Here is a 72,089-nt window from a genome sequence, read left to right as displayed (position 1 = left end):
GAGCAATCCTAATCCTAGTCCATTTGTATGTGGGCTCTTACCAAACTTTTAGGCCTTGGTAGGACATATATGCGGGAGCTCTATGTTGTAATCACCAATGTTCAGAGGAATAAAGAATAGTCTCCCTATCTTATGTCTATTTGTTCTTCTACTTTCATCTACTATGTTGATAATGAGAGATGAAGAGAGGAAGGTCCTAACTACTGGCAACGTTGAAGATGTCAACATCGTCAAAGTAGTCGTGGCGGGATGCCAACGGTACAAGCGTCGGCATTGAAGATCGGTGATAGCTTCAACGGTGATGTCGACGAAGAGCTTGTCATGCTGATAACATGTTATAAAACATATTGCCAGCGGTTAGGACCTTCCTCTCTCCATCTCTCATTATCAGTGTAGTAGATGAAAGTAGAAAAACAAATAGACACAAGATAGGGAGACTATTCTTTATTCCTCTAAATATTGGTGATTACAACATAGAGCTCCCACATATATATAGTCCTACCAAGGCCTAAGAGTTTGGTAAGAGCCCACATACAAACGGACTAGGATTAGGATTGCTCCTTCTCCTTTCCTTCTAGGATAAAGTCTGTATATTTTACAACAAAAAACTATTTCATTGTCTAGCTTCTTCATTGTTTACCCAAAAATTGATCCAAGTACTCATACATAATTAAAAAAATGGATCATATACTTCAAATGTATAAATACGCAACATTCAAAATTACATGGAATTTCTTCTATAATTTTCTAACTAAATGCCTTTTCTTCATAAATACCAAATCATCATTAAGTGTTTTATCTATTAACTCAATTTCTACTATAATTCAGTCCATTCAAGTGGATCACTTCTCTATTTAGCCAATTTTAGATTGGCCCTTTTAGATTAACCAACTCCCCCTAACCTTAGGCTACATGGCCATAGAGCAATATAATGCTTATGCATGCAAGGCATTGAAAGCAAAATATTCCTTAATTCAACGAGAACTACTAGCATGCTAGCTAGCTAATTTAATTATGAGGGGAAAAGGTAGTAGCTACAAGCTATGAATATAGTTTCGATGCTAATATTCATGCAGGAGTGGAGATAGTCGCAGCTCAACGAGAGCACAACATAGTGATACACATTCATGTGTAATGTGAAATGTTGATATTCAATCCTACGTAATAGATAACAACAAAATGCAAAGGTTCAAGCTTGGTTGCAATTAGGGCAATGTAGAGAAAGTTAACTTGGTAATGTGGAATGTTGGTATTTAATCCAACGTAATAGATAATAATGAAATGCAAAGCTACAAGCTTGCTTGCAATTCATGCAATGTAGAGAAAGTTAACTCGGCTAGAGAGGACGAAGCTAGGACTTAAAGTCCTGATACATGCACTTAAAGATAGATTTTTGAAGGCTATGCATATTAAATATATATTACCCACATTTTCTTTTTCCCTCTCTATCTCTCATGATCAACATAGTAGATGAAAGTAGAACACATAGACACAAGAGATTGGGAGACTATTCTTTATTACTCTCAATATTGGTGATTACAACATAGAGCTCCCACGTATATATGCACTTTCTAAGTGTTTATATGACACATTCATGGTGTTTATGATTCCTCATTTGCTTTCTATCAGGTCTATATTAACTTCAGGGATTGATGGTGTTTATTTAAGAATCGACTGGTGAATCCTTCATGGATTAATTCCTTCAAGGATGTTCTTATTCATAGCGAATAACATTTCTCTTCTAGAATATATATTCCTGTATGAATATTGAAGTCTCAAGAAGAGCATGTCCTAGAAGGAAAAGAGTCATTGAACGACTTTGTAGTGAATAACACTATTTTATTATGTATATCACATAATAATCTCTCACGTAGTAGAGGTTAGGACCTTTCCCTCTTCGTCTCTCATGATCAACATAGTAGATGAAAGTAGAAGAACAAATAGACACGAGATAGGGAGACCATTCTTTATTTCTCTAAATATTGGTAATTATAACATAGAGCTCCCACGTATATATAGCCCTACCAAGGCCTAAGAGTTTGGTAAGAGCCCACATACAAATGGACTAGGATTAGGATTCCTCCTTCTCCTTCCCTTCTAGAATAAAGTTCATATGTTTTACAACACTCCCCCTTGGGCGATTACCACGATATGCACATGCCTCGTTAAAAACTCCATCCAAAAACCTAGTGGAAAAAACGGTTCTTGGAGAAAAGAGTACATCGCATTCGTTAATTGCATTGCACATGTTGTCTCATTAAAAACCTTGTGTGAGAAACCTTCAAGTAAAAACTCATATAGGGAAAAAGAGTACAACATTTAACCTTCTTGGTCATGTATTCTTCAGAATATTCTATTCTTCATGAATAGATATTTATCTTTATGATCTATGCATAAACTTCAATGTTTTAGCAAATATGATCTACTTGATCTTTGTAATTCTAGTGGTTTTAATTACCTTCAAGGTAGATTCTATCAAATTGCTCCCCCTCATAAAGTCATCCTTTGAACTTCATTGTTTAGACCGCACCTTTCATAAATGTGTGCTTAATAATGGTATCCAGTACCATAATACTATATCTTTCAAAATGTTGGCTTACCATTCTTTAATGAATTATAATATGAGTAAACAAGAGCAATATGCTTCATGCATAGATAACCACTTATTGGTTGTGCAAAACAAAGAAAATTTATCCTTCAGGGTAATAAATCCTTGTAGAGGATTATGGGGGCAAATAAGTTACATTCAATATCTTCTAGATAGTGTATCAAACTTATACTAGAGTTTGAATGCTTATAATTCTTTCTTAGTGGTTTTATATGTTCTACAAATCTTTAGGACTTTGATTGTACCACTAAATAATAAATCTAGTCTTGCATTTGGCATTTAGGGGATAATTCAATTGCCAAAATCACCATTATTCTTATACCTTCTATGATATTTAGAGGATATCATCACTTCATTGCTAGCCTTTCAATATGCACTTTTTGAGTGTTTGTATGACACCTTCATGGTATTTAGGATTCCTCATTTTCCTTTTCTTGAGTCTACATTCACTTCAGGGATTAATGATGCTTTCTAAGAATCGACTGGTAAATCTTTCATGGATTAATTCCTTTAAAGATGTTTTCATTCTTAGTGAATAACATTTCTCTTCTATGAGATATATTCTCTACTACATGAGAGATTATTATGTGATATACACAATGAGAAAGTGTTATTAACTACAAAGTCATTCGATGACTATTCCTTCTAGGACATGCTCTTCTTGAGAATTCAATATTCATTTAGGAATATATTATACCTTAGACTTCTTAATACTTTGCATGAGATTTAATTTTCATATGTTATGATTTATATTCTTCAGGAACTATATGGATCTTCATAATTCACTTATTAACTACATATTTCATATTCATTCATTTCATTTGCTAGAGATATAGTAGAACATTTATTTCTTCTTAGTAGGAGATTCAACCTCAATTGATTTCTTCATTGACCTGATATAATCGCTATAGGCGACTTTGCCATGGACTTTGTTTTTACGGATCTGGGTTCTCATAAGAGAAACATTTGCAATTATAGAGGTAGCGATGTCAACAACTATTATTTTCTCCCAATATTCTCATAATATGATATTATGTGTCTCTTCGTTATTTCCCAAACAAGAGAGGATTTATTGTTCTGCATATCCAACACTAATGATGTGCGCGCTTACTGTGTTGGATTTCATCTTCATGATGATACTCTTCTTGAGGTGCTTAATCTTCTTCATGAGGTGTTCTCTTCATGAGAATGGAGGATTTTCATTTTATTTCTATTTAACAAGTATACACTAAACTAGAATCCATAAGCGTCCCCATAGATTTTAGCTTGATAGTATACAACATTTAGTTTACTACTAGTAAACACAACTTTTGGTTTATAACTTCAAGTTACTCCTCTCATTTTTAAAAATATCTGGCATATGCTCTGCGTCATGCTTCACTAGAGCATTAGTCAAACTATTGTTTGATTTAGTGTGTGATTGTAGCACCCAATTTTAAGAACAAAACCATATACGCACCATATATGAGCCCAAGAAGTCAAACCTCACATATAGCTACAAATAAGGGTAATATCAAAAGACAATGCTCAATATATAACATACTGAGTATAAAGGATATAACCTTAGACAACAAACAGTGGCAAGACAACTCTAATCTTTAGGTGAAGACTCCAACTCCACTGGGACAACTGACTGGGTGATCACAAGCCTAATTCCTCCAAACTCTAGCAATCTGGTACCCATTTAGGATTTTTCCAAAGATTTAAAAAGTAAAGAAAGCATAAGTACATGTCGTACTTAGCAAATATAACATGGGGCTCATGTGGCTCAAAAGGATGACACTGGCTTACTGTAGTTAGCTTTTAATGAGTCACAATTTTAGCAATTGAGTGGCAACAAGTTGATTCACAAGCCCACATAAACACATGATTAGGTAAACATTAATAATGAATAGCACAAACAATTAACCATTAATGATCATATATTCTGTAAGAGTTCCAAGGCCGCTTATGACCATGAGCATGGCTGATATACCAGTTTTACACTCTGTATAGGTTGTACACTTTCACCATTAGCCATGATTTACCCTTTTGCCCGAGGTCACGAGCCTCTTAACCCACTAGCAAGGAAGGTCGTCAGGGTTCACTATGAAGCCTTTCAAAGGTTTGTCTAAGAAGTTAGGGCCACTAAGGATTCCCCATCAACAATAAGATCACTCCCCCAAGGGGTGACTAACAAAAAGACAAAGAAACCAAAGTGCACTCCCTTGGCAGGTCATGGGATCAACCAATCGGAACCCCTCTTGTGCCTTTCAGTAACCACTAACAAGCTAGAAAAGGTCCTCATACTTAACTAAAGCTAGAGCCATATAGCACTCATGGTTGTACTATAAGTTCTGGTTGACCACTTGTAGATAAGTCCTTAGGAAGCAAAATCTAAAGCACCATAATAATAGCCCAATGCACTAGCCCTCTTGAGCCATATTGCTAAAAACATCTTTTAGTGTTTATTGCATATACCATTAGTCAAGTTACAAGATCATGGTCTTTAATTGAGCGTTAGCATCATACTACCCAAATGCATAAACCCATAGGAATCGAGGTACAAGGTAACAAAGTACTAGGAAATCCTTAGTGGTAATCAAGGTAGACACATGCATTATGAATTAAATGATTAAGGATGGATAGGTCAACAAAGTTAATCCCATGCTATACTTGCCTTAAACTCTGATATTCTTCTAGTCCAAACCTTCAAAGATCAACTTCTTGATCACCAACGCAAAGCTCACCGACTGGACATGATCATAAAGCACCACACAAGCATCCGAACAGACATGCATAACATACAAATATTACTAAATTAGAGCAATACACCAATCAACAAATTTTTTTTGAAAACTAATCTATGCATTGCTATGAGCACATAAACATGAAAAGCTCACTAATCGGAGCTACATTGATCAAGAAACATCTATCGAAAGATTTACTTTTATATAAGAAGAAGAAAACTATTGGCTTCATTTATTTTGACTATATAAAATCATATATATAAGATTTTTTAGAGAAATATCCAAATGGAATTAAGTCAAATTATATTTTAAATTAGAAAACTAAAGTAATTTTAATCATATTTTATTTATAAACCTCGTTGCATAAACATTAATCAAGTTAGGCTTTAAATCATGAAATTCTAGATTGAGTTACATCATAAACACTGTTACAAATGCGTAGATTATGTCATTATGAATCTAACGCAACTTGAACGGATTAAATCGGAGCTAAAATGGACATTTTATGGCTAAAACAAGATCAGTGGCACTTCTGTAAATAGCTGGAACTTGATTTTCGAATTTAAATTAATAAAATCGGATTTTAAACTAAGCCAGGGATAGCGGGCAAGATAAAGAAGAAGTGCAGGGGTTCTTTAGAAAAAAGTATAGGGATGGTGGGTTATATGATTAAAAATTCGGAGGACTCTTTAGCAAAACCACCAACCGAACAATATGATTGAATACGAGTCATTGGATTAGATCTAGATGGATGAAAACAGAGGGGATCGCCAGTGGCACTATGTGCGGTGATGCAAGGCCAGAGAAGCAGGGGACCTCACTGGAGTTTGTCGATATGGCAACTCTGGGCATCATAGGCCAAACTGAAAGCACAGGGAGGGAGCGTGTAGCACGATGAATAGAAAAGCACGATGAACTCGATTTGGCGGCTCAAGCTCACCGACGATGTCTCGACGATGACATGCGAGCGATGCAAAGCAAGAGAGCAAGAGTAGGGCACCATGAGCCCACTTACCGAGTTCTGAGGCTCGGCAAGCAGCTCAACGCAACGGTGAAGCGACGGTGAGGCAAATCGAAAGAAGCAATGGCTTTTTAGGGTTGGATACAGGAGAGGTGCGTGCACGGCCTCGCTTTATAGGGGTCTAGGCGTGGCGCGGACACCAAAATCCCATGGATTTAGGGTGCGGTGGTAGAATTTCCTTCCAAGGTGGAGTCCGACTTGGAGATGGGAGGAGGAAGACGCGGCTGACAAGTGGACCCGGGATGGCAGCGGGTGAAGGGGCGGGTCCCAAGCATCAATAGAATAGAGAGAGAGAGGGAGACACCCATGTGGGCTTGGTTGGGCCAAGATGGCACACTAGGCCAGTGGGAGAGGATGGGCCAGTGTGGGATCAGCTTGGGCCCATGGGGTGGGGAAGAGGGGAAGGTGCTAGGCCTGAGGGAGAGGGCTAGGCCTTGTTGGGCTGTTTGTAGCCACGAGCCAGAATGAGAGAAAGGAGAGCTTTTTCTTCTTTTCTGAATTTTCAAAGCCATTTTCAAAAGGAGTTTTAAATTAATTTAAATTTGGATGAAAACCACACAGTACAAAAGAATAAATGTACCAGCATGTATGCACAACAATGTTGCTACATCCTATCATAAATTTTAATTTAACAAAAAATATTATTTTCCTATGTTTCATGAGCACAAAAATACAAAATTAAATCATTTTAGGTATATTTCAAAAGGAGCAAATTTTATATTGTTACAGTGATACCCCCCTTAGATTAATCTCGTCCTCGAGATTCATAGAGATTAGCAAGAAGAATAGGGATGTTTTCAAGGAAAAAAGGTCACAACCGTCTTGAATACAAAGCTTTGAGATAGAGAGCATAACTGTACTTCATATGGCACCTTGAGCATTCAGACCCTTCTTAGTTGGAATGTTTGCTAGGCGTGATCGTCTATCTTATTGATCTCCTCCCAAGGTGTTTGTTCCTCTACATTGACATCTAAAAACTCATAGTCCACTTTACTATCCTCACAGGACACACCTTCTAATGGGTCATTCCCGTATTCCTTAGGTGCAGGTTGAATACCCTCATACTCAATTCTTTCTCCTGACGGTGTTGTGAAAAGCACCGACATTCGGCATACTTAATCACTCCTTTGCATGCAGACAACCATCCCATTCCAAGGATAACATCAATGTCCATTAACTCCAAAATAATAAGGTTTGCCTCGAAGTTTACCCCATTTATTTCAATGCTTACTTTTGGGCATATGCGGTTTGCCTTCATTTCTCCTCCTAGAGACTTAACTATCATTGGTTTCCTCATTGGAAGCATAGTTATCTTATGATCTTCCACATATTCCCTAGAGATAAATGAATGTGAAGCACTAGGGTCAAACAACACCATGGTGGGAGTTGAGTTTACTAGAATTAAACCACACACGACCTCCTTAGCTCCATGAGTGGTAATCATATGCACATTATTCAGACTTTTAGGGATGTAATTTTGCTTTAATTTATTTCCATACACCTACTTCCTATGGATATTCTATTCTGGCTCCTGCTGCTGTTGATTCTGGCTTTGATCACTCTCAGCAAACTTCTCAAAATAGTCATTATCATAATGTTCAATCTCACCATAATCATAAGCTTTCTCACTAGTAGGACTATTTGTCTTCATCAAGGTGATAGTTGGAGGTGACAGACATGGCTCTTGAGAGCTAAAATGTTGCACTTCATCATTGGGTTGCTGATACTGATTTTGATTTGTACTCCCAAGCAGATTCATAGAGTGTGATTGATATTCTAGTTGCATAGCAAAATGGAGACGAGTGTTTCTTAACTTGCGTTGAAGGTCATGCTTTCTCTTCTTCTTTTCCATCTATCGATGCTTGTTCTCAATTACAATTACTCTATCCACCAACGTCTGATAGTCGGCATACACAACGGTCATCAGCCGTAGTTGCAAACCATCATTTAGTCCTTTCAAAAAGTGTTTTTGCTTCTTAGCATCACTATCCACCTCACTTGGAGCATAGCGTGACAATTGAGTGAACTAGTTACGATACTTACACATTGACATAGATCCTTGCTTCAAGTTGAGGGACTCATCTTACTTAAGTTCTACCACACCTAATGGAATTTGGTAGGACCTAAAGCGCTTGCTAAACTCCTTCTAGGTGATCTATCCAGCATTGTTGGGATGTTTATACTAGTAAGACTCCCACTAGTCTTATGTTACACACTAGAGTTGGCCAAATGCAAAAGGCACCTTCTCAAGGTCATCACACTGAGCTATGTCCAATTGTCACACCACAGCTCTAAGCTAGTCATCAGCTTCTAGTGGTTTGCTTGTATGAGAGAATATCGGTGGGTGTACCTTCATAAATTCACCACGCTTGTCAATAGGTGGTGCTTGATGCTGGTTGTTCAACACACTTTGGGCAATAGTCTGTAATAACTGAGTCTACGTCATCAAAGCTTACTCTATAGATGGGGGATTTGATGGTGGTGGATTAGAAGTGGAAACATTCCTTCCAACACCTTGTGAAGCACTTCTCCTGGTAGCAACCATCTATTTTCAACATGTATGCATTAGGATTCAGTCATTCGTAGCATTCTTAATCATGCGCAACAAGATAGGCTTGATAGCAAGAAAGACAATACAAGACCCCACCATAGAATAATCGATGCTTCCAAATGAATAAGTAGAATGTATGAAACTTCATCTTGCAAATTCTTCAACTTGGCTACCCCTCTTAAGAAAAGATCAACTAGGGGACATAAAAAGGGATAGCTTGCACCTCCTTCCAGATGAACTAAGTAGTATCAAGATGTTCTGACATCCCAATTATATTCTTGTGTATGGGCAACAACAAAAAATCTGAAATTCCTTGCGAGCAGAAAAATAACAGCGCAGTAAAATAGCTATAACTCTCATTCTGTTAATCCAATGAAGTTGTAGCTTATACCATTCAAAAGCTCATCAAATCCTCCACAACTTTCTTATAGAACACTTTTCCAAATTTAGTAGTTGAAGTCAAAAACAGTGCACAACTAAAACTATTCTAGGCTTCAAACAACATCGATGTATCGCCTTGTGATTTTCATAACTCCCAAGCCATAGCAGCTATCAAGATGATTCTTGTGGTCAGAGAAAGATGTTGAAGTCTACTATTGTACAGAATTTTCTATAATTTTTGGTAGTCCAAAGAAAGAGATATAAGCTAAAGAGGATAGGCTGCTCTGAAAAGACAGGATAGGGAAAATAGTAGAAAACCAAAACCTAACTATTTATTTCATTAATCCTTATATCTTAGCCCTATAATAAACTAAATGAAATTATGGACTAACCCACAAGATCATTGCATTCATTACAAAGATCCAACTCAAACATAAGCACTAAAACAAACCAACCAAACACTAAAGATTCACAAGGCACACAGACTCGACTTTCGCTACTAGCGTTTTTGTTATAGAAGGGACATAAACTCCTACTTCTTAAACATGGTGTGGCTGCAGCGGCATCCGGAGTAACATCTCTTGCATGGGGATGAGCAGGACATGTCCTCTACTTCATTGATCTTGGGTAGTCCAGCACGACTTCTTCATTCGTTGTTGTCATCAAATGCTTCTTTCGGGTTGGGCATCACTAACACTTACTGGTGGCAACCCTGTAGTGACCTGACTCTGGCCACTTCCATGGTATAATTATTAATTCTTCTATGGGCAAAATTTAGCATAATGTCCTTCCTGTTGGCAATGATAACACTTTCACTTAGCTGGATCTTTTGTGATGTCATACTCCACAGAATTGTTGCTTGGTGTGTTGTCAGCTTGCTGTCTCTGAAGGTTCATCTTTGTTTGACTAAACTATTCTCTAGCTTGCTTGGTCTTTCAGGGTTGAAACTCCTTATAGGTGATCATCCACCCATCTATGCATACCTCATGTGAAGTAGTTTTAGCTTGAGAAGCTTCTAACTCTTTAAAGTCTGAATTTATCTAATAAAGGATTAGAGTTGGATATGACAATGTAGTAGAACTAGAATGTTGATCACTTCCCAATAGTGGCTCTAGTGAGACCTTCTTCCTCTTCATATCCACATTGGCCTCACAACTCGGGTTCACCTTAGTTCCCTCTTAGTTGACTTGTTTCGAAGATAGGGAAAACCATAATGTTTACAACAATGACATTGATCCTGACTTCCAAGCATCTTACTACCAACACCTTCATTGGGCTTCATTTTCTTCCAAGCTTCTACCACTTGTCTCTTCACTAGTCCCTTTGGTATGTTGATCTGACCATGCAAGACACAATATTGAGAATTTCCTTGTTGAGTTATTCCTTCTAGTACTCGGTTTTGCATAGATGATAGCTCCTTGTTGAATGGAATCAAAGGTGACATAGCTTGGTACTCCTAATCTCTGATGTTGGCAGTCGTCTTGTTATGATCCATCTAATAGACCGAGAGAAGATTTAGAATTAAGACAAGGTTTTATAACAGAATAGAGGCCGAAGTGAGCATAACTTTTAGCAAATAACAAGGTTGGAGAGAAAGCAACAACTAAGCAAAGATGAAGGTATGCAAAAATGTCTGGTTCTAACTAGGCTTGCGTCCTACAGTCAGCATTGCTTTGATACCACTTGTAGCACCCGATTTTAAGAACAAAACTAGATACACACCATATATGAGCCCAAGAGTCAAATCTCACATATAGCTACAAATAAGGGTAATATCAAAAGACAATGCTCAATATATAACATACTTAGTATAAAGGATTTAACCTTAGACAGTAAATAGTGGTAAGACAACTCTAATCTTTAGGTGAAGACTCCAACTCCACAGGGACAACTGACTTGGTGATCACAAGCCTAATTCCTCCAAACTCTAGCAATCTGGTACCCATCCAGGACTTTTCCAAAGATTTAAAAAGTAAAGCAAGCGTAAGTATATGTCATACTCAGCAAATATAACATGGGGTTCTTGTGGCTCAAAAGGATGACACTGGTTTACTGCAGTTAGCTTTTAGTGAGTCAAAATTTTAGCAATTGAGTGGCAACAAGTTTATTCACAAGCCCACATAAACACATGATCAGGTAAACATGAATAATGAATAGCATAAACAATTAACCATTAATGATCATCTATTCCATAAGAGTTCCAAGGCCGCTCATGACCGTGAGCACGGCTGATATACTAGTTTTACACTCTGCAGAGGTTGTACACTTTCACCATGAGCCGTGATTTACCCTTTCGCCTGAGGTCACGAGCCTCTTAACCCACTACCCAGGAAGGTCAGCATGGTTCACTATTGTAACACCCTAGAAGAAAAGACAACAAAAATCTTCTGGAGAATTACCACAGTTCAGCACAAAGAAAACAACCCAACATTAGAGTATGCAGAAGAAACAATAATCATAAAGATCAACTATAAAATATCTTTACTGATCACTAAATTGTCATAACTCATCCAACCAAAAACCAGATCCAACATGAAGCATATAGTTTGAACCAACTAAACCATGGTTACATATTATTATTATTACAACACATGTGTCCCACAGATTATTTGACTCCAAGGTGATGTGCACACGTGTTGCTACTCCCGTCCCAAGCATGCATCTTCCAGGCTCAAACACCTGAGGGGAAAACAACGTGTGAGGTTTATGGAAAACCTCAACAAGCAAACTGCCTTAACTGAGTTATTCAAATCATAGTTGATTAAATATCAAATTTAAAACATGATAGTAGATACATCCATTGTTTCGTAGAACTGTAACATAAATATATTAAAAGTACAAAGGTGAATGATGCAATGCAATGCAAATGCGAATGATGCCATGCAATACATATGTGAATGATGCAGTGCAATGCAAATGCGAATGATTCCATGCAATGTATATGTGAATGATGCATTGCAATGCATGACTTCACTTGTACCCACACGTCCCAACAAGAGGGAGTGAGGGCTGCAACCACAAAGCTCATCAATGTGCGTTGCTGTACCGGTACTTACCGCACCAATTTGGCTACGGTTTCTTCAAATGCATATCAACGGGAAGAGTGCAAATGCAAATGTTGCATTGTGAGTAATTCATGTACTTCATAATTCAATAACAAAGCCAAAAGATATAAATCCATATACTTCAAGGTAACTTCAAATTTAGATTAAATGTCTAGTGCGAGATACTAAAAATTAAGTGGAGGCAATTCAAACAACCAAGCTAAAGCATGTGAACCACATCGTCACGTTTACTTGCCTTCACCGAAGATCAAAAGTGAGAGCTAAGGATGATCCAAAGGTGCACCACCTGCTCATAAGAACATCTCAGTACTAACACCATCGTACAATCGAAACAAATAACAAATTATACAATTAAAGCGTCCCAAACCCCCGTTTAAAACATCTACCATCTCGCTACCGATTGTGACAGCAGCACTGTCCCTTCTTTTTTCATAGACAAACAACCATACATTAATAAATTACTAAAATCTACCAGATGATAGAAAACTCATTTATGTGCAACTTTGGTATTATAATATTTGGCATTAGAGGTCTCCAAGATAGCATAAACATTGACTTAAGTTAACTGAACTTTTCTGTCAGTCAAAACAGGACAGCAAAGTTATAAAAATCATAACTGGAGACATACTCGTCCAAATAACGAGTTCTCTAACAATATGGAAAGATAAAGAAAAACTCTACAACTTTCATTTATATACCAAGTTCAAATTCTTCCAGTAAAAAGTCCAAAACGGATTAGATCTAAAACTGTCCAGAAACTCGTCACTGGAAAACAGCCTACTTCACACGATCATATCTCCAAGAATACGGGGACTATGGGGATGATCTTGGCGTCAAAAGAAAGATAACGAATTCCTCTACAACTTTGTCCATAGTGGCAAAAATTATTGAGGCCAATAAAATGACCTAAAACAGCGATGAACAGGAACAGCCTAATCTGATGGGGTTTCCGAACGTGGGCGAGATTAACTTCGGGAATTACTCCATCTAAACTCCACTTATAAAAGATGATTTGATCCATGGAACTTGGTCCAAACAAGGGGATAAAGGTTTGATGTCTTACCAAGAGAAACCGCAGCAAGCATGCCGACAAACCCTAGGCAATTCACTCCTTTCTTCTTCACCTCCCGGTCATCCTCGTCGCTGCGATAGGGTCGTGGTTGGATTCCGGAGAAGAATGACACGTCAACGGCGGCGCAAGCCCTAGGTCTACTCTTACTCCTCTTCTCCCTTCGTTCCTTTTTCTCCCGTGCTAGAAGACAAGGGGCGGCGGCTGTTGGGCTGGCCAAGACGGGGAAGGGGAAAGGACTACGATGCCGACCAGAGCAGAAGTCGGACTCCAAAGGTACGTAGCCGTGCGGCACTGTAGCTCCATAATCACTGTAGCGTTTTTCCCCTTAAATCTTCCAAAATTCAAAGAGTCATGATCCGAACTCTAATCCAAGCACATGAGTAGTCAAATAAAAAGTATTTGATGGGCTCTACGCATTACTAACCTCCGTTCTTTCATGCGAGGAACAGATCAATAAGTCAAATTTTAGTCTCTCATTAAAAATTGGTCAACCTCTGCTAGATAAGGAACTTGATCCAAATTAAAATTCTTATTTATGACTTTCTCTTTTTTTTTGTTTTACAACTATGAAGCCTTTCAAATGTTTGTCTAACAAGTTAGGGCCGCTAAGGATTCCCCATCAACCAGTAAGATCCCTCCCCCAAGGTGTGACTAACAAAAAAACAAAGAAACTAAAGTGCACTCCCTTGGCAGGCTACGGGATCAAACCAATCGGAGCCCCTCTTTCACCTTTCGATAACCAATAACAAGCTAGAGAAGGTCCTCATACTTAGCTAAAGCTAGAGCCATGTAGCACTCGTGGTTGTACTATAAGTCCAGGTTGACCACTTACAGATAAGTCCTTAGGGAGAGGAATCTAGAGCACCATAATAATAGCCCAATGCTCAGCCCTCTTGAGCCATGTTGCTAAAAAGCATCTTTTAGTGTTTATTGCATATACCATTAGTCAAGTTATAAGATGATTGTCTTTAATTGAGTGCTAGCATCATACTACCCAAATGCATACACCCATAGGAATCAAGGTACATGGTAGGAAAGTACTAGGAAATCCTTAGTGGTAATCAAGGTAGACACATGCAGTATGAATTAAATGATTAAAGATGGATAGGTCAACAAGGATAATCCGATGCTACACTTGCCTTAAATTGTACCTTCTTCTAGTCCAAACCTTCAAAGATCTGCTTCTTGATCACCAACGCAAAGCTCACTGATTGGACATGATCATAAAGCACCACACAAGTATCTAAGCAGACATGCATAACATACAAATATAACTAAATTAGAGCAATACTCCAATCAACAAAAAATTTTGAAAACTAATCTACGCATTGCTTTGAGCACATAAACGTGAAAAGCTCTCTATCGGAGCGACATTGATCAAGAAACATCTACCGAAAGATTTACTTTTGTATAAGAAGAAGAAAACTATAGGCTTCATTTATTTTAACTATATAAAATCATATATATAAGATATTTTAATGAAATATCCAAATGGAATTAAGTCAAAGTATATTTGAAATTAGAAAACTAAAGTAATTTTAATCATATTTTATTTATAAACCTCGTTGCATAAACATTAATCAAGTTAGGCTTTAAATCATTAAATTCTAGATCGAGTTACATGGTAAACATTGTTACAAATGCGTAGATTATATCGTTCTGAATCTAACGCAACTTGAACGGATCAAATCGGAGCTAAAACTGAGATTTTATGGCTAAAACAAGATCAGTGGCAATTCTGTAAATAGCTGGAACTTGATTTTTGAATTTAAATTAATAAAATCAGATTTTAAACTGAGCCAGAGATGGCGGGCATGATAAAGAAGAAGTGCAGGGGTTCTTTAGAAAAAGTGCAGGGATGGCGGGTTATATGATTAAAAATTCAGAGGACTCTTTAGCAAAATCGCCAACCGAAACTATATGATTGAATATGAGCTGTTGGATTAGATCTAGATGACTGAAAACAGAGGGGATCGCCGGCGGTGCTGTGTGTGGTGGTGCAAGGCCGAAGAAGCAAGGGACCTCGTCAGAGTTCATTGATACGATGACTCCGGGCTTCATAGGTCGAGCTGAAAGGACAGGGAGGGAGAGTGGAGCACGATGAACTCGTCTAGGGGATCAGAGCGAGCCACGTGAGTTTGAGGGCGGCGCTATGCTTGGTTTGGTGGCTTGAGCTTGCCGGCGATGTCTTGGCGACGACGTGAGAGCAATGCAAAGCAAGAGAGAGCAAGAGCTGGGCATCGTGAGCCCACTTACCGACTTCTGAGGCTCGACAGGCTGCTCAACGCGACGGTGAAGCGGCGGTGAGGTGGATCGAAAGCAGCAGTAGCTTTTTAGGGTTGGATACGAGAGCGGCGCACACATGGCTTCGTTTTATAGGAGTCCAGGCATGGCGCACACGCCAAAATCCTATGGATTCGGGGCGCGGCGGTGGGATTTCCTTCCTAGGCCGAGTTTGGCCTGGAGACGGGAGGAGGAAGACGCGACTGACAAGCGGACCTAGGATGGTAGCCGGTGAAGGGTGGGTCCCAGGCATCAGCGTAATAGAGAGAGAGGGAGATGCCCACGCGGGCTTGGTTGGGCCAAGATGGCGCACTAGGTCAGTGGGAGAGGATGGTCCAGCATGGGATCAGCGTGGGCCCTCGTGGTGAGGAAGAGGGGAAGGTGCTAGGCCTGAGGGAGTGGGCTAGGCCTTGCTGGTTTGCTTGCAGCCATGGGCCAGAATGAAAGAAAGGAGAGTTTTTTCTTCTTTTCTGAATTTTCAAAGCCATTTTCAAAAGGAGTTTTAAATCAATTTGAATTTGGATGAAAACCACACCGTACAAAAGAATAAATGTACCAGCATGTATGCACAACAATGTTGCTACATCCTATGATAAATTTTAATTTAACAAAAAATATTATTTTCCTAAGTTTCATGAGCACAAAAATACAGAATTAAATCATTTTAGCTATATTTCAAAAGGAGCAAATTTTAGGGTGTTATAGTGATACTACTCCTACTTCAAGCATCAAGGAATATTTTTCTCTTAAGACCATTTTTCTTCTACAAAAATAATATTTGGCATTCAACATAGGCTTTCTCTCCCCCTAATGCTAATATTAGATCTTTAATAGCATACTTCAAAAGATATCCCCTATCATGGGCTTGAAATAATTCAAATTCATGTATCTCCAACTACAAGTGAAGGCCTATTCATGTATGCTAAGATGCAATTTTATGGAAAATGTTCACGCACATATTTTAACACAGGGGTTATTATTCACTAAATACAACGAGCTAGAATGCATAAAGTGCACTTAAGAATGTTCTGCATTCCTACAAACTCATGGATGTTCTTGCCCTGATTTGCACATAACATGGTTGAGAAAACTATTTTATTGTCTAGCTTCTTTATTGTTTAGCCAAAAAATGATATAATTACTCATACATAAAAAATAGACCATATACTTCAAGTGTATAAAATATGTAACATTCAAAATCACATGAAATTTCTTTTAGAAATTTCTAATTGCCATTAATACAAAATTTCCAAAATGCCTTTTCTTCAAAAATCTCAAATCACCTATGTGTGTTATGAACCATCTTAATTCCACAATTATTCATGCCATCAATTCGTCACTTCTCCATTTAGCTAATTTCAAATTAACTAACTCCCCAGATCTTAGGCTACTTGGCCATAGACCAATGTATTGCTTATGCATGCAATGCCTTGAAAGCAAAATATTTCTTAGTTCAACGAGAACTAGCATGCTAGCTAGCCAATTTAATTATGAGGGGAAAAGGTAGTAGCTACAGGCTATGAATACAGCTTCTTTGCTAATACTCATGTAGGAGTGGAGAAGTTGCAGCTCAGCGAGAGCATACCATAGTGATACACATTCATGTGTAATGTGGAATATTGGTATTCAATCTAACATAATAGATAACAATGAAAAGCAAAGCTACAAGCTTACTTGCAATTCGTGCAACGTAGAGAAAGTTAACTCGGTCAGAGAGGACGCAACTAGGACTTCAAGTCCTTAGGGCTTCAAGTCCCAATACATGCACTTAAAGATAGATTTAGCAAGGCTATGCCTATTACATATATGTTATCCATATTTTCTTATGCCTTTACCCAAAATTGCTCCACCTTTTCATGCCATAATTACTTCAAGTAGTAATATGCTTCATGCATCATCTATGAATAATTATTCCTAATGTTTCAAGGAATCCAACCATACTTCTAGTATTCATTGATTATAGCATGAAATTCACATATATAGTGTACTATTTAGTGTACAATTATATATTCAGGGTAGAACATAAACTTCTAGTTTTCGGGCTAACGTATTAAATACTTATTTCTTGGCTAAATCGATCCTTCCAAGATCAGTTAATACACCAGTAAAGTCCAATTGTTCATGTGCTTCTAGGAAATCCAGTTTCCCTTCTACATACATGGTAGTAGTGCACAAAGAACTATAACCTTCATGGTTATTTGAGGCTTCTTTGTGGATAAATCATTGCAAACTTATTTAGATAGGCAAAAATAGACAATTATTTATATGCAAAACATATAAAACTTATTTATTCCATGCAAGATTGACACATATTACTGTAAGTAAGAATTGCAACTAAGAATATATAAATGCTTCATATTAGTCTTCATGCTAATAAAGTAACCATTAACTCTTCTATGAGTTTATATAATCCACTTGATTCAATGAGAACTAAAACTTAAAGCGCCATCACCACTACTACTAATACTTTAGGATAGTATGTTTAAAGACATACAAGTCTATAAGCACATGGCTAAGCTATTCTTCAAGAGAACCTTTAAATATTCTAATTCTTATCCATTCTTACATATCTTAGCTTCTATGCTTGACATTTAGCAGCTTCATGCATGCTCTACTTCATAGTTGTGATATGTAATCATGATCCTTCTAGGAGTACAACATATACAAGTCATATATCCTGAATCATAATATTGTCCAAAAATTCTAACTCAATTTCTACTTGATATTGAGTAATTATGGATGATAAATATAAAAACTTCTAGTACTTCAATGCTCTCCGTCTTTCTATTTCAAGAAATATTTCTTCTAGAATTAGACAAAGTCTTATTTACCATCTCGTCTTTTATGACTTTTAATCACAAAGCTTCAAGCTTATTGTATTTGTTTATAGAGCAGCATTATATCGCATATGGTCATATAGCTTGAAAATTCAATTTTTAATATTTCTAGCATTATGCAATCATAATGTAGGATATCTTCTAAAATTTCTCATTCAATGATTCCAATAAGACCTTCAGGATTTAGCTTGGTCACATACTCATTCTTTGAGAGTAATATAAGGAACTATAATGCTTAAGGTCAACTCTACTTCAATCGTAATAGAATATCTTACTAGGATTTAATAAATGACCATGTTATATAATTCTGTCATTCAGGACAAATCTAGGATATTCCTTCTTCACGAAGGTATTCATATATTATTATTATCGGAATCATCATGTGCGTATGATTTTACTACATGTAAACAACTGGCAAAGTGCAAAAAAGATAGCGGATGGTTATACAAAATACTCTTAGAAGCATCCTAGCATTTTTCAGGATTATGGTATATGTAAATTTTCAGAATTAATACCAATCATTCATTCATCCCAAAAATTCATTATGCTAGAAAAAACAAATATAAGCCTCTCAATGGTGATAAGTCTAAGGTCTGCAGGATTTATAGAGAGCAAATATGCCTTATATCATGTTTCTAGTGTAACCATTGAAGATTTTATTCTTGGAATTACATGGTATATAATTCATAATAGGTTGCACTAGCATTTTCCAGAATTAAATTCAAAGTGTAGATTTTTTTAGAATTAATCTACTATTTAATTATGAAAAAAATAAAGCTAGTGAACACAACAACTAAACTGCAGATTTAATGTTGTATATACGAGTTAGGACCTTCCCCTCTCCGTCTCTCATGATCAACACAGTAAATGAAAGTAGAGAACAAATAGACACAAGATAGGGAGACTATTCTTTATTCCTCTAAATATTTATGATTTACAACATAGAACTCCCACGTATATATAGTCCTATCGAGGCATAAGAGTTTGGTAAGAGCCCAAATATAAACGGACTAGGATTAGGATACTATGTTGATCATGAGAGACAGAGAGGGGAAGGTCCTAACCGCTGGCAACATGTTTTATAACACATTATCGGCACGACAAGCTCTACGTCGACATCGCCGTTGAAGTAGTCGATGATTTTCGATGCCGACACTTGTATCGTCGACGTCCCGCCGCAACTTCTTCGATGACGTCGACATCCCGATGTTGTTAGCGGAACGGATCTGCTACCTCTACGTGCTACCGATCTGCACTACATCGACATGCACCGTTGCTGTCAAGCAGGCAGTTCTACGACAATGCCAAATGCCCTACGCGATATGTATCTACTAACCACTACCCTACGCTGCATGTTAGGAGGATCAAATTGGCTCCTCTACATGGTACGAAACGCATCTTGCAGATTGCTTGAACCGGCCATCGAGTGGTCTATATATTCTATGCACGTTGAATCGTACATGAAGTACCTATATACTCGAAGTATATACATATACAGTAAATAAAAAATACAAAGTTTGCATCTAGGGTTAATAAAAAAGGGAAAAGAAAAAAGGGCTTCTTTCCCCCGATCATGTCATGCATGCCAGAAGTATGTCGCCCGTGGTCTGCAACACGACTAGAACTCCGCTGTCCCGAAATGCACAGAGTACGGCCTGAACGCCGCAGCGGCTCAAGCTTTTTGCTATTGAATGAACTAGTCTTTCACGCTAGATTGTGGCCTATATGCCACAGCCACCGTGATATTTGCAAGGTAGGCCCTGTTTGGCTGCTCGATTTTGTGGCTAAAACCGGCTAGAGCTGGTTGGGCCTTGTGGCCCAGGCGAACACTAGCCGTTTGGATGCTCTAGAAGACCCAGCTACCGCCATCCTCACTCTCTCCCGTCTCGCATTCGGTCGGGCGCTTAGGGTTCCACCGCTCCCAGCTGTCGCTGAGGTGACTTCTTCACCCGCGCCGTTAATCCCGCATCACCACTGGCTGCCCTCCATCCTAAACCCCTCCCATCTCTTGGGCCTAAGAAGGAAGGTGGCATCCACACGGGCCGTCTCGCCGAATTTGGTTCGACGTCGCCTTCTCCGAGTCACCGCTTCGTCATCACCGTCTTGCTAAGCAGATCTAGCCCCTCCGTCACATACGGCGGGAGATCCACCCTTTCGGGTACATGGTCCACTCCACGCCTTCCCCTTAATCGTTGGTCGGTGACCATCCCTGCTGTTAGGGTTTACAAATCCTTGCTTCCCTACTTCTATTTCAGCTGGCACTACGGACGCCGCCTTCCAAGGCACCAGATCTGTCACCTTCTCCTGCTTCTGCCCTCCCTGCAACACCATTTTTGGTATGTTCCCATCTTTTTCATCCCATTTTTGCTGCACACTTCCAGATCCGCTTCGTTAGGGTTGAGGTTTCTGCTCTCAGGTGTGGATGGCTAAGTAGTGACGGATTGTTAGGGAAACATAGTCCTTGCACATCCGTTGCTTTGAGGGTTAGCATAAACTCCATTATTTTTTACTGTTTTCATGTAGACGTGGCTCCCCTTGGTTCTCATGTAGTCCAATGTTGGATGTGTTGTATGCCTGTAACTCTGCTAGTTCAGCTTATGGCTTATGAATAATGCATCAATGAATGAATCACATGGTCTTACTCGGGTTGTTTCAAATTTCTTATTGTTCATCACATTACTAAATTTTAGGGTGATTTGATGCTACTTGTGATGTAACTACATTTGGTTCACGCCAAATTCTCCCCCCCCCCATATCTCAAAATTTCGATATATTAACCAATGTTGGTTGTATGGGTATTCATATTTGTCACGGTGTTCTTCCTATACAAATTTAGTCAAGACATCAGTTTATTTTGAACATCAAAGTCTACATTGGAGTTCTGACATGCTAGTTTGTTTAAAAATTCCCTTACATACAGATACACTAGTTCATTGCATTGATGAAATGCATTTTAATTTCAGTGATTAGGTTACTTCTTTTATTACTCCTATAATATGTTGTTAGTATAGTACACATACAATTTCTATTCTAAATTTAGACATTGAGGTGGGATTACTTTGTTATACATATAGCTCTAACAAATTCGCATGTTTATCATGTAGGTGTGCTCTTTCTAAGTCTATATACTCGCACCGTCGTCAATAGCTTCCTGCTCCCCGCCGAAAGCCCCTTGGTACAACTTGAATTCCAAGCGCGTGAAGCGAGAAATCAAGGCAAGTACACAATTCTGTCCATTGCATTGTGTTTTAGTTCACCCGTGCATGCCTTTAGTTTTTTTATGGTACCATTGCTATGTCCAGCCACAAATGATAATAGCCCTTCCATGTTCCAATAGATGCCTCCGAAGTGAGCAAATTGGAGCGAGGATGACACCAAGCTATTGTTGGACCTTTGTCTTTAAGAGAAGGACAAGTTTAACTTCAATCAGCAGGGTCTCACCATGACTAGCTAGAACAACATTTACACTAACTTCCCGCATTATGATAAGAAATAGTGCAACAACAAACTAGGATCCCTCAAAAAAGCCTACCTAACATGGAAAGATGAACTGACAGCCACTGGGCTTGGGAGGGACCCACGTACGGGCGACATTGAAGCTGAACCTGAGTACTGGGAAACTCAAGTAGGTTCCCCGCCTGTGACATCGGTATGTTATCTTGTTAACAGTTCTGATTACATTGGTTACATTGTTTAACATTATATACTGTGCTTTTTTTGTAGGAAGATAGTATGCCTGAGCTATGACATGGTAGGCAACCTCGCTTCCTAGACCAACTTGAGGCAATATTTGGGGACCCCAACTAGAACATGGGATGCTTCATGTCCGCTGGTGGTATTCAAGAGTCAACGCCTCCTACTGCTTTGCGTCCAATAGACTTAGGCGGGCCATCTAGCTACCATTCTGGTTTGAAGAGGGACATCATGGACAATGTTGTCAATAGCCTAGAGAAGAAGAAGACTTGTAGTGTGGGGGAGTACATGGCCTGATTGTCTGAGAGCATTGCTGCAAGGAGCACATCATGGGATAGAGAGTGGACCTGTGAATAGGCTGAGGTTGACGAAGCTATGCAACTTTTACGAGAAGATGGTATGCCATCCACTTCAAACATGTTCTTCTTGGCAACAATGTTGTTCAAGGACTCAGTGACCCAGCGGGTGTTCAAGAATCTACTGACAGCTAAAGAACATATGGCTTGGCTGATATATCACATGAACAGGAACAACAAGTAGTTCAACTGCTGGGATGTTGAGTTTGGTGTAAAGGAACGATGGCATTTGAGTGTCGTCTTTTATCATTTACATTCATTGTTATCCTAGTTATGTTGAGGTAAGTCTTGTAATGGGGCCCTTGGCCAAAACCATGTGTTGTATTCTTTTTCCCGAACTCGTTATAAGTTGTGTGATGCGATGCATTTGTTTGAGCTACCTAACATTATTTGGTTGTTGAAGCTAACAAATATTTCATTGTTAATAGATGCTATAATTGTTCTCTATTTGAACAAATTATAATGGGGTGCTTGTGTTGCAGGTACCTATGGGACGGATTGAAGGGATCATCAGTTCCCAACGAGCCTAAAGGTGTGTATGCAAATTGTATTCACAAGTTATGCTTAATGTACTATTGGAATTTAGTTACCAATGTTGGTTTATATTTTTCCTTGGCAGCCTATTGGAACATGGACAACAGCGACGAGGACAGTCAAAATTCAAGTGAAAATAGTTTCAACGAGATGGTTACTGTCGACGAAATATGGTCGGCAGTCTACCTAGGGGTATGCCCAAGGTAGTAGATTATCGGCAGACAGATGCGCAAGTCCCAAACAAGACGGTGACGCAAGACAGACACGAGGTTTTATCCAGGTTCGGCCGCCAAGAAGGCGTAATACCTACGTCCTGCGTCTGATTTGTATTGCTGTATGTCAATGAGAGATGTTTTTTAGAGGGGTCCCCTGCCCGCCTTATATAGTCCGGGGGGCAGGGTTACAGATCTGGAAACTAATCCTAGTCAGTTACAATTGCCATATGTGGCCGGACAAGGATTCCTATTCTAATCGACCAGGATCCTGCTTGGTCGCCAAATCCGTCTTGATTCCTTGTGCGGGACTCCGATCAGGTGGACCGAGCCGCACGTCGTTTTTCGGGTGGACTGAACCCATCGATCCGGGCCAGCCCAAGCTTAGCCGTAAGGGTATAGGGGTTAATACCCCCACAGCTAGTCCCCGAGCATCATGTATTATGCTGCGACACGCCATTTTCACCTTCTCCGACAAGCGAGGCTTGGAACCTTGACGCCTCTGACCACCGTCATCACCGGAGAAGTAGGTTGTCCGAAGAATGTATGGTGCTCTTATAAAAAGAAAAGATTTCTGTCCTGAGAAGTGTGCCCACTTGTATTTCTGAAAAGAAATGTAAGTGGTCTTGAAGCATAGCATTCTTGAACATCAGAAGCGTAGGGGTCGAAAAACAAACACATTCACCGCAAGGTGAAGTGTGCCCACTTAGTCCCCGAGCCTGGTAGGAGGTGACGTAGGCACGTGGTGCCAGGGTCTAAAAAGAATTCATAGTTTAGTTGAGAACCCAATCGTCGTACAGGCGATACGAGATGCACCAGCAGGTGCATCGTGCCAATGTAGTCCCCGAGCTTGCTGGAAGGCGAGGTATGAGCCTTGTAGCAAGGTCTAAAGAAATGTCTCTTAACTGTATGTGAGTACAAATCACATGTAGCCAAGGAAAAACACTATTCAAGCAGTGGTCGGGGCAGTCCCCGAGCATATTAATAATCCTTATAACCATTCAAAGCACAAACACATTCACCGCAAGGTGAAGTGTGCCCACTTAGTCCCCGAGCCTGGTAGTAGGTGACTCAAGCACGTGGTGCCAGGGTCTAAAAAAGAAATTCTGCTGAAGTTAAGAATCCAATTGCCGTACAAGCCAAACAAAATACACCGGCAGGTGCATCGTACCGATGTAGTCCCCGAGCTTGCTGGAAGGCGAAATATGAGTCTTGTAGCAAGGTCCAAATAAATGTCTTTCAACTGTATGTGAGTATAAATCACATGTAGCCGAAGAGAACAAAACTCCAAAAAGTGGTCGGGAGGGTCTCCGAACACAGCGGTGGTCATAGCAGTTCCTGAATATAGTAATGGTCGGAGCAGTCCCCGGGCACAACCGTGGTCGGAGCAGCCTTCGAGCAAAAAAGGTGGTCTGGACAGTACCCGAGCACCGTAGTGGTCTGGGCAGTCCCCGAGCACCGTAATGGTCTGGGCAGTCCCCGGCCACAACCGTGGTCGGAGCAACCTTCGAGCAAAAAAGGTGGTCTGGACAGTACCCAAGCACCGTAGTGGTCTGGGCAGTCCCCGAGCACCGTAATGGTCTGGGCAGTCCCCGAGCACAGTAGTGGTCAAGGCAAATCCACGATTACGTGCGCTGCTTGTACTATTATTTGGTGTATTTATTTTTCTCTACTCTCTCCCAAGTCTAGTCTGTCCAGTCTGACACGTCTGGTCGAAAAAACAAATAGGTATAGTACGTCATTCTGTCTTCTTATTGTTTTCTGACAAACAGTCGGTTGACACCTGTATTGAGGTGTGTCAGTGTGGGCCCTCTTACACCATCAACGAAGAGGCGCGTACACTGTTATCGAAGGAGCGCGTTTATTGGCGCGGATTTCGGGGTTGTGTGAACAACCGTCCGCGGCGCGTGCGCACGACTCCCAATATTCTCGGGCGGACGAAACGACGGTGCCCTTTTGCTTTATATAATGTAGGTCTGGTAAGTTACCCTCACCATTCCCCATTGTCATCCGCCGCCGCAACCTTCTTCTTCCTCCTGCCAAACCCTATTTCCCAAAGATCATCACCAATCCCCTCGGTCTCCCGCATCCACCCACTTAGTAAGGACGAACAAATGGCGAAGAGAGACGCCCAGAAGAAAAGCGGGGTCATGGCGAAGGAATGGTGGAAGTCGCGGAGCAACGAGCAAACCATCGAGGACCTCGTCGCCATGGGAGTGCTCCACAACAAGGCACTTGCGGGATGGCGTGTACCCGAAGGAGAAAGCTTCCCCGATCCACAACCAGGTGAAATTGTGATCTTTGAAGATTTTTTCAAACGGGGTTTTGGGATTCCAGTGCACCCTTTCCTTCAGGGGCTCTGTTTGTACTACGAGATTGGGATTTGCAATCTGCATCCCAACTCGATTCTTCTCGTCTCTACCTTCATCCATCTCTGCGAGGCGTATGGTGGCTTCCAGCCCCATTTCGACCTCTTTCGCCACCTGTTTTGCCTTCGGAAAAAGGGAAGCGGTGGCTCGAAGATCGCCGGAGGCGTCTACCTGAACCTTCGGGACGGCATGAAGGCTCAATACCTGCACTGTCCCTGGAACACCTCTTTGGACGAGTGGTACAAGAAGTGGTTCTACATCCGTGAAGAGCCAAACTCCATCACTTTGTGCGATGTGGGACTGATCCCAGAGAAGAAAAGCAGCTGGTCGGAGAAGCCCGACAACTTGGAGCAGATCGCTGAACTACTCGGGTTGATTCCGTGGGAAAGGCTTGACGGCCCGAGCGTTGTCGGCAACTTCATCAGCCGTAGAATTCAGCCGTGTCAGAAAAGGATTCACCCCGGCTTCGAGTACCAAGGAGGCGCTGATCCGACGAGGACCAGAAAGGAGCCGCTGGACAAGCTGGAGATCAAGGCCAGGATTGGAGAGCTATTCAACCTGGCCGATCCCAACTATGTTGCATTGAACGCCATTGAACACGCCTTCAAGCTGGCTCGCCCTCCCCCAAAGGTAAATGACGTCTCCTTTTAACTGTAAAGTCATGTTGCACCAAGAAAATAACTGTTTTTTTCCTTCATTTTGCGTTTCAGTATAATGGCCGTGACCGGGCAGGAGTGTTTGTGTCGCCTCCCCCCGGTGTAGAGTGGCCGCAAGTTACTGGACCAACCGCCCAGACCAGCGCCAGGACCGACGGCGTTCACTGGGCGGTACTCGAGACCGTTGAAGACGCCTCGACCAGAGCCGCCGGCAAGCGTCCGGCTACCAGCAAGCGACGCCAAGCCATCATCTCCCAGTCGGACGACGAAGCAGAGGATGCGGACATCTTCCGGCTCATCCCCCGAAAGAGGAGAAGGCAGGTGGGGCCGTCGGAGCAGGGTGGCTCCTCTGTGCCAGCAGTGGTCACAGCACCGACCACGGCAACACAGAGCACAGATGAAGGGAACATGCCGCATCATCCTCCGATGCCCGTACCGGAGGTTGAACAAGTCCCGGTGGAAACTGCCGAGCAAGCAGAGCAGGGGCGGTCGAGGAGACGTTCCTTCGCCACATCCTTCCGCAAGTCAAAACTGTAAGTATATATAATTTGGATGTAAGCTTGTCATTTTGCATTGGATGCTATTGTCTTATGAATTTGCCTCTGAATGTATTAGATCGGCATCCACCGAAAGCCCCGACCAGCTAGCTGGGTGCGGGACGTCCTTTCCAAAAACGGCGGGACAGACTGCACAGAAACAAGCCGTGGAGGAGCCCATGGAAGGGACTCTGCCTGGGCCTCGGCAGGCGTACGACCAGACGCCAGTCCCCGAGCAGAACACAAGTGTTCCGAGCACAAACCCCGATGAGGAGGATACCACAGCACCACAGGAGCTGGATCTAGCCGAGGGGCAGCAGCCAGAAGTTGCCCAGGACAAGGGTGCCGACGCGACGGCTCGTGGGAAAGCCCTGGTGGTCGTGGAGTCTGCGAACTCCGGACCACTGCCGCCTCCCGAACAGGAGGCTGAAGAGGATGAAGTGGAAGAAGTCCTGGGCCGTCCCCAAGATAGACGACAACATGTATATGTGTCGCGCTATCGGAACGATGAATGGGTCATGCACGAGGAGATCCCAGAGGCCGAGGAAACCTTAAGAGTTGAGCGAGCAGCCAAACGCCTGGTGACTGAAGTCCAGGTATATTTGGCTTTAGTCCTTAAACCTGTTGTGTAGTCAAGCTGTCTGACGTAGCTTGTCTGTATGCAGGACGTGATGAAAACTGCGAGGTACCGAAAAAGGTGCTTCGACCAGATAGAAGTAGTCATGAAGACCAATAAGGAGCTGACGGCTGAAGTTGAACGCCTACGGCGCCAACTCGAAGCCACCGACCAGGAGAGGACAAACCAAGAAGCACAGAACCAAAACCTGGTCGGCCAGCTCAAAAACAAAGAGCAGGAGAAAACATGTAAGTGTTTACCGTATCATAGCAAGTGCTGGACTTGTATATTTTTTTTTTTTTTTTTTTTGTTCCTGACAGTAATAGCTGTAATGCAGGTTTAGAGGCTGAAGTGACCCGCCTCCAGGGGGAGAACAGCCGCGCGCTTGCAGAATGTGGTCGCCTGAAGGAGGACAACGAGAAATTGGAACGCCGCCAGTCAGAACTCCAAGACCACACTAACAGAATGAAGGACGACCTGAAAAGTAAGCACTCCAGACCTCCTTGCTCATTCAACTGCCCACATTGCCTTGTCGTGTCATCACGTTTGATGTCTTGTAATATTTTCAGTTTTGAAAGTAAATGCCAAGAGGCACCTTGAGGCCGTGATCAAGGAGCGTGACGACTGGAAAGCACAATGCCTTAAGGCCGTCGAGGAGCGGGACACGTGGAGCAAGCGGTGCCAAGAAATGGCAACTGGCATTGTGCCCGTCCTCGACCTCATCGACCCTGCGCTCACAGAGGAAGAGCTAAGGACGCCTCAGCTCGGACTGGTCGAGAGATGCAAGCAAGCATGGGGATGGTTCCAAGACTTCGTGAAGGAGGCAGGTGAGTACACGGGCGCCCATGTGCTAAGCATGGTGCGTGCTCACTACCCCCTGATCGATCTCAAACGCTTGGAGGCTGGGTACCCGAAGGAGATAGACCCAGACAAGGCCGAAGAGCTTCGGACGGCCCAGCTGGACTTGTCGTCAAGGATAATTGGCGATATTAACCTGTGCGGAGGTGGGACAGCACCTGTGCAGGGTATGCCATCGACAAGCCAGCTGGAAATGCCATCACCTTCAAGCCAACCAACGAAGCCTGCGGTCTCGACCAGCCAGGCACCGGCGGGGCCATCCCCTTCAGCTTGACTAACTCTAGAGTCCCCTAGAATCGAGTAGGGTATCGGAGGCGGCGAGCAGTAAATGCCATGCGCCCCGACCAGCCAATGTAATAGGCTTAGAGCTGTAGAAGGAGGACATGGTTGTGTTATTGTAAACTTGAGCCTTTTCAGGCAAGCTTGTAATAACGTAACTGTATATCATTATAAGCTTATTTGTTTTATACAAAACGCACTTTAAGCTTAAATTTTTTTTTTTTTTTTGTTTTGTCGGTGTAACTAAGTGGGAACGTGTTAACGCTCTGTTTTAGTTGTACCGTTTTGCTCGACACGTCATCCTGAAAAGTTTGTGCGGCCCCAGTCTGGCATGTGGTCGGAGTATGAGGTACTATGACCTGTGCATACGTGGACGCAGACAAGTCAAACCAGAGGGGACCTGCCGATCACCCGCAACGCAGAGAGCAGATCCCGTGCACGTGTTGGGAGGAACCGGAGACAGGGCCTGCTCCGAAAACCGTAGAAGGAGTGGTGGTCGGCTTGTACTGCCTTAGGTTAAAATAACCATAAAATTCGGAGTGACACATTAGAGTGGTCGGAGAAATCATAATTGCTTTATTAAAGTAAATCGAAAATGTAAGTAGAGTACATATCTCAGTAGTTAAGCATAGAAACGTCTAAGCTTGTCGATGTGCCACGAGTTTGGTACGTCCGTGCCGTCCAGGTGAGCTAACCTGTAAGACGTTGGACGTGTGACTTCCTTGATCATGAAGGGTCCCTCCCATGGGGTTGCGAGTTTGTGGACGCCGGCCTGGTTCGTCTTCCACTTCAGGACTAAGTCCCCGACCACGAAGAAACGCTCTTTAACGTTCTTGTTGTAGTACCTGCGCAAAACAGCAAGGTATTTGGCCGTGCGTACGCAGGAATCAAGCCTTTTCTCTTCTGCGCTGTTGACTTCTAGCTCCCGTATTTCATTGACCCTGCCTTCATCGAAGTTCTCTACCCGTGCTGATCTGAAAGCTATATCTGGTGGGAGGACTGCCTCAGCGCCGTAAACCATAAAGTATGGTGAGACGCCGGTGTTACGACTGGGCTGAGTTCGGAGGCCCCAGACCACAGCTGGTAACTCTTTGAGCCATCTTCCAGGAGCTTTATCATTTTCTCTGTACATCCTCTTCTTCAATGCGTCCAAGATCATGCCATTTGCCCGCTCGACTTGTCCATTAGCCCTAGGATGCGCCACCGAGACGTATTTTACAACTATGCTCCTTTCATCGCAGAAGTCCCAAAAAGCGTTCCCGGTGAACTGAGTACCTAGATCAGTAATGATGCTGTTGGGCACGCCGAAACGGTGGATGACCTGGTCGAGGAATGTGACAGCTTTCTCTGAGGATGCCTGTACCAGAGGCATGTATTCTATCCACTTAGAAAACTTATCAATTAGCACGAAGACACATGTAAATTTCCCAGGAGCTGGTTTGAAAGGCCCAATCATGTCCAGTCCCCAGCAGGCAAAGGGCCAAGAGGCTGGAATCGTCTGGATCTCATGTGCTGGTACATGGATTCTCTTGGAGAAGAACTGACAACCCTCACAGCGGCGGACTAGCTTCTCTGCGTCGGCCACTGCTGACGGCCAATAGAACCCTGCTCGGAAAGCCTTACCGACCAGTGTTCTTGAGGCCGCGTGGTTGCCGCAGGAGCCAGAGTGGATTTGGTCTAGGAGATGCTCGCCTTCCTCCTGGGTTATACACTTCATCAAGATTTCTTCCTTAGCGTTTTTGCGCCATAACTTGCCATCGGCGAGCAGATACTGCTTACTACGACGCATCAGTCGCTCATTTTCTGTTCGATCGATATAACCGCTACCATCTGTCAAGTACTTGATGAAAGGTGTTCTCCAGTCCGGCTCATGAGTGGTCGGAAGCGGCTCGGCTGTGCTCGGCGCCGGAACCGTAGCCACTAATTGCTGGTCTGAAATTTTGTTGGTCGTTGAATCTTCGTCTTCAATGGAAGGCGTGAGCAGGTCCTGGACGAATACGCCATGTGGGATTTTGGCTCGGGATGATCCTAACTTTGACAACGCATCCGCTGCTTGGTTCTTGTCCCGGACCACGTGTATGTACTCGATGCCATAGAACCTGCCTTCCAGCTTTCTTATTGATTTGCAATATGCGTCCATCTTTTCACTGGTCGTGTCCCAGTCCTTGTTGAGCTGGTTGATGACCAGAGCCGAATCTCCGTAGACATAGAGACGTTTAACCCCAAGCTCAATCGCGATGCGTAGACCATGCAGGCATGCTTCATACTCGGCGGCATTATTAGATGCTGGGAAATAAATCCTGAGGACGTACCGGAGCTGCTCCTTGGATGGTGACACGAAAAGAACTCCTGCTCCCGCACCGTCAATGTTGAGAGAACCATCGAAGTACATCGTCCAATATTCGTCGGATCCCGGAGAGGCAGGCGTGCTTAAGTCTGTCCACTCGACGATGAAATCGACGAGTGCCTGAGACTTGATTGTAGTACGGCTTGCAAATTCCAAGGAAAGGGGGCATAGCTCCATTGCCCATTTGACGATGCGCCCGTTCGCGTCCTTATTGCGAATGATGTCCCCCAAAGGATACTCGGTCATGACTACCACACGATATCCGTCGAAGTAATGTCTCAACTTTCGGGATGTTATCAGTATGGCGTAGAGCAGTTTCTGAATCTGTGGGTACCTGGTTTTGGATTCGTTGAGTACCTCACTAATGAAATAAATTGGCCGCTGTACCTTGTAGGCGTGGCCCGGCTCGTCGCGTTCGACCACCAGTGTAGTGGAAACCACCCGATCGGTTGCCGCAATGTAAAGTAGGAGAGTTTCGTCTTCCCTGGGAGCAGTAAGTACCGGAGGTGACGTGAGGTATTGCTTCAGCTGCGTGAAGGCAGCGTCTGCTTCCTCCGACCACTCAAACTTCTCGGACGCTTTGAGCAGTTTGAAGAACGGTAGTCCTTTTTCTCCTAACCTTGATATGAAACGGCTTAGAGCAGCCATGCAGCCGGTAAGCTTCTGGACATCCTTCACCTTTCTCGGGGGCTTCATGTCTAAGACAGCTTTGACTTTCTCCGGGTTAGGGCGTATGCCGTCGTAACTGACGACGTTGCCGAGCAATATGCCAGAAGGGACACCAAAGATGCACTTCTTTGGGTTTAATTTCCATTGGAACGTATTAAGGGCTGCGAATGTGCGTTCTAGATTGTCAACAAGGGTATGAGCTTCCTTGGTTTTGACAACTACGTCGTCGACATAAGCCTCGACGAGGCCGTCTTTTATCTCGTCGTTGAGGCAGGCCTGTACAGCGCGTTGGTAGGTAGCACCGGCGTTTTTGAGCCCGAACGACATAGTCGTGTAGCAGTAGGCGCCGAAAGGCGTGATGAAAGATGTCTTGATCTGGTCGTCTTTTTTGAGAGCGATCTGGTGATAACCAGAGTAGCAATCGAGAAAGGAAAGCAGCTCGCAACCGGCGGTTGAATCTACGACCTCGTCTATGCGAGGTAAACCAAAGGGGTCCTTAGGGCAGTGTTTGTTGAGATCAGTGTAATCAACGCACATTCTCCATTCATTATTCTTTTTGCGTACAAGAACCGGGTTGGCTAACCATTCCGGATGATACACTTCTTTGATAAATCCGGCTGCCAAAAGCCGCGTAACTTCTACCCTAATCGCCTCCTTTTTGTCGCGAGCGAACCGTCGTAGCTTCTGCTTGATTGGTTTGGCCTTGCTGTTGACATTTAAGGAGTGCTCGATCAAGTCCCGAGGTACACCGGGCATGTCAGAAGGTTTCCATGCAAACACACCCACGTTGCCCCTCAAGAACCTGACGAGCGCGTCTTCCTATTTGGGATCCAGGTCGGCCCCGATAAGGGCCGTTTTGCTGGGATCGCCTTCGACCAGCTGGATCGTCTTGTGCTCCTTGGATCTGACGTTCTTGCGCGGAGCCTCGAGCTCTGGGATCTCCAGGTGGTCGGCCGGGGTCTTCTTAGCGTCGAGCATGGTCTCGGCCATGCGAATAGAGAGGTCGTGGGCCTCTGCGATTTTGAAGCTGTCGTCCTCGCAGGTATAAGCTGCGTATACGTTGCCCCTGAGGGTTAAAACTCCTTTCTCAGTAGGCATCTTGAGCACCAGATACCTGTAATGAGGTATGGCCATGAACTTGGTGAGCGACGGTCGACCAAGAATAGCATGGTAGGTGCCGTCGAAGTCAGCGACCACGAAGTTGACGTAGTCGGTGCGGAAGTGGTCCGGAGTCCCAAACTACACAGGTAGCGTGATCTGCCCGAGAGGTGTGGAGCTCTGTCCGGGGAGAACGCCCCAGAACTGTGCCTCGTATGGCTTCAGGTCTGCCTGGGCTATTTTCAGAGCGGGCAGGCTGTTTTTGAACAGTATATCAATGGAGCTGCCGCCGTCGATCAGTACCCTGTCGAATTGAACCTTGTTGATACAAGGATCGAGGACCAGGGGAAAACGCCCTGGCTCGGGTATGGCGGCCCATTGGTCCTTCCTGCTGAAGTAGATTTCACGGTGAGACCACGGAGGAAGCCGTGGATCGGTGAGAAGGTTGTCGGTGTTTGCCACGTTCATGCAAGCGCGGGCGAGCAGCTTGCGTTCTCGTTTGGTTTCGATGGACACCTTGCCGCCGATGATGGTGTGTACACGATCAGTCGGCTTGACGTATTTGTGACGAGGGTCTGCATCGTCGTCGTCGTTGTCCTCGTTGCGCTGTTCCCCCCGCGTCGTTAGGCTTGTCGGACGTATCCGGAGCCTGTTGACGCGTGTAGATAGTCTTGAGGACGCGGCAATTCTCCATGGTGTGGTTCGACTTAGGATGGAGCTGGCAGGGCCCCTTCAATGCTTTGGCGTAGTCGTCCTCGTAGTTACGACGTCCGCCGCCCTTTTTCACGGTATTGACCTCGCCGTCGTCTTCCCGAGCGCGCTTGTTTCTGTAATCGCCACGGCGGTTGCGCCGCTGATTACGTTGATCACGGTGGTCGCGGGAGTCGTTGCGCTGGTTGCGGCGGTCAAAATTGTCGTTCCGACCACGATTACTGCGGTAATCGTCGCGGTGTGGAGGGTGGTCGGAGCGTGGAACCCTTGCTGCTTCTTCAACGATTATCTTTTTAGCGTCGTCAGCGTCCGCATATTTCTTAGCGGTGGCCAAAAGCGCTGTGACCGATTCGGGTCTCTTCCGGAGGAGCTTGTCTCTTAGGGCGTCGTGGAAACGGAGGCCGGTGACGAAAGCCTCGATTGCTTCGTTGTCGGATATTGATGGGACCTTGATGCGCATCTCCGAGAAACGCCGAACGTACTCGCGCAGTGGTTCATCCTTTCGATCTCGGATCCGCTGCAGATCGTACTTGTTGCCAGGTTGTTCACAAGTAGCGATGAAGTTGTCGATGAAGGCCTGCCTGAGCTCCTGCCAAGAGTCAAAATAGTTTGCTGGCAAGCTAACCAGCCATTGGTGACCTGCATGACCAACAGCGACTGGGAAGTAGTTAGACATGACGTGCTCGTCGGCCATGGCTGAGCGGCACGCAGTTTCGTAGAGCATGACCCATAATTCGGGGTTTTCCTTGCCGTCGTACTTCTGAAGCTTCTCGAGCTTGAAATTCTTGGGCCATATGACTTGGCGCAGGTGTGGAGTGAACTGCTTCAGGCCCGGCGGACCGTGGGCGGTGTCATACTCCATACGGCGATAGCTTTCATGGGATGCACGATCGTCGGCTCTCTGGTTGATGCGAGCACGTAGATCACGTCCACCGAGGTGATGGCGGAGATCGTTATTGCCATCGCGGCGATCTCGATTGCCATCTGGGTTGGCCCTGCGACCGTGGTTATCACGGCGATTGTCGCGGTTATCTCGGCGGTTGTCGCCTCGAACGTCGTGGCGGTTATCCTCCCTGCGGCGGTTGTCGTCCCGACCACCATCACGACCACCGTTTCCGCTTTGACGGTTGTCTGATGGGTCGTTATTGCGCGAGCCACGTTGGTTGAGTGGCTGTGAGCGACTTGAGTATTGGCGGCTGTGGCTTGATTCGACAGAAACGGATGGAGCCCGGGCTTGGTTCATCTCTGTGGTCTGAGCCATAGCAGCCGTCAGATAAGCTTGTATGTCATCACGGATTACTTGAGTCTCGGGAGTGTTGGGCAGCCGCTGCATTGTCGCCATAGCGACGGCTACGTTGGCGCTTGGGGTCTTGAAGACTTGTTTGTCCCCCACCCTGTCGAAAGCATTGTTGAGGTCACGTGGCTGGACCCTTATGCGTCGTGTCTCCTGGTCTGCTCCAGCTTCGGTTTGCCGGCGATTAAACCGGTCAATATTGCGTGCTTCGCGTGCAGTCTTTTCTTGTTCTGTTTCGCCAACCGCTGGCGGCTCGTCGTTGCTGACAACATGGATTAAATCCCCTCGTCTTGGCGGGAAAGACGGAAATTGGGGGAAACCCGGGGCGTGGTCTGGTAGATCCAGATCGTATTTGACGCCTTCATCTTCGTGACGCTGAAGCTCGGTGTGGACCGATGCGTTGGAAGCAATGCCGGATGAGGAGCTGGAATCACCCTCTCGGACTGTGTGGACGGATCCTTCTTGATAATCTTCGATCCGGACCATGTTGACGATGTTGCATGGCTTCGGCCGAGATCGGTGTATAGGACACAGATCCGAGCGGCGTCGTAGGTTGTACGCGTAGCTGGAGGCAGCGTTTCGCAGGCCGTAGGGCTGGACCTGGTGGTTCTCCTTCGGGACCTCGTACTCGCAGAGTCGGAGACCCGTCGCGAAGGCTGGCTGGCGACGAGCGGAGCGCCCCTCAGGGGTAGATACGACCACAAGATCTGTTCCAAGTCGTGCAGGACGACTGGTCCGAGCTGGTCGGATAGATCTGCTGCGGGGAGATGTTACCTGCTCATTAGGTTGACTTTGAATCGTACTTACCAGAGCTAGGGTTTCAGCGAGTTTGATGCCGACCCGATCGATGGAGTCGAGCAAGTCGGTGTCGTCGATCTGCTTTCCTTTGTAGCGGGGAAGCGGACGACGGGTTGTCGGCGTGGCTGTAATCGTGGTCGGAGCCAGATGTACCGTGGTCGGAGCCAGATCCATCGTGGTCGGAGCCACGTTAGTCGTGGTCGGAGCCGTGTCCACCGTGGTCGGAGCCGTAGCCGATGCAGGTGAAGTAGTCGTCGGCGCGGGTTGAATCCACGCCTCCTCCGTGGTCATGGCGATGGAAACGTCGGGGCCGGTGGTCCAGGTGATCTGGCCGACGGTGAACGTGAGGCCGTTGGGCGTAGCCATGGAGCCGGAGATGATGACCATCTTGTTTGCTTGGAGAGCAGTACGCACACCCCCTACCTGGCGCGCCACTGTCGACGAAATATGGTCGGCAGTCTACCTAGGGGTATGCCCAAGGTAGTAGATTATCGGCAGACAGATGCGCAAGTCCCAAACAAGACGGTGACGCAAGACAGACACGAGGTTTTATCCAGGTTCGGCCGCCAAGAAGGCGTAATACCTACGTCCTGCGTCTGATTTGTATTGCTGTATGTCAATGAGAGATGTTTTTTAGAGGGGTCCCCTGCCCGCCTTATATAGTCCGGGGGGCAGGGTTACAGATCTGGAAACTAATCCTAGTCAGTTACAATTGCCATATGTGGCCGGACAAGGATTCCTATTCTAATCGACCAGGATCCTGCTTGGTCGCCAAATCCGTCTTGATTCCTTGTGCGGGACTCCGATCAGGTGGACCGAGCCGCACGTCGTTTTTCGGGTGGACTGAACCCATCGATCCGGGCCAGCCCAAGCTTAGCCGTAAGGGTATAGGGGTTAATACCCCCACAGTTACTGCAGCTATGGCTAGAGGTTATGCATTTGTGTACATGCTGTAGGTACCACCACAAAGTAACCACGTTATCTCTATGCCTGAACTTACCGGAAGACAGTGGGTAGATAAGCTGTTGTCAGATGCTGGTAGGTGCTTTGAAAACTGCCGAATGCGGCCTGAAAATTTGATTAGGTTGCATAGCATACTACGTGATAGCTATGGGCTAAAAGGCAGTAGGGAGCTTGAATCCATTGAAGCTTTAGCCATGTTTCTATGGGCATGTAGTACAAATCAATGTTAGAGGCAAATGTATGAGAGATTTAGGAGGGGGTTAGGGACATGTAGCAAGGTATTTTCCCATGTTCTGGCAGCCATGACTAGATTTGCAAATGATGTGCTTAGGTCTAGGGACACCACTTATTCAGTCTTGCCGGCTGAATTGTTGGAGTACACGCCATTTTTTATGGCTACATAGGCGCCATGGATGGCACTCACATAGATCTGATAGTTGATCAAGGAGTCTATGATAATCATATTAATAGGAAAGGGAAGACAACCCAAAATGTGCTTGCGGTCTGTGACTTCAACATGAGGTTCACTTATATCGGGGCGGGGACAGAGGGTTCAGCTCATGATATGCGGGTAAAAAGAAAGGCAGAAGATGATGCCTCTTTCCCATGTCCACCATCATGTTAGTTTAACTTAGTCCAATTGGTTGATATATTGATGCAAAGGTTTCATGCTAGAGGTAATTGTATCTGAACTGATGTCTTGCTATGAAATTATGCAGGCCGCTATTACTTGGTGGACTCCGGTTACGCACTTTGCCCCAGATATCTGATGCCATATCCAAATAAAAGGTACTGGGTGAAGGAGTTCCAGACTAGGGGGCTTGTGATGCGCAGGAGTTGTTCAACCGGCACCATTCCAAGTTGCGTAATGTCATGAGAGGATATTTGGGGAAGCAAAAGCTAAGTGGCAGATATTGAAGGGCGTACCTCACTATCCGAGGACCAAACAAACCTAGATAATTATTGCTCTTTGTGCACTGCAGAACTACGTGCATGAGCTGGAGGGTCAGCACCAACCAGGGAGGTTCAGGCAGGCGCCAGACCCTGGGCCTTTGAGCCAAGTGGCAGCTATGGTGTTGGAAGATCCTAATGATATGGAATAGGTCCGCAACTGGATAACATATGGACTTGGACTCCTTGGGAAGACAACATAAGTGAAACATTTATGGTTTCGGTACAAATCAGTGAAGTCATGCACAATTCCTTTGGCTGCCTAGTTTGGGGCTAATGAGGATATGTACACATGTAGGTGAAGGAAGTAACGACGTGGTGCATGGGGAGCAGATGATGGCTGCAAGAAGATGCTTGTGATTGGTTTTTGCTTCACATGGATCTACTGATGCTCTGAGTTTTGCTCTGCTTGAATGCTTCTAACTTTTGTCTCTAGATTGTGCTGCTGTACGAGGCTGGACCTGTTGCTTGTAATCCTGGTACTTGTAATCCTGGTGTTGTATTGAACTTGATGTATTGAGCTGTTGCCATGTGAAATGGATTTGAATGATGTAAGTGCTATCATGGAGAACAGCCATGAGTTAGCATTGCTATTGTTTCAATTCATTTGAATGTTGTAAGGGCTATAATGAGCTGCTGCCATGTGAAATGTATTTGAATGATGTAAGTGCTATCATGGAGAACAACCATGAGTTAGCATTGTTGTTGTTTCAATTCATTTGAATGTTGTAAGGGCTATAATGAGCTGCTGGCTTGTGTTTGAATTACAATAAATGTTGTCTTTGCCGCCTTTTTTGAATTCAAATAGCTGCTATTGCTATTCGACTGAAACTAGGTAGAATCCAGCTGGTGCGGCTGATTCTTGTAACTGTACCAGTATCAGTCAGCAGCCAGAAATCGAGCAGCCGAACAGGGCCTTAGGCATGAAGCCAACATTATTAACGCATCCCTGAAGGATATAAACACACACGGAAATTGTTGCAAGCAAATAGTGACTCATAGTTGAATTGCAAGAAGCCAACATAACTAGTTGAGATTACATAAGAAATTGAGTTTCCTTCCATTGCATTAAACCAGGCTTGCACATCAATGAACGCCGCACCATAGCTCATGGTTTGCAGGCAGTAGCCGACCGGCCTGTCGCGTACTAATGGCCAGCTCATCATCGCCCTCACAAATTCTCATGGCCTACGTGCCATGCCGCTCTGCCTACATGCTTGGAAATTGCTCATTGATGTTGCACCGCATGCATGCTAATGCTGCCCGTTCGCCATACCTCCATGCCTCCACTGACGTGCGGCTCGCACGCCGCTGTTGGGGCTGAGAAGAGGGAGGTGGTCCATGTCGGACCAAGCGGTCCTTCGGGCCTATTGAATTGACCAAACATGAATTATTGGGCCAAGAAAAAGGAATATGCCATGGAAAATTCTGAGAAAAAATCTATAAGAATTTTAGAAAATAAGAATGAGACTATATAAATAAAAAAAAATTATAGTCCACTAAATCTTGAAGATTGTATGCTCTATATTCTTGCAGAATAATACCTACCGTTTCTGGAAATTGCGGATTTATGGGATTGTTGTGAATATAAGACATCGGAAAACATAGTTTTTTTTAACCCTATGCCAACTATTTATATATATTTACTGTATGTTCTTATATCCTGTATGTATAAGAACTCGTATATACAACATTAAATCTGCAGTTTAGTTGTTGTGTTCACTAGCTTTATTTTTTCATAATTAAATAGTAGATTAATTCTAAAAAATTCTACACTTTGAATTTAATTCTGGAAAATGCTAGTGCAACCTTATTATGAATTATATATCATGTAATTGCAAGAATAAAATCTTTAATGCTTACACAAGAAACATGGTATAAGACATATGAGCTCTCTATAAATCCTGCAGACCTTAGACTTATCATCTTTGAGAGGCTCATATTTGTTTTTTCTAGCATAATGAACTTTTGGGATGAATGAATGATTAGCATTAATTCTAAAAATTGCATATACCATAATCCTGAAAAATGCTAGGATGCTTCTAACAGTATTTTGTATAACCATCCACTATCTTTTAGCACTTTAGCACTTGTTTACATGCAGTAATGTCACACCCCAAAATTTCCAATTTTGGGTTGTGCATAGAAAACACTAAAAAATGAATTATTTTAATATTTGGATAAAATTTATCAAGTTTAGTTTGAGCTAGCGCAAGTTTAGTTGTAGGAAAAATGTGAATTTTCAAAGTTTTCTAATTTTGATGGGCTTTTGGAAGATGTGATGTTTGCTTGTTGCTTCTTTGTGTGTTGAGAATGAGCAAAGTCTTTAAAATATGTTCGTAGGTCGATTTTCCTTCTTCGGCACGCCTTTATCTTTTTCTACAATCAAATTCTTTGTTTCTTGGCTCAAGTTTTTATTGGGAGCTTCCTAAAATCTTGTCTTTGTAACACAAATCACTCCTTTCAGTTTCTCGTCCGTCAATCAATCTCTATAAACTTCTTGAAAATTTTTCCTGCTTTTTCTAGAACTTGTTCCTACTTGTCTATGAGCATAATTTAATTTTTAGATGATCTAAATTATCTTATCATGGGCTCCAAATACTTTATTTGGGTTCCTCATATTCCGTAATGTCTCTGGGAATTTTCTCCAAATTTTTAGAGCTTTCGGGGTATTCTTCGCGGCTTAAATAATAATTCTAGACTTTTCTATAATTATTTTATCCATAAAATTAATTAATTCCAAAAATAATAAATCTCTCATTTTTCCCGACGCTCAAAGCCTATGTGCAATAATCCTAATAAATCCTAAAGGGCCGTGCATTTATTTACTAATGGACTTTAATGATTATTTTGGCCCATTAGTAAATGTGGAGGGGTGCAACATTAATTAGTACCATATTGCTAGTTGATGTAGATGTGGGGAGTTTTTCTCCCTATAAATTTGTATCAACCCCTTGGGCAAAGCACACCAAAACTATCGTAAGGGGAGCCCCTAGTTTAGAAAATCCCTCGTTTAGTAAATTAGATTTTTCTCCTTCTCTCGTCGTCGCAGTCGCCGCCGTGCTGCCCAGTCCGGCCATCCTCTCCTTTGTGCAACAAGTCAAGCCCAACCCTGCATAGCTGCTATTGCCATGACCGTGTGGTGGTTGTACGGGACGCCAAAGGATGAAGATGAGGTAATTATGAAATTGCCACCACTTTGTAATATCGTCGTCGTATATTCGTTTTAAGTCCGTTTTGAGTTGTTCCAATTGCGTTAGATTCATATCGATGTGATCTACATGCTAGTGTCATCATTTTTTATGTCAAGTGCCTTTTATATATATGCTTAAATATTAATTTGATTAATATGCATGCAACTAGTTTTTATAAATAAAAGCAACATAATTATATACAATGCTCTATTGCAAATAAGTTTTAACATGACTAGTTGCTAACATAAATATGTTTCTAAATTATAATATGTTTAGTCTAAACACATATATCAAATTTGATTAGATGTTCTCACATGTCAGTTTGTATTTGCATGTTAAAGTTGAATTGGCATAAATGATATCAAAATATTTATAAATAAAATATGATTAGCTTCAACTCAGTTTTTAAGTATAAATATGATTTGTTTATTCTAAATTAATGCTACTCACATAGTTTTTCCTAATTAACAAAAATCAAGCTTATAGTCTTCTCTTTTCTTTTATAATATAAAACCCTGTAGTCGTTTCTTTACAACCGTAGATCCGATTAGCGTGCCTCTCGCGACTGCGTGTTCGTTGCGATGCATAGAATCGTGTTTCAAACTCTTTTACTTATTTTTCTATGATTAGTGTACTATTCTAATTTAGATCTATTGTTTGCTTCATGTATGATTGCATGGATGCTTGTGTGGCGCTTTATGATCTTGTCCAGACGATGAGCTATACGTAGTGAATCAAGAAGCAGATCTTTGAAGATTTGGATTAGAAGAAGGGTCTAAGTTTAAGGCAAGTATAGCATGGGAACTTCCTTGTTTTCCTATACACCATTAATCACTTATCATACTACATGTGTCTACCTTGACTACCACTAAGGGTTTCCTAGTACTTTGTACCTTGTGCCTTGATACCTATGGGGTATTGCATTGGGTAGTATGATGCTAGTGCTCAACTATAACCATGATCTTATAACTTGACTAATGGTATATGCAATAAACATTAAAAGATGCTTTTTAGCAATATGGAATGAGGGGCTAGAGAATTGGGCTATTTTTATGGTGCTCTAGATTCCTCTCCCTAAGGACTTATCTGTAAGTGATCATCTAGGACTTACAGTACAACCATGAGGACTACATGGCTCTGCTCTTAGTCTAGTACCTTCCTCTTTCTAGTTTGTAGCAGTTTACCAAAAGGGCAAGAGGGGCATACCGGGCAGGGTATGGGCCTCATCCCCAGGGTGTGTACTATGCTGCGTGTATATGTGCCACTTCTAGAGATGACTCCATAACACTTGGGAGACCAAATCCTTAGCGGCTGCTTCTTATTAGAATGACTTGGGAAAAGCTTCATAGTGTACCCTATATGCTTACTTTGGAACTATTTTGGGAGTTGCAAACCTAGGCATATGGGTATCATGACTCATGGTGAAAGTGTACAACCTCTGCAGAATATAAAATTGGTATATCAGCCATGCTCACGGTCATGAGCGGCCTTGCAACATTTACGGAATAGATGATGAACACTAATTATATGGATGATGAAGATGCTCACTAATGGTTAATTGTTTATGCTATTCATTATTCATGTTTACCTGATCATGTGTTTATGGTCTTGTGATAAACTTGTTGTCATCCAATTGCAAAAAGATGACTCATTACAAGCTAATCGTAGTTAAACCAGTGTTAGCCTTTTGAGCCTCATGAACCCCATATTATATTTGTTGGGTAGGACATGTACTTACGCTTGCTTTACTTTTAAATCTTGGAAAAATCCTAGATGGGTACCAGATTGCTAGAGTTTGGAGGAATTAGGCTTGTGATCAACTAGTCAGTTGTCCCTGTGGAAGTGGAGTCTTCATCCGAAGATCAGAGTTGTCTTTCCGCTATTTGCTATCTAAGGTTATATTCTTTATACTAAGTACATTATATATTAAGTATTATCTTTCGATATTACCCTTATTTGTAGCTATATATGAGATTTGACTTCCTAGCCTCTCATATGGTGTGTATCTGGTTTTGTTCTTAAAACTGAGTGCAACAAAGTGGTATCAGAGAAATGCTGACTATAGGACGCAAGCCTAGTAGAAACTGGTCGTTCTAAGGTTTAAAATTTGTTCCAAAACTACTTTTCATCTCCTTGACTAGTTAAATTGATTATTTCTTATCCTTGTCCTTTTTTCTTCTCTCCTTGTTAACTTCCTTTGAGCTATTGCTGCTTATCTCCATGATTTTTATTTCTTTAGTGTACTAAAGTTTTGTGATCTCACCTTATTCAAATTTGCGATGGCCTTTCATCATAATCCACTCCTAAGGATGCCCGCCTTTGCAATAGAAGCATGTGTAGTTTCGATGTTGTGATGCATGCTTGTCTTGTTTGGTGTGTTGCTTGTTTGTCATCCCTATCATTGTGATCCAAAGGAAGGCCCTAAAGACTACATCAACAAGAGGATCTTCGTATGGAATATTTAGAGTTTAGCAAAACTCTTGTTAAGTGGGGTAGCATCCTCTACAAAGCATCGTTGACCTTTTATCTTCCTTGCTATCCTCTGCAACTCTCAAATCCACTTTATCATGCAAGTTCATTCCTTCATCTCATGAATCCTGAATCAAGGAAGTGTGGAGGCGTGAAGATCTTCTTTATCTTTCTCCCTGGTCTCTCCAAATCTCGAGACGAGATTCCTGTTAAGTGGGGTAGTTTGTCACACCCCAAAATTTCTAATTTTGGGTTGTGCATAGAAAACACTAAATAAAATGAATTATTTTAATATTTGAATAAAATTGACCAAGTTTAGTTTGACCTAGCACAAATTTAGTTATAGGAAAAATATGAATTTTCAAAGTTTTCTAATTTTGATGGGCTTTTGGAAGATGAGATGTTTGCTTGTTGCTTCTTTGTGTGTTGAGAATGAGCAAAGTCTTTAAAATACGTTAGTAGGTCGATTTTCCTTCTCTAGCACGCATTTATCTTTTTCTACAATCAAATTCTTTATTTCTTGGCTCAAGTTTTCATTAGGAGCTTTGTAAAATCTTTTCTTTGTAACGCAAATCAATCCCTCATGTAGTAAATTAGATTTTTCTCCTCCTTCTCTTGTCGTCGCTGTCGCCGTCGCCATCGCCGCCGTGCTGCCTAGTCCGGCCATCCTCTCCTTCACGCAACAAGTCGAGCGCAACCCTGCGTAGCTGCTATTGCCATGGCCATGTGGTGGCTATACGGGAGGCCAAAGGATGAAGATGAGGTAATTATGAAATTGCCACCACTTCGTAATATCGCCGTCATATATTCGTTTTAGGTCTGTTTTGAGTCGTTCCAATTACGTTAGATTTGTATCGATGTGATCTACATGCTAGTGTTGTCATTTTTTATGTGAAGTGACTTATATATATATATATGCTTAATTATTAATTTGATTAATATGCATGCAACTAGTTTTTATAAATAAAAGCAACATAATTATATACGATCTTTTGCAAATAAGTTCTAAGATGACTAGTTGCTAACATAAATATGTTTCTAAATTATAATATGTATAGTCTAAACACACATATCAAATTTGATTAGATGTTCTCACATGTCGGTTTGTATTTGCAGGTTAAAGTTGAATTGGCATAAATGATATCAAAATATTTATAAATAAAATATGATTAGCTTGAACTCAGCTTTTAATTATAAATATGATTTGTTTAATCTAAATTAATGTTACTCACATAGTTTTTCCTAATTAACAAAAATCAACCTTATAGTCTTATCTATTCTTTTATAATATAAAACCCTATAGTCGTTTCTTTACAATCGTAGTTCTGATTAGCGTGCCTCTTGCGACTGTGTGTTCGTAGCGATGCATAGAATCATGTTTCGAACTCTTTTACTTATTTTTCTATGATTGGTGTACTGTTCTAATTTAGATCTATTATTTGCTTTTTGTATGATTGCATGGATGCTTTTGTGGTACTTTATGATCTTGTTTAGTCTGTGATCTATACATGGTGAATCAAGAAGCAGATCTTTGAAGATTTGGATTGGAAGAAGGATCTGAGTTTAAGGCAAGTATAGCATGGGAACTTCCTTGTTGTCCTATAAACCATTAATCACTTATCATACAACATGTGTCTACCTTGACTACCACTAAGGATTTCCTAGTACTTTGTAACTTGTGCCTTGATACCTATGGGGTATTGCATTGGGTAGTATGTTGCTAGTGCTCAACTACAACCATGATCTTGTAACTTGACTAATGGTATATGGAATAAACATTAAAAGATGCTTTTTAGTAACATGGAACAAGGGGGCTAGAGCATTGGGCTGCTTTTATGGTGCTCTAGATTTCTCTCCCAAAGGACTTATCTATAAGTGATCATCCGAGACTTATAGTACAACCATGAGGACTACATGGCTCTAGTCTAGTCTAGTACCTTGCTCTTTCTAGTTTGTAGCAGTTTACCAAAAGGGTAAGAGGGGCATACTAGGCTGGGTATGGGCCTCATCCCTAGGGTGTGTACTATGTTGTGTGTATAAGTGCCACTTCTGGAGATGACTCCATAACACTTGGGAGATGGAATCCTTAGCGGCTGCTTCTTATTAGAATGACTAGGGAAAAGCTTCGTAGTGTACCCTACCTACACACGTTGGAAGTGTTTTGGGAGTTGCAAACCCAGGCGTATGGGTATCACGACAAATGGTGAAAGTGTACAACCTCTACAGAGTGTAATACTGGTATATCAGCCGTGCTCATGGTCACGAGTGGCCTTGCAACATTTACGGAATAGATGATGAACACTAATGATATGGATGATGAAGATGCTCACTAATGGTTAATTGTTTATGCTATTCATTATTCATGTTTACCTAATCATGTGTTTATGGGCTTGTGATAAACTTGTTGCCACCCAATTGCTAAAAGATGACTCATTAAAAGCTAATCACAGTTAAACCAGTGTCATCCTTTTGAGCCACATGAACCCCATGTTATATTTGTTGAGTACGACATGTACTTATGCTTACTTTACTTTTTTAATCTTGGAAAAATCCCGGATGGGTACTAGGTTGCTAGAGTTTGGAGGAATTAGGCTTATGATCAACCAGTCAGTTGTCCCTATGGAAGTGGAGTCTTCACCCAAAGATCAGAGTTGTCTTTCTGCTGTTTGCTATCTAAGGTTATATTATTTACACTAATTATGTTATATATTAAGCATTGTCTTTCGATATTACCCTTATTTATAGTTATATGTGAGATTTGATTTCTAGGGCTCACATATGGTGTGTATCAGATTTTGTTCTTAAAACTAGGTGCTATAAAGTGGTATCAGAGCAATGCAGACTGTAAGACGTTAGCATAGTAGAAACTAGTCGTTCTAAGGTTTAGAATTTGCTCCAAAACTACTTTTTCATCTCCTTGACTAGTTAAATTGATTATTTCTTATCCTTGTCCTATTTTCATCTCTCCTTGATAGCTTCCTTTGAGCTATTGCTTCTTATCTCCATGATTTTTATTTCTTTAGTGTACTAAAGTTTTCTGATCTCACCTTATTCAAATTTGTGATGGCCTTTCATCATAATCCTCTCATAAGGATGCCTGCCTTTGCAACAGAAGCATGTGTAGTTTCGATGTTGTGATGCATGCTTGTCTTGTTTGGTGTGTTGCTTGTTTGTCATCCCTATGATTGTGATCCAAAGGAAGGCCCTAAAGACTACATCAACATGAGGATCTTCGTATGGAATATTCAGAGTTTAGCAAAACTCTTGTTAAGTGGGGTAGCATCCTCTACAAAGCTTCGTTGACCTTTATCTTCCTTGCTATCCTCTGCAACTCTCAAATCCACTTTATCATGCAAGTTCATTCCTTCATCTCATGAATCCTGAATCAAGGAAGTGTGGAGGCATGAAGATCTTCTTTATCTTTCTCCCTGGTCTCTCCAAATCTCGGGACAAGATTCCTGTTAAGTGGGGTAGTTTGTCACACCCCAAAATTTTTGATTTTGGGTTGTGCATAGAAAACACTAAATCAAATGAATTATTTTAATATTTGGATAAAATTTACCAAGTTTAGTTTGAGCTAGCGCAAATTTAGTTATAGGAAAAATATGAATTTTCAAAGTTTTCTAATTTTGATAGGCTTTTGGAAGATGTGATGTTTGCTTGTTGCTTCTTTGTGTGTTGAGAATGAGCAAAGTCTTTAAAATATGTTAGTAGGTCCATTTTCCTTCTCCGGCATGCATTTATCTTTTTCTACAATCAAATTCTTTGTTTCTTGGCTCAAGTTTTCGTTAGGAGCTTCCTAAAATCTTTTCTTTGTAACACAAATCAATCCCTTGTGTAGTAAATTAGATTTTTCTCCTCCTTCTCTCGTCGTCTCCGTCACCATCACTGTTGCCACCGCGTTGCCCAGTCTGGCCATCCTCTCCTTCACACAACAAGTCGAGCCCAACCCTGCGTAGCTGCTTTTGCCATGGCCGTGTGGTGGCTATACGGGACACCAAAGGATGAAGATGAGGTAATTATGAATTTGCCACCACTTCGTAATATTGCTGTCGTATATTCATTTTAGGTCCGTTTCGAGTCATTCCAATTACTTTAGATTTGTATCGATGTGATCTACATGCTAGTGTCGTCATTTTTTTATGTGAAGTGACTTTTATATATATGCTTAATTATTAATTTGATTAATATGCATGCAACTAGTTTTTATAAATAAAAGAAACATAATTATATACAATGATCTTTTGCAAATAAGTTCTAACATGACTAGTTGCTAACATAAATATGTTTCTAAATTATAATATGTATAGTCTAAACACACATATCAAATTTGATTAGATGTTCTCACATGTCGGTTTGTATTTGCAAGTTAAAGTTGAATTGGCATAAATGATATCAAAATATTTATAAATAAAATATGATTAGCTTGAACTCAGTTTTTAAGTATAAATATGATTTGTTTAATCTAAATTAATGCTACACACATAGTTTTTCCTAATTAACAAAAATCAAGCTTATAGTCTTCTCTTTTCTTTTATAATATAAAACCCTATAGTCGTTTCTTTACAATTGTAGTTCTGATTAGCGTGCCTCTCTCGACTGTAGTTCTGATTAGCGTGCCTCTCACGACTGTGTGTTTGTAGCAATGCGTAGAATCATGTTTCAAACTCTTTTACTTAATTTTCTATGATTGGTGTACTGTTCTAATTTTGATCTATTGTTCGCTTCATGTATGATTGCATGGATGCTTGTGTGGTGCTTTATGATCTTATTCAATCTATGATCTATACATGGTGAATCAAGAAGTAGATCTTTGAAGATTTGGATTGGAAGAAGGATCTGAGTTTAAGGCAAGTATAGCATGGGAACTTCCTTGTTGTCCAATACACCATTAATCACTTATCATACTACATGTGTCTACCTTGACTACCACTAATGATGTCCTAGTACTTTGTACCATGTGCCTTGATACCTATGGGGTATTGCATTGGGTAGTATGATGCTAGTGCTCAACTACAACCATGATCTTGTAACTTGACTAATGGTACATGCAATAAACATTAAAAGATGCTTTTTAGCAACATGGAACAAGGGGGCTAGAGCATTGGGCTATTTTTATGGTGCTCTAGATTTCTCTCCCAAAGGACTTATCTTTAAGTGATCATCCGGGACTTATAGTATAACCATGAGGACTACATGGCTCTAGTCTAGTCTAGTACCTTGCTCTTTCTACTTTGTAGCAGTTTACTGAAAGGGTAAGAGGGGCATACCTGGCTGGGTATGGGCCTCATCCCTAGGGTGTGTACTATGCGGTGTGTATAAGTGCCACATCTAGATATGACTCCATAACACTTGGGAGATGGAATCCTTAGCGGTTGCTTCTTATTAGAATGACCGGGGAAAAGCTTCGTAGTATACCCTGCCTGCTCACGTTGGAAGTGTTTTGGGAGTTGCAAACCCGGGCATATGGGTATCACGACTCATGGTGAAAGTGTGCAACCTCTGCAGAGTGTAAAACTAGTATATCAGCCGTGCTCATGGTCATGAGCGGCCTTGCAACATTTGTGGAATAGATAATGAACACTAATGATAAGGATGATGAAGATGCTCACTAATGGTTAATTGTTTATGCTATTCATTATTCATGTTTACCTAATCATGTGTTTATGGGCTTGTGATAAACTTGTTGCCACCCAATTGCTAAAAGATGATTCATTAAAAGCTAATCGCAGTTAAACTAGTGTTAGCCTTTTGAGCCACATGAACCCCATGCCATATTTGTTGAGTACGACATGTACTTACGCTTACTTTACTTTTTAAATCTTGGAAAAATCCCGGATGGGTACCAGATTGCAAGAGTTTGGAGGAATTAGGCTTGTAATCAATCAGTCAGTTGTCCCTATGGAAGTAGAGTCTTCACCCAAAGATCAGAGTTGTCTTTCCACTATTTGCTATCTAAGGTTATATTCTTTACACTAAGTATGTTATATATTAAGCATTGTCTTTTGATATTACCCTTATTTGCAGCTATATGTGAGATTTGACTTCTTGGGCTCACATATGGTGTGTATCTGGTTTTGTTCTTAAAACTAGGTGCTACAAAGTGGTATCAGAGCAATGCAGACTGTAGGACGCAAGCGTAGTAGAAACCAGTCGTTCTAAGGTTTAGAATTTGCTTCAAAACTACTTTTTCATCTCCTTGACTAGTTAAATTGATTATTTCTTATCCTTGTCCTATTTTCATCTCTCCTTGATAGCTTCCTTTGAGTTATTGCTTCTTATCTCCATGATTTTTATTTCTTTAGTATACTAAAGTTTTCTGATCTCACCTTATTCAAATTTGCGATGGCCTTTCATCATAATCTAGTCCTAAGGATGCATGTCTTTGCAACAGAAGCATGTGCAGTTTTGATGTTGTGATGCATGCTTGTCTTGTTTGGTGTGTTGCTTGTTTGTCATCCCAATCATTGTGATCCAAAGGAAGGCACTAAAGACTACATCAACATGAGGATCTTCATATGGAATATTAAGAGTTTAGCAAAACTCTTATTAAGTGGGGTAGCATCCTCTACAAAAGCATCATTGAACTTTATCTTCCTTGCTATCCTGTGCAACTCTCAAATCCACTTTATCATGCAAGTTCATTCCTTCATCTCATGAATCCCGAATCAAGGAAGTGTGGAGGCATGAAGATCTTCTTTATCTTTCTCCCCGGTCTCTTCGAATCTTGGGACGAGATACCTGTTAAGTGGGGTAGTTTGTCGCACCCCAAAATTTCTGATTTTGTGTTATGCATAGAAAACACTAAATAAAATAAATTATTTAAGTATTTGGATAAAATTTACCAAGTTTAGTTTGAGCTAGCGCAAATTTAGTTATAGGAAAAATATGAATTTTCAAAGTTTTCTAATTTTGATGGGCTTTTGGAAGATGTGATGTTTGCTTGTTGCTTCTTTGTGTGTTGAGAATGAGCAAAGTCTTCAAAATGCGTTAGTAGGTCGATTTTCCTTCTCTGGCATGCCTTTATCTTTTTCTACAATCAAATGCTTTGTTTCTTGGCTCAAGTTTTCATTGGGATCCTCCTAAAATCTTTTCATTGTAACACATATCACTACTTTTAGTTCCTCATCCATCAATCAATCTCTACAAACTTCTCTATAATTTTTCTAGCTTTTTCTAAAACTTGTTCCTACTTGTCTGTCAGCATATTTTAATTTTGAGATGCTCTAAATTATCTTATCATGGGCTCCAAATACTTTATTTGGGTTCCTCATGTTCCATAATGTCTCTAGGAATTTTCTCCAAATTTTTAGAGCTTTTGGAGTATTTTTCATGGCTTAAATAATGATTCCAAACTTTTCTAGAATTATTTTATCCACGAAATTAATTAGTTCCAAAAATAATAAATCTCTCATTTTTTCCAACGCTCAAAGCCCATGTGCAATAATCCTAATAAATCCAAAAGGCCTGTGCATTTATTTACTAATGGACTTTAATGATTATTTATTATTTAGGCCCATTAGTAAATATGGAGGGTGCAACATTAATTAGTACCATATTGCTAGTTGACGTAGATGTGGGGAGTTTTTCTCTCTATAAATATGTACCAACCCCTTCGGCAAAGCACACCAAAACTACCGTAAGGGAAGCCCCTAGTTTGGGAAATCCCTCATGTAGTAAATTAGATTTTTCTCCTCCTGTCGTCGTCGCCGTCATCGTCGCCACCGCGCTGCCCAGCTCGGCCATCCTCTCCTTCGTGCAACAAGTCAAGCCTATCTGTGCATAGCTGCTATTGCCATGGCCGTGTGGTGGCTGTACGGGAGACCAAAGGATGAAGACAAGGTAATTATAAAATTGCCACCAGTTCATAATATCACCGTCGTATATTCATTTTAAGTCCGTTTTGAGTCATTCCAATTGCGTTAGATTCGTATCGATGTGACCTACATGCTATTGTCATTGTTTTTCATGTCAAGTGACTTTTATATATATGCTTAAATATTAATTTGATTAAAATGCATGCAACTAGTTTTTATAAATAAAAGCAACATAATTATATACAATGCTCTATTGCAAATAAGTTTTAACATGACTAGTTGCTAACATAAATATATTTCTAAATTATAATATGTTTAGTCTAAACACACATATCAAATATTTGCAAGTTAAAGTTGAATTGGCATAAATGATATCAAAATATTTATAAATAAAATATGATTAGCTTCAACTCAGTTTTTAAGTATAAATATGATTTGTTTAATCTAAATTAATGCTACTCACATAGTTTTTCCTAATTAAAATAAATCAAGCTTATAGCCTTCTCTTTTCTTTTATAATATAAAACCCTATAGACGTTTCTTTACAATCGTTGTTTCGATTAGCGTGCCTCTTGCGACTGTGTGTTCGTAGCGATGCGTAGAATCGTGTTTCAAACTCTTTTACTTATTTTTCTATGATTGGTGTATTGTTCTAATTTAGATCTATTGTTTGCTTCGTGTATGATTGCATGGATCCTTGTGTGGTGCTTTATGATCTTGTCCAGTCGGTTTGCTATACATGATGAATCAAGAAGCAGATCTTTGAAGATTTGGATTGGAAGAAGGATCTGAGTTTAAGGCAAGTATAGCATGTGATCTTCCTTATTGTCCTATACACCATTAATCACTTATCATACTACATGTGTCTACCTTGACTACCACTAAGGATTTCCTAGTACTTTGTACCTTGTGCCATGATACCTATGGGGTATTGCATTGGGTAGTATGATGTTAGTGCTCAACTACAACCATGATCTTGTAACTTGACTAATTGTATATGCAATAAACATTGAAAATGCTTTTTAGCAACATGGAACAAGGGGCTAGAGCATTGGGCTATTTTTATGATGCTCTTGATTTCGCTCCCAAAGGACTTATTTGTAAGTGATCATCCGGGACTTATAGTACAACCCTACCTACTCACCTTGGAAGTGTTTTGGAAGTTGCAAAGCCGGACATATGGGTATCATGACTCATGGTGAAAGTGTACAACCTCTGTAGAGTGTAAAACTAGTATATCAGCCGTTCTCACGGTCACGAGTAGCCTTGGAAACTTTATGGAATAGATGATGAACACTAATGATATGGATGATGAAGATGCTCACTAATGGTTAATTGTTTATGCTATTCATTATTCATGTTTACCTGATCATGTGTTTATGGGCTTGTGATAAACTTGTTGCCACCCAATTGCTAAAAGGTGACTCATTAAAAGCTAATCGCAGTTAAACCAATGTCTACCTTTTGAGCCTCATGAACCCCATGTTATATTTGTTGAGTACGACATGTACTTACGCTTGCTTTACTTTTTAAATCTTGGAAAAATCCTAGATGGGGTACCAGATTGCTAGAGTTTGAAGGAATTAGGCTTGTGATTAACCAGTCAGTTGTACCTATGGAAGTGGAGTCTTCACCCGAAGATCGAAGTTGTCTTTTCGCTGTGTGCTATGTAAGGTTATATTCTTTATACTAACTATGTTATATATTAAGCATTGTCTTTCGATATTACCCTTATTTGTAGCTATATGTGAGATTTGACTTCCTGGTCTCACATATGGTATGTATCTGGTTTTGTTCTTAAAACCAGGTGCTACAAGTAAACTCATACACACATGATGATTTTGGTAATAATAATATATGAATACCTTCATGAAGAAGGAATATCCTAGATTTGTCCTGAATGACAGAATTAGATAACATGGTCATTGATTAAATGCTAGTAAGATATTCTTCTGCCATTGAAGTGGAGTTGACCTTAAGCATTAGAGTTCCTTATATTACTCTCAAAGAATGAGTATGTGACCAAGCTAAATCCCAAAGGTCTTATGGGTCTCACTAAATGAGAAATTCTAAAAGATATCCTACATTCTGATTGCATAATGCCAAAAATATTGAAAATTGAATTTTCAAGCTATATGACCATATGAGATATAATGCTACTCTATAAACAAATACAATAAGCTTGAAGCTTTGTGATTAAAAGTCATAGAAGATGAGATGGTAAATAAGACTTTGTCTAATTCTAGAAGAAATATTTCTTGAAATAGAAAGACCGAGAGCATTGAAGTACTAGAAGTATTTAAATTTATCATCCATAATTACTCAATATCAAGTAGAAATTGAGTTAGAATTTTTGGACAACATTATGAATCAGGATATATGACTTGCATATGTCATACTCCTAGAAGGATCATGATTACATATCACAACTATGAAGTAGAGCATGCATGAAGCTGCTAAATGTCAAGCATAGAAGCTAAGATATGTAAGAATGGATAAGAATTAGAATATTTAAAGGTTCTCTTGAAGAAGAGATTAGCCATGTGCTTATAGACTTGTATGTCTTTAAACTTAATATCCTAAAGTATTAGTAGTAGTGGTGATGGTGCTTTAAGTTTTAGTTCCCATTGAATCAAGTGGATTATATAAACTCATAGAAGAGTTAATGGTAACTTTATTAGCTTGAAGACTAATATGAAGCATTAATATATTCTTAGATGCAATTCTTACTTGCAGTAATACGTGTCAATCTTGCATGGAATAAATAAGTTTTATATGCTTCACATATAAATAATTGTCTATTTTTGCCAATCTAAATAAGTTTGCAATGATTTATCCACAAAGAAGCGTTAATTAATCATGAAGGTTATAGTTCTTTGTGCACTACTACCATGTATGTAGAAGGGAAACTGGATTTTCTAGAAGCACATGAACAATTGGACTTTACTGGCATATTAACTGACCTTGGAAGGATCGATTTAGCCAAGAAATAAGTATTTAATACGTTAGCCTGAAAACTAGAAGTTTATGTTCTACCCTGAATATATAGTTGTACATTAAATAGTACACTATATATGTGAATTTCAAGCCATAATTAATGAATACTAGAAGTATGTTTGGATTCTTTGAAACATTAGGAATGATTATTCATAGATGATGCATGAAGCATATTACTACTTGAAGTAATTATGGCATGAAAAGGTGGAGCAATTTTGGGTAAAGGCATAAGAAAATGTGGGTAATATATATTTTATAGGCATAGCCTTCCTAAATCTATCTTTATGTGCATGTAATAGGACTTGAAGTCCTAGCTACGCCCTCTCTAACTGAGTTAACTTTCTCTACATTACATGAATTGCAAGCAAGCTTGTAGCTTTGCATTTCATTGTTATCTATTACGTTGGATTGAATACCAACATTCCACATTACACATGAATGTGTATCACTATGTTGTGCTCTCATTGAGCTACAACTTCTCCACACCTACATGAGTATTAGCAAAGAAGCTATATTCATAGCTTGTAGCTAATACCTTTTTTGTAGCACCCAGTTTTAAAAACAAAACTAGATACACACCATATATGAGCCTAGGAAGTCAAATCTCACATATAGCTACAAATATAGGTAATATCAATAGACAATGCTTAATATATAACATACTTAGTATAAAAAGATATAACCTTAGACAACAAACAGTGAAAAGACAACTTCGATCTTTAGGTGAAGACTCCAATCCACAGGGACAACAGACTGGTTGATCACAAGCCTAACTCCTCTAGACTAACAATCTGGTACCCATCCGGGATTTTTTTGAAGTATTAAAAAGTAAAACAAGGTAAGTACATGTCGTACTCAGCAATATAACATGGGGTTCATGAGGCTCAAAAAGTTGACACTGGTTTAACTGCAATTAGCTTTTAGTGAGTCATGTTTTTAGCAATTGAGTAGCTTCAAGTTTATCACCAACCCATACAAACACATGATTAATGAATAGCATAAACAAGTAGTCAATAGTGATCATCTATTCCGTAAGAGTTCCAAGATCGCTCATGACTGTGAGCATGGCTGTTATAATAGTTTTACACTCTACAGAGTTTGTACACTTTCACCATGAGCCATGATACCCATATGCCTGGGTTAATTACTCCCAAAACACTTCCAAGGTGAGCAGATAGGGATCACTATGAAGTCTTTCAAAGGTTTCTCTAACAAGTTAGGGCTGCTAGGTTTCTCTGGCGTGCAAATGTAGAGCCCCCTTCCGAATGACACATTCCGTGTAGGCTATACACATCAGGACATAGGCCGCACTACACCCAACCCAGAACACACCCCATTTGAGACCTTTTGGGTAACCTCTAACAAGCTAGAAAAGGTCCTCATACTTAACTAAAGCTAGAGCCATATAGCACTCATGGTTGTACTATAAGTCCCGGTGACCACTTACAGATAATTCCTTAAGGAGAGGAATCTAGAGCATTACAAAAACTATGCTCTAACCCCCTTGTTCCTTGTTGCTAAAAATCATCTTTTAGTGTTTATTGCATATACCATTAGTCAGGTTACAAGATCATGGTCTTTAATTAAGCGCTAGCATCATACTACCCAAATGCATAAACTTATAGGAATCAAGGTACAAGGTAACAAAATACTATGGAAATTCTTAGTGACAGTCAAGGTAGACACATGCAGTATGATAAGTGATTAATGGTGAATAGGTAACAAAGATGATCCCATGCTATACTTGCCTTTTACTCTTGCTCATATTTTCCTCATACTTTGTTTCTGGTCACCTTCTAATCTTCAGTGCTCATAGAGGGTTTTTGTTCTACTCGTAGCAAATATCACGCATAGGCAAACATATAAGAAGCAAACCTAGAAAACTAAGAACAATACACCACATGAGAGAAAATAACATACTAAAAAAGAGCTAGTTGCTATGGTCATGAAATGATAAGAAACGTTGATAACGGAACTACGGTTGAAAAGAAACGGCTACAGGATTTTATATTATAAAAGAAAAGAGAATACTATAAGCTTGATTTATTTTAGTTGACAAAGCCATGGAAAAGGTATTAGTTCAGATTAGACAAATCATAATTTAATTTAAAAACCCGAGTTGAAACTAATCATATTATATCTTATAAAAACAATCACATTCCTTATTATAATCAAGTTAAACTTTGTCTTTACAAAAGAAAATAAACATGTGAGAGCATCTAAACGAGTTTAGCCCGTAGGCAATGTGTTTAAACTAAACAAAATTTTAATTTAAAAGTATATCTAGGTTAGCAATTATTAATATTCGTATACAAAACACCGAAGTAAAAACCTATATTGATTTTAATTATAAAACTAGTTATAAGCATATTAACTAATTTAATTTTTATTTATAACCACATAAGCTGGTAACACAAAAAACGTTAGTACTAACAAGTAGATCACATTGACACAAACCTAACAAAATTTGAATAAAGCAAAATGGAATTAAAACGAATAAACGATGGAAGAATTACGAACTAGTGGCAGTTTTGTAATTACCTTGTCTTCTACATTATCATGTGCAGATCGTGGCCTCCATGGTCATGGCTGCTATTGCACAGGGAGCTTGCATGCAAGGAAAAGGGCCATGGCTGGGAGCTTGGCCTGCTGGCCGACTGGAGGAAGAGCTCGCACTTGCCCGGCTAGGCCGTCCCTATGGTGCTAGGCCACGCAGGGCCAGCGGTTCCGCTACTTCGGCTTGGCACAGGAGCTACAACGGCGGAGGTGGGATTAGTGCTATAATGCCACAAGAGATTGAGATGAACCAAAGAATGGTCTAGACGTGATGAACATGCATGCATGGCCGGCAGCAAGGCAGAGATGGTGGCGTGATTGCTTGTGTATTATGCGGTATAGATCATGGTTGGCATGTAGACGTATATCACACATGGAAAAGCAGCATGCAGCAGCGATAATCCATGGGCATGGTGTAATTTATAAAGAGGAAGGAAAACATGGGGATGCTTACCAACGAACAACTACGAATGAGTAGCGTTGATGGTCTTACATGTTTGGGCATGAAGAAGGCAACAGCAGATATTTCATGCGTGCGGTCAGTGGTTCCACAGCGAACAATAGCTCCAGGCAATGCAATGGACTTGGTGACTTGCTGATGGTAGTGGACAAACTTTGACCGGATGAGGAGTAGCCAAGTCTCTTCCAACACGGCAACGGCAAGGAGTGGAGAAAAATCTAATTCACTACATCATCTAGGATTTCCGAACTAGGGGCTCCCTTTATGATAGTTATGATGTGCTTTGCCTAAGGGGTTGGTACATATATATAGGGAGAAAAACTCGCTACCTTCACATCAACTAGCAATATGGTACTAATTGATGTTGCACCATCCACCTCCACTAATAGGCCTAAATAATCATTTAAGCCCATTAGTAAATAAAGGCATGGGCCTTTGAGAGTAGGGGGAAAATTGGGCTTGGATTTTTCTAATTTTGAGATTAATTAATATTATGAAATAAAAATAATTCTAGAAAGTCTGGAATTACTATTTATATCACAAAAAATGCTTCGAAGCTTAGAAAAATCCTGAAGGCAAATTGAAGGATGAAGAACTCAAGTAAAATATTTGGAGCTCATGAAAAGATTGTTGGGAACTTGGAACAAAAGATTAAGGTCAAGGAGGTAGGAATTAAATTCTAGAAAAAGAAACTGCAAAATTCCTAGAGATAGATATTCATCTCCTGAACGTATATTTTTTTAAAAAAATATATATTTTGCACATAGAAACACATGGTGTGACCGGCATGCTTGCAACAAACATGTTTCTAACTTAAGATAAATTTTAATTTAATGAATATTTATTATGTCCCTATGCTTTCATGAACACAAAAATAGAAAATTAAATGATTTTAGCTCTATTTCAGAAGAAACAAAATTTAGGGTGTTACAATTCTACCCCTTTAAGATGAATCTTGTCCTCGAGATTCAAAAGATGGTGGTCAAAGAGATAGGCATACTCTATCTTTGAATCTTCTTCACTTTCTTGAGTAGTTCCGTCTTCTTGGTAAAGATTCCACCTTACTTTGCATATGATAACCTTACTCCAAGTAACTTGCTCTACTAATTCAAAAATTTTGACGGGTACTCCAAATAACCTTCAGGTTACTCCAATTACTAGGCCATCTTTTCTTTTTAATCCATACTATCAAATCTCTTTCTTCATATGTTCACCTTCCAATAGAGCTTCCTTACTTTCTTAGTCCAAAGTAGGTTCTATCACCAACTTCAAAACATTAATGACTATATATGCCGAGGTTAAGTTACTCAACTCTCAAACACAATTCTTAGTCCATGGTGTCGTTTGAATCTTATTAGCATAACCCTCCTTTGCTAAGGGCATTGACAATGACTTTTGTTTTCTAGGCTACACACATCCTAGTCATAATCCTTGATCAATATAAATCCAATGATGATGTGCCACAAACTCTAAATGAACTTTGTGAAGATGTCCTTCATATTCTTACAAGATCATTGTAGATGTCACTCTTATGTCCAAGATTACAATGCCTCAAATGACCCTATAATAAAATCTCATTGTCCCAAGGTAACTTTGAGTCACACTTGCCATGCTTGGTGTAATAGTGAGGTTTTCTGAATCTCCATAGTTCCAACTGTAGATGTAGGCTTCTTGTAGATGATCCAACAATTATCAATAATGTTGAGTGAAGGATACCTATGCTTGATATTGACTTCTCAACCATAAGTTAGCTGATGCTTCTGAGTGAAGAACTAGAATGGATGAAATGTCCATCTTGCAACTTTTTCAACGTGGCTACCCCCTTAAGAAAAAAATAAACTAGGGGAACAACAAAGGGTAGCTTGCTTCTTCTTCTAAGTGAGTTACCCATCATAACAACCTTTTGATATCCAAGAGAAACTCAGCTGCATAAGTAGGAACAAGTAACCTAAAATTCCTCACGAGCAGATAAATAGCCACGTAGAAAAATAGCTATAACCCATCCTCTATTAATCCAATGAAGTTGTAGTTTACACCGTTGGAAATCCTATCAAATTCCCTACAACTTTCTTATCGAACCCTTTTCTAGATTGTGCAGTTAAGTTGGTCAAAAATAGTGCACAACAGAAACCGCCCCTGGCGTCAGACAGCATAGAAACATCATCTTGTGATTATCATAACTCCTAAACCATAGTAGCTTTGGGTGTGATTCTTGCCTTCAGAGAAATATCTTGAAGTCTACTATTGTTCATATTTTTTCCAAGATTTTAGGTAGTCCAAAAACAGAGATATAAGCTAATGATGACAGGTTGCTCTGAAAAGACAGGATATAAAAAATAGGAGATAACCAAAACCCAACTATTTATTTCATTAATGCTTATACCTTAGTCCTATAAACTAAATGAAATTATGGAAAAACACCACAAGATCATTGCAATCATTACAAAGATCCAAAGCAAACATTAGCATAATGACAAACCAACTAAACAATAAAGGTTCATACTTCAAACATTGACTCAACTTGCAATACTATCGTCCTCATTGTACTAGGGGTAAAAATCCTAAGGCTCATCTTTAGATTACGCAAAAAGGTGGTGAGAAAGGGTTCTAAAAGCATATCAAATCAAGGAGTGTAGATGAGAACAAAGGCTTAAAACAAGCATAAAGGAGGAGATGAGCATCAAGGGTAGTAATATAGTAGAATTTTTTTTCAAGGTTTATAGAACAAGGATTTTTAGCAACTTCTAAACTTTAGAATGATCAGTTTCTACTAGGCTTACATCCTATAGTCAGCATTGCTCTGATACCACTTTGTAGCACTCGATTTTAAAAACAAAACCAGATACACACCATATGTGAGCCTAGGAAGTCAAATCTTATATATAGCTACAAATAGAGGTAATATCAATAGATAATGCTTAATATATAACATACTTAGTATAATGAATATAATCTTAGACAACAAACAGCGAAAAGACAACTTCGATCTTTAGGTGAAGACTCCAATCTATAGGGACAACTAACTGGTTGATCACAAGCCTAACTCCTCTAGACTAGGAATTTGGTACCCATCCAGGATTTTTCCAAAGTATTGAGAAGTAAAGCAAGTGCAAGTACATGTCATACTTAGCAATATAACATGGGGTTCATGAGGCTCAAAAAGTAGACGCTGGTTTAACTGCAATTAGCTTTTAGTGAGTCATGTTTTTAGCAATTGAGTAGCTTCAAGTTTATCACTAGCCCATACAAACACATGATGAGGTAAACATGATTAATGAATAGCATAAACAAGTAGTCAATAATGATCATCTATTTGGTAAGAGTTCCAAGGCCACTCATGACCGTGAGCACAACTGTTTTAATAGTTTTACACACTACAGAGTTTGTACACTTTCCCCATGAGCCATGATACCTATATGCCAGGGTTAATTACTCCCAAAACACTTCTAAGGTGAGCAGGCAGGGATCACTATTGTGGCAGAACCACTCAAAATAACATGGTTATGGAGGTGCTTGTCTTCCACTAGACACTAAGCACGCCAAAAGCAAGCTACAGCGGGCGGTATCCATCGGGCACACCCCAAGGGAGAACCTGAAAGATCCACATTTTTCCTAAGGATCCAATAATGAGAATGAGTTACAATACTTGTCCATTTCATACATCAGAGTTTCTTAAAAGTACATTATTACAATACCAAATATTAGAGTACGAAATGATAAACAGCGGAATTTAAAATAAACGTCTAGCGATAAGAACGAGGATCTGTCTGAGCCCACCAGAAGAATCCTCCACACAAAGGTACTTCCCATGCATCACCTGCAACAGGGGTAAATAAACCCTAAGTACATCTCGCAATACTTATCCGACTAGTGGGAATAATTTCCTAACTCCAAGGAATATGAGAAGCTTTATGGTTTGTTGGTTTATTTTAGCAGAAAGCAATACTAATAGTGAGTCCTTATTTATGTTATTATTATCGGCCGTATTAAGTTATTATCTATCTAGTCGCAAGAGTTGAGCAATCAGTTCCATTTCTTCTCCTTCCATCTTTCAGTTCTTACTATGGTGCTAGACCCAAAAACAAGCCGTACCGGATCACCCGGCGATTTGTGAATCAATGCCCTCAGCTGGGTACCCCGAAAACACACGCCCCACTTGTACCCTAGGCACAAGAAGGACTAACCCATCACCCTCCTATCCTGGGTGTCCAGGTCCCCATCCAAACTTGGACTCCAAGTCCCCACTCCTGAGTCTCAGACTCAGTGCGGTGCAAGGACCTCCACCATCTCCGCCTCCAATCAGTCAGTACGGAAAGAGCCAGATCCATGACAGGAAAGCAACGAGTCTTCCCTTTGCCCATACACAAGTATGCGCTTGGGCTAATAGATCTATGACTTGCCTTGAGACTTATGCAATGACCGGTCTTTAATTGACATAGAAAGGTAAAAAGTGTAACCGAGCTATGCCCTATTGGCCACAGGACACAACCCGTTACACCCACCAGAACCCAACCATATCCCTACCCGGTCACCAGTTTTATTTCCACCATTTTATCAGGAGTGATCATATTTATTGCCTATTTTGAGCAATGACAGATTACCCATGCTATGGACATCCTAAGCAGAGCAGCTACTTGACCTATACTAGTAGTACTCATGGGTTGATATATTTATGCATGTAGTTTTCATAAAATGCCTGTAACATAAATGCACAACACATATATATATATATATATATATATCCAATTATTATTCAAAATAAGGGTTATGCACTGGGGCTTGCCTTGGGCTGGCGAGGTGTCAGCAAAGTCAGCAACTGATGGCTCCGGGATGTCCTCCTGCACGAGGATCTCCTCCTCGTACTCTTTGACGACTTCGTCGTACTCCTGCTCGCCGAAGGTCATGATCTCTAGTGGCTCGTTCTCTATATGCATGCAGCAATGATGATGCAGTAATTAATATTTAGGCAACCACAACTCTTAAAATAAGAACACGCTTATCATGCTAACAAGCTAGCTCTACTGATCTCATACCAACTAATTTCTTAAATGATTTCATATGCTTTAAATTAGGGTATGTTAGCTACCTTAATAAATTATCTATTCAGAGGCTACGAAAATTACAGAGAGCATCTAATATTATCATGAGTCTACTATAAAATTTTTAGGGCTAGCATTTCTACCAATGCATCACAAAAAGTCAATCCCTAAATAACCATAATAATAACAAGCAACCTAGAATTAATAAGTAACCCTAAAACATCACAGAACCATACGAACAAAATATACCAACAAATAGATCAGGAATTTAGGAATCTAACAAAATTTATTTCACAATAAATAAATAAATAAATTCAAATGAGCTCTAGCGATGAAGAAAATGATATTATTGGAGGAGGCTAATCATGCTATTGGACTTGTTTACCAGCACATGATTGTGAGTCTAGAAATAATGGAGAAGGAGAATGAAGGAATCCTTGCAGGTTAGCTACCTCGGTCGATTATAGCTTGAAGAGGGAGATCGATGGAGCGCAGCTTTCTCGAGCAAGACAGAGAAACTTGATTTGGGAGAAGCTAGTGAGCAGTGGAGCAGGACGGCTCGATGGCTCGGCGTGTCCTTTTAAAGACAGGAGACGCAAAGGCATGACAGCGACACATCATAAGGTTAGTGGCTAACTAGCTTGCTTAAAGGTAATAAGCGCTGCTTGTGCATGACGTGCTGCTCAGATGAATAGTGTTTTCTATGGTGATCAGTGTTTTCTATGGTGAACAGTGTTTGGATTTCACATGATGGACTTGAGTGGGTCTTTTGTCCTTCAACGTGTCAACTGGGTTGGCATTAAAGAGTGCATATGTGCTAATTGGATTAAGAAGGGAGAAGGAGATCACAGGTCAAGGAAACAACGGAGAAGGAGAAGGAGGGGATTTTTGCGTTGCTGTAGTGCTGCCATGTGGAAAGGTGTCTGAGCTGTGTTTGCAAAGGAACTGAGTAGCGAGCAAGCGGCATGCATAGTGGGTAGAGCTTGTGATTGAGATTATTGTGTAGCATGTGCGATGTTACTGCCGGTCGGTCATGTGTTACCAACTTGACTTGCTTGACACGACAAGGTAAAAGCACTGCGTGTTGCCAAAGAATGTACTGAAGCATGCTTCGCGGGCTTGCGAGTACCGAGTGCATGCATGGGAAAATAAGGAGGAGAAGAATAATGAGAGCTAGAGTTGGATCAGGATGAATGAAAGTGATTTGAGCTAGCTGGAGAGTATTTGGACATGGAATAAATTAGAGCTCAAATTGAGAATTAGTGCAATAAAATTTAATTTCTCATTTTACCAGATGCAATAATACATAAACATGACGCTCATGACATGGTTTTAGCAAAAACTATACAGTGTAACACTGAGGGTGTTAGAACTATGAAGTCTTTCAAAGGTTTGTCTAACAAGTTACGGCCGCTAGGTTTCTATGGCCTGTAAATGTAGAGCCCCCTTCCGAATGGCATATTCCGCGTAGGCTATACGCATAGGGACAGAGGCCGCACTGCACCCAACCTAGAACACACCCCATTTGTGCCCTTTTGTGTAACCTCTAACAATATTGAAAAGGTCCTCATACTTAACAAAAGCTAGAGCCATGTAGCACTCATGGTTGTACTATAAGTCCCGGTGACCACTTACAGATAAATCCTTAGGGAGAGGAATCTAGAGCACCATAATAATATTCCAATGCTCTAGCCCTCTTGAGCTATATTGCTAAAAAGCATCTTTTAGTGTTTATTGCATTAACCATTAGTCAAGTTACAAGATCATGGTCTTTAATTGAGCGCCAGCATCATACTACCCAAATGCATAAACCCATATGAATCAAGGTACAAGGTAACAAAGTACTAGGAAATCCTTAGTGGTAATCAAGGTAGACACATGTAGTATGAATTAAATGATTAAAGATGTTTAGGTCAACATGGATAATCCCATGCTATACTTGCCTTAAACTCTGATCTTCTTCTAGTCCAAACCTTCAAAGATCTGCATTTTGATCACCAACACAAAGCTCACCGACTGAACATGATCATAAAGCACCACACTAGCATCCAAATAGACATGCATAACTTACAAATATGACTAAATTAGAATAGTACACCAATCAATAAAAAGGTTTGAAAACTAATCTACGCATTGCTACAAACACACAGATGCGAAAAGCACGCTAATTACAGCTACGGCGAAAAGAAACAATTATCGTAAAGTTATTTTATAGAGCAAAAGGAAAACTATAGGCTTTGTTTATTTTAATCATATAAAAGCATGGAAAATATATTTCAAAGAAATATCTAAATTTGATTAAGACAAGTTATATTTGATTTAGAAAACCAAGATAAAACAAATCTTATTTTGTTTAGAAAAGTTCGAGGTGGAAAAACCTAAATTGTTGTTAATGGGAAACTAATTGCATATTGATTGATTAGACTAATATTTTATTTGAAAGTATGAAACATGCTAAACAATGCAACTAATACGTAGATTACTTGCTATGAACCAAACACAACTTGAACGAGTCAAAATGGAGCTAGAACGTAGAAGTTATGTTGAAAACAAGGTGGATGCAAAACTATAAATATTGCAAGCTATTTTTGAACTAAAATAAATCAAATCTGGGTTTTAAATTGAGGGTAGGGACCGTGGGTGGAATTTACAAGAAACTAGGGGTCTCTTTAGCTAACTGGTCGGCAAAGGGGTATGTTTTAATCTAGGCCGCTGATCTCAAAACAGATGGATTGGGTGGCTTAGGGTTCTCCCCTCTTGCCGGAACAGGGAAACCGGCAGGGTGGCACCATAACGGCAGTGCGAAGCTCATCGGAGTTGAATAAAAATGATGTGGAGGCCTCATATTTCAACGGTAAAAGCACGGGGAGATAGAGGACGGCATAGAGAACTCACCCTGGGACTTCTTGATGGTAGTGAAGGCATGACAAGGGTGTGCAGCTCATCGGGGCGATAGCTAGGTCTCCTACGAAGTTCGGCTCTCCACTCCCTCTGCCCTTTCCCTCGCCCTTGCTCGTTCTAGAGCATGCACCGCCATGACTGAGGCGAGCCGAGCTCACCATTTCCACGTTCCCTGCCCTCCAGGCCTTCTCCGCCCTAGCTGCATGCACCACCGCCTCTGCCCCCTTATCCTCTCCAACCGGTGCTCCTCAGCCAAGCGGGAGACCACTGGAGTAGCCTAGCCATCAGAGCTGCTCCCATCGCCACCGTCGGTGCATGAGGCCTGGCCTCTGTGAGCCACCTATCGACCATCCTCGTGCACCCGCGGGTGCGCTTGGGCCCCCTGGCACTCTAGCGCACATCAAGCCTTCCTCCTCTACCGGCTAGCCATGTCGTCAGAGGCAGCAGCCACTGCTACCGCCTGTATCCATGGCCAGCAGGCCACGGGCTACCTTGGGCCATGCTGCGAGTGCGTGCGGGCATGCCTCACTGCCGCGTAGCCCGGCCGACCCTTCTCCACCGCCATCATCCCTTCTCCGACCGAAATCTCGGCCTCCCTGACGTCCCCCTCTGTTCAATTCACGTGGAGGACCTCATGCAAGAATTCAAAGAAAGGGGTAGGGCCTAACTGTGAACCCTAGACTCATATGAATAGTGCCTAGAAGGACATGTTCGCTGGAATCGGTATTTGAGGAAAGTTCATTGTCTCCGATGCAAATGTGTTTCTCCTTTATTGCTTTTAATTTAGCTGAAACTTTGGAAAATCAAATTAAATTATAGAAAAATTGTAAAATAGCAAATGAAGAATTTTTGGAATCCTTGAAAGTAGATCTATGCATTAGAGTCACAATATGATATGTGTTAGAAGAAATTTTTTTGCTATTTTTATTTACCTATGTTATATATGGTTTTGTAGAAATAAATTCATATCTAAAGTTGTGGTACTCCGATTGCTATAAAATGTTTATGGTAGGCTACTGGTGTCATATGTGTGCTGTGGTAAAAAATTCAGGTTTATTGGTGCATGTGTGACTGAGTTATTGGTTTAACTTATTTAGTGCTTGATAAATGGTTTTAAATAAGTTATCATTTTTATGAAGGTGTAAAAATGGAAAATGTTGTTCCTCTACCTTTGTATGATGCTGTGCTACCATAATAACATATAATATGGCCATATATTTGCAGAAAATAGTGTGTTTTAGATTTATCTTGCTCTCACATGTTTTCTTGCATTAGTAATTTGTCTTTTTTTGTAATAATTAATCTATAAAACCTGAGCATATAAGATTTGTACAATAATCATGTTTTGTCATCATCTATCTCTCATAAAAATTTGAGATCCAAATGAGATGTTTGTAACATCACCTATAATTAATATATAGGTTTTTATATATATAGAAAAGCTAATGAAAATTTGTTAGTAGATGCTTGTGTTTATGCCACGTAATACTTCTAATAATTGGTACTAGGTAATGTGATTGCTTGGTTATAGTTAGGAGTTGCATGGAGCTACATATATAGCAACAAAATGTTAATTGTTAACAACATAAATGGTAAATGCATATAGTTGTATCTCTACTGTTATGGTTGCCTGTATAGTTTTTGTGATGGTGATATTTTCATGATGCAAATGATGTTTTCTGTAGATATATTGAATAAAAAAGTTGTAGATAATTTCCTTATCTTTTTGTCCTAAAATTTCATGATTTTAGGCCTGCTGGTTTAGGAGTTATAGGTTTTACAAGTTTGCTGTCAGCTTTGGATGTGCTCTGAATAGATCTGTATGATTGTATTGTTTGGCTTATTTAAACATGGAATCATGTACTGGTAATAATAGGAGAGTTGTAGTGCTTTTCCTAAGATTTCTAAAATGTCGATGATCACTACTTTTGGTGGTCTAAAACTCTAGTTATTGTTGTTCAAAGTGGAATGGCAGGTTCTGTTTAAATCTGGACAGAGATATCTTCATTGGGTTGTTTAACCTTGTTAGCTGTAGAATCATCTTAAGATGATAATAAGAAAGTTATAAGTAACTTAATAAGCTTTCTATAAAGTTAAGAATCATGTTTGTTGGATGATTAGAACTGCTCCTTGGTCAATATCAGTTTTTTTGTCCATTGTTTGTGTAGACCTGCTCCTTGGTGTATTTTGACTTGGTTAGCTTTAGAATCAGCTCTGAGTGTAAATAAAAAACTTGTAGATAATGTCATTAGCTTTCCAGAAAGTCCAAGATCACATTTATTGAATGTTTGTAACTCTATTTATAGTTGAAACAAGTGACTATTGTGCTACTGTCTAGATTTCTATACATGTGCTAGGTGATTGCTTTAGCTTGCTCTTGTTTTGGCTAAACATGTTTGGTTAGTTCTTGATCGATGCATGTGTGCAATATCTCAACTTAAGTTCACTTGTGTGCCATGCCTAATATGCTTGCTATTCCTCGTAATAGGTTGTGTGATGTTTAGTTAAATAACTCTAGCTGCCTATGTCTTGCATAATCTTATGCTTGTATTGAACACTCTTATGTGGTGCATCTCTTATTTCCATTCTTCATATTCATGCACTTGCATATTGCATATCATCTAGGTGCGCTAGATGAACCACGTGAAGGATGTGATGTTGGAGCCTAACCCAAAGATGGTGTATGGCGGACCTATCCCAAAGATGGAAGGACTAAGCAAGTGCTAGGACCAGAGATGTCACCAAGATGGTGCGAGCTAACTGAGCTGACTTGTGTTGGATCCTAGGCAAGGCCTAGGGCATTTTAAGCCTCCTATGTTTTTACAAATATGACTTGGGTCCTTTATGTTTGATGCATTAGGTTATAAGAGTTGATTGGAAACACTTGATGCATAGAACTACCTTGTCCAAAAATATACCATGAATCCTATGTAGGTCCAGGATCAAATAACTACTTAGTAATGCTTAGCTCGGTAGAAGTCAGGTGATTTCTTGTCACCTGCAAGATATAGGTGGACACTAAACCACAGTTGGCTATATTTGCTATCATGTAAAAGAACCATGGGATGTTGTAAATCGAGGATGGACGGAGTCTGTGTTGTAGGTTGACTCATGTGATTCTGTCTACGCCGATTAGGGACCGCATCGTTGTTGGTCCTCAGTCATTTTGAATGCATGCCTCTCACTTAGCTGGCTAGATAACTCATTCAAACCACGAAGCTGAGTAGCTCAACTCAGGTTGAGCCTCATTCTGTTAAAGTGCGCACTCTGGATGGTAGTAAGGATGTGCGGGGAGCCAGACGTGAGCCCAAGGGTAGGGTAGTCCTGATCGTCCTGGCCGTTGGTTGTCCCTAGTTATGTGGCCCAAATTAAACCCCTAAAATGTGTACCTATGTTGTACGAAAGGTGACCTAAGACTACCTTGGCGCAGGTTTGTTTGGGTTTGTGTTAGGAATATTTGCCCATCTAGTTGCAATCGATTTAAATCACCGTCTCTCTCGGATAGTGAGAACTTAACTGAGCTTCCTTCTATCGTAGTGTTAATGGAAAGTGGAATTGTTTTGAGAATGAGATAATAAATGTATGTGGTTATTATTGTGCTGTCACTAATGATATACCACATGTTTGGCATAGGTTAGTTGCTAATCTAGAGATGAATAGCTATAATTAACTTGATGACTGAATTATAAAATGTATAGCTGAATTAGTAGCTTTTTATGCAAAATGTTGTCAAGCTAGCTCCACTTATATAACCTTGCATGATCCTTGGTGTCACTTTATTTTGGGTTTATGATGGATAAGTCTAGCTGAGTACATTCGAGTACTCAGTGTTTATCCCAGCATGTTGTAGGTGAAGTTCTCAGTCTGCTGAACATGGTGGCTAACCGCTAGTGGGCTCAGCGACTCTATATAGTGTTCTTATCTATATGCTTTTGTTAGATGATGTCACGTAGGCTATCAATGTATTTGGAACTTATATTATTGTAATCATTTAAAAGCTATGTTGTTTTCACTAATCGGTTTTGAAAACCAAACTTGTATTATTATTGTGAACTCATTGTAAATATTATTTCCACTGCAACTCCATGTATATGATGTTTATTTGCTTAATCGTGCGATCTTGGTTGTGATGTTGATTTATTGAGGTCCTTCGTGACACTTAGCAGTCTACCGGGTTTATATAAGTGAAAGTATGTGTGCGTCAACGTATTAAACGGGGCCAGCCATACTTGCGCTTGTATGAATTGGGTGATTTTATCACAGCTAGTACTAGAGCAAGATTAAGCATAATACTATCATGTACATAGTTTTAAAAACAAAGTTTTGATTTTAAAAGCCTATTTGGACTAAAACTTTAGCTACAGGCAAATTTGTCAAAACTAATTTGCAAAACTATTCTAGCGACAACCTCCATTTAAGCCCAATTAAGGACTACTAGGTGGCTAAGTAAACTGATACTAACTATGGGTGATTTACTTAATTGCAATTTTTATTTCATTGTCTATACGGTGTGCTATTGTATGGATGTCACTCGCTTGAATGGTAATATATGGATCAATATACCTCTACACCCAGGTAAGTTGGTGAGTGGCATGATCGCAAGATGTGAACGTGCGGTCAAAGGGGAGAGGTAGTTTTGATACTTAAGTATATATCTCATATATATACGGAAGTATTTAATTGTTGGTTAGTTTTGGTATGGCTATATATGCATATTCTATATGTATGTATAGATGTACTTATTGATGGTAGCTTTGATACGGAAATATATATATAGTTGGTATATATATATACGGAAGTATTTAGCATGAAATCTAGAGACTAGACTTTTATTCTTGCATATGTATATGTGGGGTTGGGCTGAAATGAAATCATTCTACAGGTTCGCTAACCACGAATGCATAGATTGAATGTAACTGACGACTAGCTATATATCGAGAGAGTACGTGTTATGCCACTGACATAGAACGTGATTGCCACCTTAGGCTGGCAATTTGGTGAGGACAAATAGGATGAGCATGCATCATGATTGTTGCTTGTGCATAAACATGCTCCTCTCAGCCTTGTTCTATTATTGGATAACTCATGGTAACCCTATGGTCATGTTGTGCATGACCAAAAACTAATTTGCTAAATGTAAGTTAAACTCATTTTGAAGAGATGTACACCTACTTAGTAAAAGGAAATAAAAGATAACAATACCTTGCCACCATGTTTTGCATGTTATGTGTAGTTGTGTTGCTGGAGATGACTGCTTGTTATGTGTGAGCTTGGTGCTTAGTAATAGTCACTTAAGCTAATTGGATTGAGTGTTTCAAATGCTTGCTTAAGACCATGATGTATGTGTGGATGCTTTGTTACCAAGGTAGCATCATAGTCATTACCCCTTTTGTCGATGGTGAGCATACAAGTGTTGAAGAGCATAATCCTAGAACCGCACTCAAGTTATGTTAATCTCATGATTGTCTCCTAGTAGATTCCCTTTGCTTAGAAGCTTGAGCCTGTATGTGTGATTATTAGCCCTTGAATGTTTGTGTATCCATGCCTTTGCTTGACCCATAAGCCCAAGCTTAGTCCCCTTAAATGTTTGCATATGCCATAGATGCTCTGCACCCTTTTTTGTGAAGATCCTTGTTTGATTGACCAACCAAGTTAAGTTCTCACTAATGCCAACCCTTGACCATGGTTGTTCTTTGATAGTTGTAGAGACCATACCCAAATCCAAGTTGGACCTCCTAATTGCCTCTCCTAAAGGTGAGCTAGTGTAATGTAATCTCTCTTTACCGTGGCCTCTGAATCTTTTGCTTGCAAATCATGTAGCTACCTTATGAACTCAATCTTTGATCGGTATATCAGTTTTGGCCTTGAAGTTGCTCAATTCATCTCTAACCTTCCCAAGTCTCTAAATGTTTATTAGTCTTGGTCTCATGTTGCTACCCAACAAGACCAAATCTCATGTAATCTTTTATCTAGTAATCTCCATGGTAAATGCAAGGCGTGCGTGAAATTAAAGCAAGAGTCTCATGCTTAGTTGTCTTCGTTAGTTAATTTATGTTTCTCTTGAGCCATGTCTTTACTTTACACCACCCTTGTTGACTCCTAACCTTATACTACCTTTTCCTGCTATCCCTCCTTTGCATGGTGCGTGCTCCTATGCAATCTGATTTGTGCCACGTGAGAACTCTTGTGGGTTGTAGGTTCAGTAATGGTGCCACGATTAGCGATCTATGGTGCCGCAACGAAACCAAGAGCCTCTTATGGTGGCCGACACAAGGTTGTGCTGCTCGGCACACACTAGTATTGAGGTTTCTAGTCATGACCCATTATGGAACTACACAGATGAGTTGTCTCCTCATGAGCTTTTCCTTGGTAATCTCTCCATATCATATCAGAAGATCCATATATCATACCAAAAGTAGTAGAGTTTCCTTTTGAAGTTACAAAAAGGATAACCTAGAAGAACAGATCACCGACATAAATAATAGCAGACTACAAGAGGTGGTAGACAAGTGACTCTACTTGACTGTTCCTATAATTACATCGGTCATCTAGTGAGCAACTTGTGTCATCGCGCGTTGGATCAGGCAGGTACACAACACTTAAAGTTGGACAAGTTATCAGTCGGATAATATATGGGCTGGAACATTATGTCCTGTAATAGGTCACCTGCTGCTCATGAGCTTTCTATCCAAGCCTTGACCTTTATGTGCAAGATGATCAACCGACCTTGTTCGGTGTGACCCTTTTCTGCTGACTTTGATATTGACTCTCTATTTGTGCATCCACTATGATTGTTGCCATCAACAAGGAAGTTTTGGAGCTTTTTAAGTGTTGAGGGACAACTGATTAATTACCAATAGGAAAGTTAAGCTACAGCTAGGTGATAACTCTTTGGTAACTACGAAGGCTATGTCTCATAGAACAATGTTAAGCAAAGAAACAGCAAAGCCGGTCAGCGATGCTAGTACTACTTTCTTCTCTAGGCCCTATGTCATCAAGTCAATTCCATCTTGAACCATCACATAGATAGTGAAAAATGCTATAACAGCTAAGTAAAGAGCTAGAGAAAGCACATCCCTAGTTTTGGTCAGCATCGTTATGTATATGGTGCTATCAAAGGATTTGTTTAGGACTCTATTGAATGAAGCACAGAAGGGTAGTTAGAAATG

Source organism: Miscanthus floridulus, chromosome 8, assembly GCF_019320115.1.
Source record: "Miscanthus floridulus cultivar M001 chromosome 8, ASM1932011v1, whole genome shotgun sequence".
Taxonomy (NCBI): Eukaryota; Viridiplantae; Streptophyta; class Magnoliopsida; order Poales; family Poaceae; genus Miscanthus; species Miscanthus floridulus.
This window is presented reverse-complemented; position numbering follows the sequence as displayed.